Source organism: Prionailurus bengalensis, chromosome X (assembly GCF_016509475.1).
Source record: "Prionailurus bengalensis isolate Pbe53 chromosome X, Fcat_Pben_1.1_paternal_pri, whole genome shotgun sequence".
Classification (NCBI taxonomy): Eukaryota; Metazoa; Chordata; class Mammalia; order Carnivora; family Felidae; genus Prionailurus; species Prionailurus bengalensis.
In genome coordinates, this window is record NC_057361.1 from 82,314,287 (window position 1) to 82,371,120 (window position 56,834).

The 56,834-nt window shown below is 42.3% G+C and overlaps 1 protein-coding gene across 13 annotated transcripts; it reads left to right on the top strand.

Moving 5' to 3' along the window:
* The first annotated feature begins 1,075 nt into the window (after window positions 1-1,075).
* On the top strand, window positions 1,076-44,918 carry LOC122477651 (armadillo repeat-containing X-linked protein 1). Of its 13 annotated transcripts, XM_043570896.1 has the most exons (7): window positions 1,080-1,207; window positions 1,724-1,797; window positions 2,254-2,329; window positions 2,548-2,637; window positions 2,977-3,060; window positions 14,413-14,593; window positions 43,010-44,918. In XM_043570896.1, exon 7 carries the CDS (start codon window positions 43,138-43,140, stop codon window positions 44,512-44,514), a length of 1,377 nt encoding a protein of 458 aa, XP_043426831.1. In that variant the 5' UTR covers window positions 1,080-1,207; window positions 1,724-1,797; window positions 2,254-2,329; window positions 2,548-2,637; window positions 2,977-3,060; window positions 14,413-14,593; window positions 43,010-43,137; the 3' UTR covers window positions 44,515-44,918. The 13 variants fall into 13 exon arrangements, 11 of the variants coding, with proteins under 11 accessions (XP_043426827.1, XP_043426828.1, XP_043426826.1 ...); XR_006295752.1 differs by lacking the exons at window positions 2,254-2,329; window positions 43,010-44,918 and adding an exon at window positions 42,656-42,694 and having other exon boundaries at window positions 1,076-1,207; XM_043570892.1 differs by lacking the exons at window positions 14,413-14,593; window positions 43,010-44,918 and adding an exon at window positions 3,785-12,376 and having other exon boundaries at window positions 1,076-1,207.
* The last annotated feature ends 11,916 nt before the right edge of the window (window positions 44,919-56,834 follow it).

Sequence of the window (56,834 nt, forward strand, 5' to 3'; positions counted from 1 at the left end):
CCTCACCACTTTCTACACTGGAAGGTGCTGAACACAAGCTGCTGCTAGGGTGACATATAGTACATGAACAACAGATCCTGGAGATATCTCACCAATGTCGTGATTAAATGAACATTCCACCTGCTAAGCCTCATTGCCATCAGTGGGATAATAGTTGGTCCTGTCCAGGGTGTGAGGAGACTGATTTGATCACATGCTTGTGTAAAATCCAAATAAAGCCCTGAAAATGGAAAACAGGTTAATCTAGGAAGTCACCAGTTTTCAGGCACTGGGTTCATCAGGAGTTGGGTCTTCATTCAATCATCCAGGAGTCATCTATGAGGAAGTTCCCAGACACCTGAAACAAGATCATAGTTCATTTCAGTCAGAACCTCAAAAGGTTGTAAATCAATTGTGGGAAATTGACACTTTTAGAAAACTGAACGTTTTCCCACAGATTATAGATGACATTGAAACCGTGGTTTTGTTTGATATTTGTATATAAAATGTCAGTAATTACTAATATGTTTTGAAAACGGATATAGTTCATAGCAACTAATGTGGCACAGAATAATGTGTTTTGTTATTTTTGCGAGCTAAAATTTAAATGTCAAATGAAAATGGCTTGACTGCATTTCCTGATTACAAAAACAATGAGTGCAATGTTAAAATTAAAAAAAAAAGAACATAAAAAATGTTAACCGTCCTTTCTAAATGCATTCTCTGCCTCCTTTCCTGACATCCCTTCCCTAGCCCATTTTGGTGCATCACTGTACCCCATGGGGACTGTTGGTCTTATAGTCTAAGGCAGAAACAGAGGATTCCTCTAAGAATCCAGAGAAAAGACTAGAGCAAAGTCCTGGGGGAGGGTGAGATGGAGACCCTCCCCAGTAACCCTAGAAGGGCAAACCACAACCTCAAGGCAGAGAGGCTACTCAGATTGGAGAGGACAGAGCTGAGTGGGCGGTGCACGCTGAGGCCGATCGCAATGACGGGTGGAAGGGGAGTTGGTGCACCGTGAGGTAGGGGGTAGGGTCCTGCAAAACTCCCGGCTGTCCAGAGGGGGTGGGGTGGGAGGGGAGAGAGCTTGGTGACGCGAGGCCCTCACATGACCTGGAGCTGCAGAGCAACGCAGCTTTCCGTGCAGTCGTCACTCCCTGCTAGGTATCAGCTCCTCGCTGCCTTGCGCCTGGCGGGGCTGGCACTGGGTCCGAGGAAAGCGGAGCAGGTAAGGGCTCTGGGGCCCGCGCGCTGAGGCCAGGGGGGCAGCCGCCCACCAACCCCGGTAGCTGGTTCATGGATACCGGACAAAGCGTGTCCAAGTTCCAGGAGCCTTCACTGTGATTCTCCCGAGTCCCCTCCCCCTGCCTACGTCTGTGCTGGGGAATCTTGGGCTATGACAAGGCGGATAGTTGGCAGGGGGTGGGGTGGCGGGGAGGAGTGTCTCGAAAGGGAAATGCAGAGATTGAGATGTCCCATCCTCTCTGATTCTAATCGCTGACCTCACACTTCCGTCCAGATTCCTGCTCCTTTCATTGGAAGGGACATGTCGCCGTGGGATTTACACAGAAAATGGTGGGCCTTGGTGACTGGACGGTGGGGTTGGTGGGGATGGCGTTTTGGAATGAGGGAAGGGACATTTGATAACAGGGATCCTGAATTCAGAAAGGTGAGTATTAGGATCTGTGTCCTGGGTGCTGGTCCAAGCACTCAGCGCGTTTCCTCTTTTCTGTCTGATGAACAGTAGATCGGTGTGGCACTGTTTTGTGGCGAGGCAAGGGAAGAAAGAGAGAAGAAAACTGCACGGGATCTGTGGAGGTTAGTGTGAGCACAGGCACTGCCTATGGACAGTTGAAGTTCTGTGTGCATTCTCTATGGCAGGAACTTAGGCACCGCTGTCTGGTTGGGATATAAGGTGGGGCTAACTAGGGGACTTTCCCTAAACTGCGTTTACTTACCAAGCTTCGGATTTTTAACTTAAATTGTATGTTGAAGATCAGTAAAGACAGCAAACTTTTCTACGGATGCTTTAATTTGCACTCCAGATAATATTGAGAAAATGCAAATTATATCAAAGAACATTATTATTATATTTTGAGATAGCCTTTGCCAAGAGGCATAGCAATTTTACAAAAGAAAAAGCCTTCCCTCACTCCTTGTCTGTTCTGCTGGAGACTTCTAGAGATGTATTTAAGGAGAAGTAGGTGTCAGTCTGCTATGTATGATTCTGGAGTAAGGGATCTGGGGGCCTCCATCTCTTTCTCCATTTTCCAGTTTTCCAGATTCCCCTGTCTGAACACCTTGGTGAAAGAAATGACGGACTTTTGGGAGAAACCCTAGAATATTACAGGTGGTTTTCAAATAATTTCCCTTTGTCTCTTCCCTTTTATTTTTTCTGCCTCCCTTTTACACCCTGCCCATTTCAGTGCTGGGGAAGCCCCAGGCTCTGCTTTTCAGAGAATGGGTTTCTAGATCTAGCACAGAAGGTACTGGGACCCCTGTTTTAGATATTGGGATGTAACAAGCACTCAACAGTTAACCTTCCCCTTTATCTCTGTTTGTTCCTAGGTCTTCCCATAGGCCCACAGTAGGGCTGTTTACCATTGGAAGCAAGGGAAAGGGGGAGACTGGCTTGGAACCATGAAGGTTGGTGTGAAGGTGAGCAGTGCCTTGCGATAACAAGAGGGTGAGCACAGAAGGTGGCCGAGACTTGAGAGGGTCTTAGTGGAGGGTATTTCTGCCTCTCCCACACTCTGTCAGATTTCCACAGTGTTGCCAATCCCTTGGTGATTTCTGTCCTGGAAACAGGAGTAATATTGGGATAGGGGTGGGCTGGAGTGTGACTGAGAAGACAAGAGGAGGGATCACAAGATTTAACACATTAGCAAACTGGACATGGGCTCTGGCAAGGCAAGTACTGGGGTCAGTGATTAGGGCACTTGTGTGTTCTATGAGGACTTAGTGTCTATTACCTCCTGTTTGTTTACTTGTCCATAGATCTGCCTGCAGGTCTGCTGTAGGGCTTGAGATTACTGGAAGCAAAGAAACAAGGAGGAAATTGCCTCTGATCGGTATAGACTGGTAAGAGGATGGGGAATACCTGTAGATCTCAAGGGTGGGTTGGTGGAGATCAGTGTGCATCTAGTAGGGTCAGTGTGCAGTCTGGAGGATCCTTAGCCTCTCCCTTTCCCAGCCACCTTTCCTACCATCTCTGTCACTTACCCCACACTCTTACCTTTATTTTGGTACAGAAAGTTGGGTAAACTGAGCAAGATAGAAACATAGTTTGATAATGTGCCTGTCACATTAAGAACAAAATCTCCAGTCCCATCTGTCCCTCCATCTGTCTGTCTGTCTCTAGGTCCACAGATCTCGTAAGTTTATAGATCTACTTTAGGGTATATCACCAATCAAAAGAAGGAAAGAGGAGGGAACTGCCTTGATCATTACAGGTTGGTATGAGGGTGGGGACCTCTGGGAGTGGTGACAAGAGTAGGTCTAGTAAAAATCAAGGTCTGAGGGCTTCTCAGTCTCCCCCATTCATAGTCAGCACCACACTCCAATATCTTTTTCATTATTCATTTGGTGTAAGGAAATGTGTATGGATGTACCTTAGGGGAAAGTTGTTGGGCACTGGGGAAAATGGGGAGGGGAGAAAATAAAAGGGATGGAGAGAGAGTTTGCTCATCATCCTCTTCTCCCACCAAGGACATCATTTCTACACTTTTCTGTCCTTCTGTATATCTATCTGTGATGCACAAAATTAGAAGAGAAATTTTAGTCCATTTCCTTCCTCCACTTCTAGGTCCACCTCCAGTGGCAGCTGTAGTGGCCTCTAAGTGGCTGAAGACCAGCGCCCTCACAGGCCTACACCCAGACCTACTACCCTCTTTCCCCATTCTGATTGAGCTCCCGGTACCTTGTTCGTGCCTTCAGTAGGAGTGATTACATGGGTCGCATTCAGGAAGTGGGTTGGGTGACTGCAGGATTGGTGATCTGGGCTGGTACCTGCTACTGCATTCACAAATTAACCAAAGGAAGAGCCCAGGGAGTGAGGAAACTTTCCAGAAATGGGTCCAGAGTCAAGATGGAGACTGTGGTTGGGGTACAGAACCAGACCTTGGCCATGAGTGAAGCCATGGCTGGAACAGAGACTGAGACTAGACCCATGGCCAAGACTGGAGCCAAAACCAGAGCAGGAGGTAGGATTGGGGTTGAAGTAGAGACTACCACCATTGCTAAGGCGAACTCTCAGGCCAAGACAATGGCTGAGGTAGAGGCAGAGAACCAGTCTGAGGCCAAAACAGTGTCCACAACAGTGGGCATGATAGAGGCAGTGACTCTGAATGTGGCCCAGCTCAAAACTGGGGAAGTAGCCATGAAAGAGGCAGTGACCCAAACTGACTCTGAGGCTGGGAGAGTAGTCAAGAAGGAGGCTGTGACCCAGACCAAGGCTAAAGCTTGGGCACTGGTTGCCAGGGCAGAAACCAAGAAGCAAATAATGACCCAGACAAAAGTGGAAGCTTGTTTACTGGCTGAAAAAGACACGAACAAAGTAATGGTGACACAGAATGAGGCCTTGGGAGTGACCAGGGAAGCAGCCAAGATGGGTGCCATAAATAAGACTGGAATTATGGCTGAAACCAAGGCAAGAGCCCTGGATAAGACTGTGAATGTGGCCAAGACTCAGTCTGAGGCCAGGCCTGGTCACATAGTTGATGCTAAGGGAAATCTTAATACCATGTCCAGGAAAGAAGCTGGAGTGGACATGAAGTCCTGTGCACCATCTCAGGCTGTGGCCAAGATCCAGGTTGACAACATGCTTGGTGCTGGGGTTGAGGCCAAGGGGAATCACAAAACAGTGTCTCAGGCAGAGTCTAGGGCAGACATGAGGGCTTCTGCTCAGCCTCAGATTGTAGCCAAGACCCAGGCTGAGGCTATGCTTGGGGTAAAGTTTGATGCCGGGGGTAATACCAATGCTGTGTGCAAGGCAGGGGCAGGGGAAGATAGAGTTTCAACACAACCTCAGACTGTGGCCAAGAAACAGGCTGAAGCAATGTTTGGGGCCAGGGATGATGACAGAGGAAATACCAATGTCACATCTAAGACAATGACTGGAGGTGACATGAGGGCTGCTGCTCAACCTCAGGCTATAGCCAGTGCTCAGGTTGAGCCTATGCCTGATGCCAGAGTCAAAGGTAGAGGCAATTCCAATGCTGTGTCTAAAACAGGGGTCAGGGCAAACTTGAGGACCAATTCCCAGGCTGAGGCCTTGCTTGATGCCAGGGTTAAGATCAGAGACAATCCCAATACCATGTCTAAGATGGGGGCTGGGACAGACATTGAGCTCTATACACAGCCTCATCCTATGGCCAATGTCCAGGTTGATGCCTTGCCTGATGGCAGGATTAAGGCTAAAAGCAATGTCAACACCATGTCTAAGGAAGGGGGTGGGACAGACACAAAGGCACAGTCTCAGGCTTCTAACAAGAGCCAGATTGAGGTTTTACCTGGTACTAGAGGTAAGGCTAGGGGAAAAGCCAAAAGCAAGTGTAAAGCAGAGGTGGGGATAGAAATGAAAACCTGTGTGCAGCCTCAGGTTGGCGTCAAGATCCAAGCTGATGCTTTACCTGATGGCAGGGATGATCCTAATGCCATTTCTAGGTCAGGGACTAAGGCAGACCTGAGGGCCTGTGGTCAGCCTCAGGCTATGGCAAATTCCCCGGGTGAAGCCTTGCCTGGTGCCAAGAATAAGATCTGGGGCAATTCCAATGCTATATCTATGTCAGGGGCTGGGCCAAGTACAATGGGCTCTGCCCAGCTCCATGGTATGGCCAATTTCCAGGATGATGCCTCACCTAATACTAAGAATAAAGTCAGGGGCAATCCCAGTGCTATGTTTAAAGCAGCAACCGGGCCAGATTCAATATGTTCTGCCAAGCCTGAAACAGATAAAACAGACTCTGCCCAGCCCCAGGCTGTGGCCAATTCCCATGGTGAAGTCTTGTCTGGTACTAAGAATAAGGTCAAGGGCAATCCCAATGCTGTGTCTAAGACAGCAGCTGGGCCAGGTGAAATAGGCTCTGCCCAGCCTGAGGTATCTAATATCCAAGATGAAACCTTGCCCAGCACTAAGAATAAGGTCAAGGGCAAGTCCAATGCTGTGTCTAAGACAGGGGCTGGGCCAGATACAGTGGGTTCTGCCCAGCTGCAGGCCGTGGCCAATTCCCAGGGTGAAGCCTTTCCTGGTATCAAGAATAAGGCTAGGTGCAAGTCCAATGGTGTGTCTAAGACAGGGGCTGGGCCAGATGCAGTGGACTGTGCCCAATCTCAGGTTGTAACCAATTCCCAAGGTGAAGTCTTGTTTGGTACTAAGAACAAAGCCAAGGGCAATTCCAACGCTGTGTCTAAATCAGGCACTGGGCCAGATACAGTGGGCTCTGCCCAGCTCCAGGCTGTGTACAATGCCCAGATCGAAGCCTTGTCTGGTACTAAGAACAAGGTCAGGGTCAATCCCGGTGCTGTGTCTAAGGCAGAGGCTAGGGCAGATGCAATGGGCTGTGCCCAACCTCTAGCAGATACAACAAGCTCTGCCCAGCGCCTCACTGTGGCCAATTCCCAGTGTGAAAACCTAGTGTACCTGCCTGGTACTAAGAACAAGGTCAGGATCAATCCCAATGCTGTGTCTAAAGCAGGGACTGGGCCAGATATAGTGGGTCCTTCCCAATCTCAGATTGTGGCCAATTTCCAGGGTGAAGTCTTGCCTGGTACTAAGAACAAGGTTAGGGGAAATTCCAATGCTGGGTCTAAGACAGGGGCTGGGTCAGATACAGTGGGCTCTGCCCAGCTCCAGGCTGTGGCCAATTCCCAGGGTGAAGGCTTGTCTGGTCCTAAGAATAAGGTCAGGGGAAACCCCAGTGCTGTGTCTAAAGCAGAGAATGGGTCACATATAGTGGGTTCTGCCGAGCCTCAGATTGTGGCCAATTCCCAGGGTGAAGTCTTGCCTGGTACTAAGAACAAGGTCAGAGGAAATTCCAATGCTGGGTCTAAGACAGGGGCTGGGTCAGATACAGTGGGCTCTGCTCAGCTCCATGCTGTGGCCAATTCCCAGTGTGAGGCCTTGCCTGGTATCAAGCATAAGGTCAAGGGCAATCCCAGTGCTTTGTCTAAAGCTGAGACTGGGCCAGATACAGCAGGCTCTGCCCAGCCCCAGGCTATGGCTGATTCTCAGTGTGAGGCTTTGCCTGGTGTGAAGAATAAGGTCAGCAGCAATCCCAATGCCATGTCTAAGGTAGAGGCCAGAACAGATATAACAAGCTTTGCCCAGCCCCAGGCTGAGTCTGATTCCCAAGGTGAAGCCTTTTCTGGTGCCAGGAGTAAGGTCCAAGGCAATCTGAGTGCTCTGTCTAAATCAGGCACTGAGCAAGATATAGTGGCCCCTGCCTGGCCCCAAGCTGTGACTAATTCCCAGGATGAAGCCTGGTCTGGTACTAAAAATAAGGACAAGGGCAATCCCAATGCTGTATCTAAGGCAGAGGCCACTGCAGATATAACAGGTTCTGCCTGGCCCCACATGGTGGCCAATACCCAGGGTGAAGCCTTGTCTGATATTAAGAACAAGGTCAGGGTCAATATCAACACTGTGTGTAAGGCAGAAGTCAGGGCAGATACAACAGGCTCTTCCCAGACCCAAGCCGTGACCAATTCCCAGGGTGAAGCTCCAACTTGCACTAAGAATAAGGTCTGGGGCAATCTTAGTTCTGTGTCTAAAGCAGGGATTAGGCCAGAAACAATGGGCTGTGCTCGGTCCCAGGCTGTGGCCAATTCCCAAGGTGAAGCCTTGCTTAGTGTCAAGAATAAGGTCAGAGGCAACCCCAATGTTGTGTCTAAGGTAGAGGTCAGAGCAGATACAACAAGCTTTACCCACCCTCAGGCTGTGTCTGATTCCCAAGGTGAAACCTTGCCTGGTGCTAGGAGTAAGATCCAGGGAAATCCCAGTGCTATGTCTAAGGCAGGCACTGGGCCAGATACAATGTGTTATGCTCAGCCTCAAACAGATATAATAGACACTGCCCAACCCCAAGCCAAGTCTAATTCTCAAGGTGAATCCTTGTCTGGTGCCAGAAATAAGGTCAGGGACAATCCCAATGTGGTATTTAAGGCAGGGGCTGGGCAAGATAGACGAGGCTCTCTTTCACCCCAAGCTGTGGCCAGTTCTCAGGGTGAGGCCTTGCTTGGTGCCAGGAGTAAGGTCAGGGGAAATACCAATGCTGAGTCTAAGGTAGAGTCTGGGGCACATATGATGGGCTCTGGCCAGCCTCAGTCTGTGGCCCATTCCCAGAATAAGGTCTTGCCTGGAGCAAAGGACAAGGCTATACCCAAGTCTGAGGCAAAAGTCACAGAAGATGAGGGCTATGTAAAACCTAAGACTGAAGCCATGCTCACTTCTGAGAGTGGCGGTGGGACAGGCACTCAGGCCTACAGAAAAATTCAGCCTAGGGTCCATGACTATTACTGGAATGGGATTGGTATTGAGGATTGGATTGCTTCTGAGCGATGGATAAAATTTAGGTTTCAGGCCAGGGATGGATACTGGGAGAATAGCATGTCCTGGGCTGATGATGAGAATGAAGCCAGTGTTGAATCCTGGACTGGGGCTAGTGATAAGTCTGATATTAAGTCCTGGGCTGGGGCTAAGGCTGACAATGAAGCTGGTTTTCCTTCCTGGGCTGCAGCTGGGGACCAGGCTTGTGGGGGGCTCTGGGGTGGGAGCCAGGCCAGTGAAGAGTCCTGGGCTGGGAACAAGGCCAGTGGGGGTTCTTTGTCAGAGGTTGGGGACATAGCCATTGGAGGGTCTTGGATTGGGGTTGAGAACCAGGCCAGTGTGGGATCTTGGGCTAGTACTGGGAACCAGGCTATTGGTGAGCCCTGGGCTGGAAGTCAGGCCAGTGGGGTGTCCTGGGCTGGGAAAGATGCCATTGGAGGGTCCTGGACTAGAGCTGAGGAACAGGACAGTGGAAGGTCCCAGGATGGGGCTAGGATTCAGGCTAATGGAGGGTCTTGGGCTGAAGCTAGAGCTGGGAATGTGGCTAGCATTGGGTACTGGGCTGAGGATATGGACCAAGCTAGTGGAGGGTACTGGATTGGGAACAGTGATCTGTCTGCTGGATCCAAGCCTAGATTTGAGGATCAAGCCAGTGGAAATATGTCCTGGTCTGTGGCTGGTGGCCAGTCCAGTGGAGGGTCTAGGCTCAGGCCTGAGGATCAGTCTGGTAGAAAGTCCTGGGCTGACACTGCAGACCAAGCCAGTGGAGGGGCCAAAATGAGGCCTGTGGACCAGTCTGGGGGTGGGTCCTGGGCTAGGGCTGGGGAACAGGCCAACAAAGGGTCTAGGCCAGGGTTTGTGGACCAGTCGAGTAATGGGTCCTGGGCTAGCACTGGCAGTCAGGTCATTGGAGGATTCTTGGTTGGGACTGTGGACCAGGCCAGTGGGAATTCCTGGGCTGGGACTGGTGATCAGTCTGGTGGTGAGTCCAAGCCTAGATTTGAGAATCTGGTAAATGAAGAAGAGTCTTTGGCTAGGGCTGTTGGCCAGGCTGGTGGAGGGCCAAGGTTGGGGCCTGAGGACCAGTCCAGCAGAAGGTCCTGGGCTGACTCTGAGGACCAAGCCAGTGGAGGGTTCTTGGTTGAAGCTGTGGACCAGGGCAATGGAGGGTCCTGGGCTGCACCTGGGGATCAGGCTGGTGGTGGGGCAAAGCCTAGATTTGAAGAGCAGACAAGTGGAAGAGGGTCTTGGGCTGACAATGGGGGCCAGGCTGGTAGAGGGTCTAGGCTAGGTCCCAGGGACCAGTCATTTGGAGATTCCTGGGCTGGCACTGGGGACCAGGCCAGTGAAGAATCCAGGCCAAGGCCTAAAGACCAGTCCAATGGATGGTTCTGTGCTTGCAGTGGGAGTCATGCTAATGCAAGAGGGTCCTGGGGTGGGGCTGGTGGCCAGGCTGTTGGAAGATCTAGACTAGGGCCTACGAACCCATCCAGTGGTGGGTCCTGGGCTGATACAGGGAGTCGGGTCAGTGGAGGGTCTTGGGTTGTGGCTGGAGATATGGCTAGTAGCTGTCCCAAACCTGGATTTGAGGATGCCAGTGGAGGAGGGTTCTGGTCTGGTGCTAAGGACCAGATTGTTGAAGGGTCTAATACAGGGTCTGCAGACCAATCTAGTCGTGGGCCCTGGGCTGGCACTGAGAGTCAGGCCAGTGGAAGGTCCTGGGCTGGGGCTGGGGATCAGGCTGATAGCTGTTCCAAACCTGGATTTGAGGACCTGGCCAGTGGGGAAGTCTCCCAGGCTGGCACTGGGGATCAGGCTAGTGGAAAATCTTGCCCTGGGTTGAGGCATGGTAATGAGGCCAGTAGAGGATCTAGGCTGGGGCCTGAGGACAAGGCAAGTGGAGGGTCCTGGGCTAGGGCTGATGACCAGGCCAGTGGAAGACCACAGGTCAGTGCTGAGATGGAGGCCAATGAAAGATCCTGGTTTGGGACTAGAGGTGAGATTTCTACAGGGTCCTGGTTCAGGAGAGGGCAAGAGCCTGCTGGTATTGCGTCCAAACTTGGAGGTAAAAACGAGGCCAGTATTGAATCCAGATCAAGGGCTGAAGAAGAGGCCAATATTGAGTCCTGGACCAGATCTGAAGAGGCAGCCCATGTGGATTCCTGTGTGGGAGCTGGGGCTGGGGCAGAGGCCAGGAAGGAATCTTGGCTCTGGGATGGAGATGCAGCCACTACAGGGTCTAGGCTTGGGGGTGAGGAAGAGGCTTGCATGGGGTCCTGGTCTTTGACTGAGGATGTAGATGAGGATGAGCTAAGTAGAGTGTCCAGCCCTGATATTGAGGAAATCAGTTTAAGGTCCTTGTTTTGGGCTGATACTGAGAAGAGTAATGAGTTCAGATCCAAGAGTGAGAGAGATGTCTATAAGGCCAGTGCCAAGGATAACCTTGAGGCTTCTGGTGGAATTGATGTAAGGTCTTGGTTCTGGCATGGTAATGAAAACAGAAGTGAGGACAAATCGGCACTTAAGACTAAACCCAAAAAGTCAATTGAGTCACGAGGCACATATCCATCCATGGTCCCTGGGGCAGGAATGGGGTCATGGGCGGGAGCCATGATCTGGACGGAAATGAAATTTCCATACCAAAATGAGTCCTGCTTCCCACCTGAAGATGAAATCAGAAAGATAAGGTGTGAGGAGAAAACTCATCCCTGGACCTGTCGCTGTAAACGCGAAGCTAATATGGATCCACGAGAGCTTGAAAAACTTATTTGCATGATTGAGATGACTGAAGATCCTTCTATTCATGAAATAGCCAATAATGCTCTATATAACAGTCCTGATTATCCATTTTCCCATGAAGTCATTCGTAATGCAGGTAGAATATCAATTATTGAAAGCTTGCTCAATAATCCCTATCCCAGTGTTAGGCAGAAGGCTTTAAATGCACTGAATAACATCTCAGTGGCTGCTGAAAATCATAGGAAGGTGAAAACATACTTAAACCAAGTATGTGAAGACACAGTGACCTATCCCTTGAATTCAAATGTGCAGCTGGCTGGACTAAGATTGATAAAGCATTTGACTGTTATTAGTGAATATCAGCATATGGTTACAAATTATATTTCAGAATTTCTTCGTTTGTTAACTGTGGGAAGTGGAGAAACCAAAGACCATATTTTGGGAATGCTTTTGAATTTCTCTAAAAATCCATCTATGACAAAAGACTTACTCATTGCCAATGCACCAACATCACTGATTAATATCTTTAACAAGAAAGAGACAAAAGAGAATATTCTTAATGCTCTTTCACTATTTGAAAATATAAATTACCATTTTAAAAGAAGAGCAAAAGTATTTACCCAGGACAAGTTCAGTAAAAATTCCCTTTATTTCATATTCCAACGACCTAAAGCATGTGCCAAGAAACTTCGAGTCTTAGCAGCAGAATACAGTGACCCTGAGGTGAAAGAAAGAGTTGAGCTATTATTAAGTAAACTCTGATTAGTTATATGTTTCCAAACAAATCTGAGTAATATTTTGGTTTTGCTGCCTGGAGGTAATGCACATTGTAAATTGCATTATAACTTTGAAACTGATGTTACTTATGATGGTCTATAGCTGGATCACTTTTTGAACACCAAACGAATTCAAACTTGTACTGAAAATACATGTGTTGATTATTACCTTGTCTGGATCAAGATATTTTTAGTATGCTTCATGAACAGAAACTGACCTGATTTTTCATAAGTAAGGTAATTTTTGGTCCTTTGTGTGGACTTATGTTTATACATTTGAGGCTTTATTTTTATGTCATCAATAAAGTTGTGTGTTATAAGCAGAAAAAAAGAGACACATCTTTGTCCTTGGGTTTATGATCTATTTGGAAAGGCAAGATGTATGGAAACAAAAATATACTACAAAACCATGAGCCTCTGATCATGGCCAAACAGTGCAGAAACTTCTGCAGTCAACAGTGGTCAGAGAAAATTTTACAGAGGAGGGGGACACTTAATGAAGCTGGGCTTGAAGGATAGGATAAAAATGGGGTGGGAGAGCATTTGGAGGAGGGATGAGTGGTGGGAAGAAATGCATGGAGGTGGAAATCCTGCTCCATAGAGGAGGCTGGCCTGCCTGGAGTTCCACGTGTGGGGAGGGGAGTATGGGAAATGTAATCCATCAGTTTGGGTGAGCCCTTTCATGGAGGATCCCTGACTGCTAAACTGAGTTGTCTTAATGTTACTCCATTCACCCCTGGGTGACCCTACAACCTTTTGTGACCAAAGGAATGAGCAATTAAAGGAAAATAATGTAGCTGATCTGTGTGCAGGATGGGTCAGAGTTGGGGTGGGGACAAGAGTGGCCACTGGAGGTTGGAACACCAGTTAGGAAGTTACTGCCATGGTCCAGGTATGAGATGTTAAAAGTGTGAGACTTCACTACTGGCCATGGGAATAGCAAGGGGAGGAAGGAAGTGATACACTCTTTGAACAAAGAAATGATGGAACTTATCTTGAGGGCATACATAGAGGGACAATTTTATTTTAGGGTCCTGGTGGTATTTAATAGGAAAACATTCTCTTTGTTGACTAACTCTGGTGTCTGTGTAAGGTAAATACATTAGTTATTATTTTGAAATAATAAAATATAATAGAAGAAATAACAATGTTTAGTGCTTCTATTAGATTTCTTTTAGAAGTTTGATTGAGGCAGGGCCTTTATGGAAACACTGAGAGTGGTGTTGATATCAATACTGAAGAATATCTACCTTTCTCCCACCCCAGATTGTGGTGAGGGTGTGGTGGGAGGGGCACTCTCAAACTGGGCTGGTGGGAGCATACATTGGTACAAAGATCCATCTGGATACATGTTTCAGAAGTCTTTAAGATACACATGATCTTTGACCCAGTAATTCCACTTGTATAAATTTATCTATAGAAGATGATCAAATAATTGGCTTGTACAAAGCTGTGTATCTTCATACTGTTTTGAAGAGTGAAAAATTGTGAATGACCCAAGTGTCTCAAAATAGGCAATTGGCTAAACAAATTAGGGTGTGCCTACACATAGAAACATCTTGCAGCTACTGAAAATTGTGATGGGCATCCAGACTTATTTACTTGGAAAAAACTCAGCATTAATCTTAAGTAGGAAAAATAGGCTGCAAAAACACATGCTATACTTTTTATAAAGTAAAAGTATATATCTAAATTATCTCCTGTATAAACTTTGGTGTATACTGAGAGTGTTAATAGTGTTCTATGGGTGTTAGATTAATGGGCAATTTTATCTCTTTTTTGCTCATCTGTATTTTCTGATTTTTATATACACCACAAATTTTTGCATAACTTGCCAAGAGGAAATGGATGGATTTGGACTAAGCAGACCTGTCAATAGTATATCAGGGAACTAGGGCAAAATTATAAATAGAGGTTCACATATTGATGTCTAGATATTTGGAAGGTATAAATTAAATTTTTGAATAAATATTTGAATAAAGCTGTAAATGTAAGTGTAAATGTTTGAAAATTTAAATCTTGTTAATCATTTTAAAAGTAAAACTGTTCTCAATTCTATTATTCAATGGCCACTAAGTTTCTAGTGGAAAAAATGATGTCACATTTGTGGTAGATTCTGCAGTCTGTTGCCCTAAATCCTCCTTCAGGAATAAAGAGGTTATTTAGTTGCTAGGAGTGCTGCCAGCAGACAGCCCTCAGCTGTCATCCCTTTTCAGGAATTGCCTCAGCTGGGAAGTCACCTCCCCCAAGGTCATGCCCTCTTCCTGGGGGTACTTTCATCCAATGGCTGATTGACATGGCCTTCTTGCCCCAAATGGGACAGCTAAACTTCTCCTTCTGTCCAATCCTGCTTCCTTCTTTTCCCTTCTACAGATTTTGATCTCAAGAGCAATTCCTAATAAAAGCCCTTCATGCTGAACTCTGAGTCTGCTCTCCAGGAAGCCAACCTACAACAGTTGATATAAGCAGTAGTTCAGGAAGGCAAACACTGTGATGAAATTTTGGAGATGAATCACCTGCTGCCCATCTGGCAAGGAGGACCCCATCACTGATGGTAGGTGGAGTAGATAGGCATCTGAAACATGTGGCAGAGGAATTGTCAGAGCTTTCAGTGATGGTGAACTGGGATGGCACTGGTGGAAGGAGATGCATTAGCTGTTTCTATGTAGCAGACTTTTGAGAATTATGTGGGAAATATTAGATATAAAGAATGTCAGAAAATTGTGTAACTATTTCTATGCTTGACTTCTAGAAAAAAAATAATGAAGAGCCAAATTAAATTAATCAGCAATTAAATGCTATATGTGAAAGCCAGAAAGTTTCATTCATAACCTATAAAGAGGCCCTCTTCTTTTCTAGGTAGAGGGTAGAGAGATCGTAGGACCAGGCCCAGGACTTATTGAAAGCAAGCTTCAAAGAAAGTTAGAATCCCAACCAAGACAAGTCTGCTATTCTGGTTAGGAAGGAATGGGACCCTGACACGTGGGATGGGGATTTATGGATTGATATTCCTAAAAATCTTGTATTCTCAGATTTCCCTGGACACCTTGAGCATTCAGAAGTATCCCACTCCTTCCTATTTAGGGCTAGTACTTCACTTTGTTTGAAAATGCAGTGTCCTTTCTCCTCTAAGGTAATGTGTGTTTCCTTCAGAACCTGCCCCACTTCTCATCCTGGCCACTGGGCCTATGTATAGGATTAAGTCACAGCATAACCTCCCTGGGGATGTGCTGGGCCTAAGAAGAAGGAAGGAAAGGGGATACCCCAAGAAGAAGCTATAGGACTTAGCCAGCATGTACTAGCAAGTGCTGAGGGGGAATCATGGGACTAAATTCTGAGGGCCTTGATCAGGGGAGATGGAATATAAAATTGAATAAGGGAAAAATTAATTGTATTGAGAGTCATCTCCCAAGATGCAGTATTTAACACCCTGGGAAAGACCCCAGGAGATCTGTGAACTCACTATTAGAATGGCGTCTCAAAGTATGGAAAAAAAAGAATTAAGTGACGTTTAAATGCCAGAGTTGTCATAGCAGATGGCAGGGAAAGGGTTAAAGTCTCAAAGAAGTGGGAATGATAGAATAAATAGATCATGTATGTTCTGAAAACCCTCTGGAGGAGTATGTTCTTCAGGAGGATCCAAAGGGCACACTATTTGCTGGAGCTATAAGGAATGCACTGGTGAAAGGAGCAGCAGCATCACTAAGTTCAGGGGTGGCTTGCCTCTGGAGGCCAAGGCTCAGAATAGGAGAGGATGTTACAGGATAAAGAACACTGATAGAAATGGTGATAGTTCAGGGCACTTGGGTGGCTCAGTCGGTTGAGTGTCCAACTCCTCGTTTTGGTTCAGGTCATGATCTCACAGTTCGGGGGATTGAGTCCCGAGTCAGGCTCTACACTGACAGCGTGGACCCTGCTTCGGATTCTCTGTATCCCTCTCTCTCTCTCTCTCTGTCCCCCACCCTGTTCATACATGCATGCTCTCTCTCTCTCAAAATAAATAAAATAAACATTAAAAAAAAGAAAAAAGAATTGGTGATGCCTCTGAAACAATAGAGGCAGGATGACTGCACATAACCATCAGAAGTCGGGTCAATGCAAATACCATAATGTGCTGCAGAATCAGAGTGATAGGCAGGGAGGCCTGATCTGCAGAGATCTGTGGAGATGATTAATAGAACAACAGTGCCCTGGGGAAAATAAGCAGCCAACAATCTGTACCGAATGTGAGCAATCATCAAAGATGGTTCAGAAGTCTGAGGGACAGTGCCTAGATAAAGTCACAGTTCCTTGCTCAGCTTCTGACCCTAACTCAATTTTTGATCCAGAGTTCATTGTTTGAAGGAGAGGCTGGGTGCAGAGGAAGAAGAACCCTACAACATTAGTAATTATTTCTCCAGTCCTTCCATTTATGCATGTAGCTGTATGCAGGGAAAAGAGGAATACTCAAACATTTTGAGGACTTTTGGATGGTAGTTATGAGTTGATTTACCCAGAGACCTAAAATGTGAACATGTTCTCCTTCTTAGAATAAGGGCAGATGGGAGCCTGGTATTAAATGGACTCCTGGCCTATGTTGAATTCGGAGTGGCTCCACTGGGTCCACAAACCTACCTGATGGTTATTTTCCTGGTCTCTGAATATATAATTGGAATAGAAATTTTGGTAGTTGGTATAAACCTTACATTTGTTTCTTGGCCTGTGGAGTCAGACCTGTTTGTAGATGAAAAGTGAAGTTTCTGAGACTGCCCTCACCTTCCTTGGCCAAGATAATAAACAAAGACATATAGCATCTTGGGGAGGATGGCAGAAGTTAGTGCCACTGTTAAAGACCTAAAGAATGCTGGAATGTGGTCCCCATCATATCTACATTTAATGCACCATTTTGGGCCCCTGAAAAATGTGGGCAGAGCCTGGTAGATGATGGTAGACTATTGCAGACTCAACCATGTAGTGGTACAAGTGCAGCTACCATGTCAGATATAATATATTTGCTAGAGCAGAATAACATGAGCTTAGATACTTAGTAATTAGTTATTGATTTGGAAAATGTAGTTTTCTGTCCCGATCAGAATAAAACATCAGAAAAAGTTCACATTCATGTAGAAAAGACAACAGTATACACGTACAGTTTTTCCTCAAAGGCCTACCAACTCTCCTGTCCTCTGTCATATTATAGACTGAAGATAGCTGGACCATCTGAATATAATACTAAACCGCTATGTTGATGACATCATGCTAATGGGACCAAAATGAGTAAGAAATGGTTAGCACATTACAAGCCTTGGTAAGACACATGTACTCCACATGATGGGGGTAAACCCTACAAAGATCCATGGGCTGGCTACGTTAAGTGCAGGTTTTAGAGGTTGAATGATCTGGGGAGCATGCCAGGGGATCGCCTCTAAATTAAAAGACAAATTATTGCATTTTCACCTTCCCCACAAAGAAGGAAACTCAATGCCTGGTAGGCTTCTTTGGGTTCTGGAAATACCATATTTCACACATGGAATTACTGTTTCTACCCATATACTGGGTGACACAAAAACCTGCCAGCTTCGAGTGGAGCCTAGAGCAAGAGAAGGTCCTAAGCAGGTCCAAACTTTGGTCCCAAGTAGTCTTGGCACTTGGTCTATACAATAGACAGACCTTATGGCATTCGAGGTATCTGTGTTGGCAAAAGATGCTATCTGGAGTTTTTGATAAACCCCAATGGGAAAGTCAGAGCTTGGTCCAGAATTTAGGGTCTGGAGCAAACCAATGCCATTTGCAGTGGAGAATTATATATATCTTTTGAAAATAGCTCCTCACATGCTACTGCATCCTGATAGAGATGGAAAGCCTGGCCATAGGATATCAAGTGACCATGTAGCCAGAACTGCCCATCATGAACTGAATTCTGTCAGATACACCAAGGTATAAGGGTGGGCAAGCCCAGCAACCAGATGGAAGTTTTACACGCGGGATCAAGCATAAGCAGGGCTGGAGGACACATGCACCTGCACAATTAGCTAGAGCATATCCGCCATGATAGCTACCACTGTTGCATTATCATCATTAATTCACCTTACACCAGTGTCCCCTTGGGAAATGTCTTTTGACAAGCTGACTAGGAAAGAAAAACCCAAGCATTGTTTATAGGTTGGTGGGCTTGGCTTGTGGGTATCAGCAAGTATAGCAACTCCAACCTAAGAAAGCCGTGGTGACCAGGAAGGAGGGTCTGAGTCACACTACCAGGCAAACTACCAAGACCCTAAGACTGATGGGGATCTATAACTGTTAGTTGAAGTGGGAGATGATTATTTGCAGCTTTGAGACCAGCTACAGTACCGAAGGTTGTAGTTTGTCCAATGTTTCTCCTAGGAAGAGAGGTCCACGAGACTCCTGGAAGAGTTGATCCCAGAACTTATATGAAATGGATCTGGGAGGCACAATGTGTGGACTGTGGTGGACATTGTAATGCCTTTCTCAGAGCTCCCTTTAGCAATAAAGGCCTTATTACTTCAGTTGTTAGGAATTCTGCCATCAGAGAGCCCTTAGTTGCCTTCAGGGATTATGTTAGCTGAGAGTTATCTTGTTCAAGATTACATCCCATTGTCAGGGTGACCCACATCCAATGACTCACTGATTCTGTGTATAAAGGCCTGGCCCTCTTGCCCCTAACTGAGATAGTTTTGGAGTTTCATTTTGTCTTCAGAATTCCCTTCAAAGTATGCTGAGTCCTTCCATTGAGAGCACACTAAAATTTGATTTCTCCCTTTTCCAATTCCTGCTTCTTTATTCTCTTTCCTTCCATAAGTGTTGATGCCAGGAGCACTCCCCAGTAAATCTTCTATTCTCTCATCTTTGTCTCAGAAAATGACTCCTGGAACATCCAATCTGTGACAATGCTTTACATATGTTACATCTATCTATCTATCTATCTATCATTTATCTAATCTAGCCATCCTAAAATCAAGAGTAATAGGTGTTGTTTAATGTGAAATGTTCTTTAACCTCTATATGCAACTGTTGCAAATATTGCACTGATTTTTTATTACTTCTGGAGCCACAGACTGGAAATTAAAGATAAGCAAGAAAATGGACACTATTGGGAAATGATAGTTTGTTAAGCAGAAACCTGTTGTATTCATGTATCTAAGAAGGCTTTGACAAGTTAGCTTGTTTCTTCTCTTCCATAAGTGCTTCCACTGCTTGAATCTTCCCTGCCTTCTGAAATAATGTCTGCCTCTTAGGTCAGCAGTGGCATGGTCTACAAATCTTCATGACATTTGGACACAGTTGCCTTTTGTTTAGAGGATAGAGGGGAACAGGTGTGGAGAAGTACTTTCCTGGAGCCTGAACAGTACTAGCCAAAGTGCATATGTCTAGGGTTATAAGTTGCACTGTGCCAACAATGAGCACGAGATCCTGTGTCCTTTGTGTTATTCTGTGTGTGTGTGTGTGTGTGTGTGTGTGTGTGTGACAGAGAGAGAGAGAGAGAGAGAGAGAGAGAGAGAGATGCAGGACTCTTCAAAACATGGGATTTAGAGAGGGCCCCTCATGCCCAGTTCTAAGGGCAGTGTTGAGAGTAGGATAGAAGTGGATGACACTCCTAGATATTTGGGGGAGTTAAGTGGTATTATAAGCTAATTCTGGGTTCCAATGTGGCCCAAAGTCCTGATTCTTACTCTAGTGCTGTTTTAGCAGACTCAGGGCTCAGGGGTTGGCTTAAGGTTTTGGGTACAGTGGCCTTGCTGGATCATGCACATATGAGGAATAGTTTAACATCACTTTTTGAAGATGAAATGCAGTTCTTCTTGGAAAAAAGGCCCAGTTCTGATTGACCCTTAAGGCATTGTAGCGTAGGGGAGAGATTGCAATCTGGAGCAGAGGATGAAGCAGGAAGGGTGTTAATATTTCTCTTCATTTTTATGTTTCAAACCTAAAGGAGCATATTTGAGAGGGGAATGGAATGAATCTGGTTTAAACTATATGAATTTGAGGTGCTTATGGGACTTTCAAGTGGAGATGATGGCTTCAAGTAAAGCCAGAGAGTGATGTCAGGTGGCCCCAGTAAGGGATACAGACTGAAAAACTGAGGACATAATGCTAAGAAAACTCAACACAAGTGGGACTTTGGCAGAGAGGAGTGCAGAATTGAAACTGAGGATATGGCTTCCCATCAGCATTACAACACATATCAAGGGGCTTCTGGGTGGCTCAGTTGGTTAAATTTCCGACTTTGGCTCAGGTCATGATCCCCGTGTCAGACTCTGTGCTGACAGCTCATAGCCTGGATCTTGCTTTGGATTCTGTGTCTCCCTTTCTCCCTGCCCCTCCCCTGCTCTTGCTCTCTCTCTGTCTCTCAGAAATAAACTTTAAAAATTTTAAGAAAATATTACAACACATATCTCTATATATTCTTTTTCTTCCCTTTTAAACAATGTGGCAAAGTACACCAAACATTTACCATCTTCACCATTTTTAAGTGTACAATTCATTGACATTAAGTACATTCCCTTTGTTGTGTAACTGCCACCTCCATCTCCAGAAGTCTTTCCATCTTCCCAAACTGAAATTCTGTACCTATTAAATAATAATTCCCCATTATTCCCTCCCTCAGCCCCTGGCAACCACCATTTTACTTTCTGTCTCTATGAATTTGACTACTTTGTAAGTGGGATCATGCAATGTTTGTCCTTTTGTGACTGGCTTATTTAATTTAGCATAATGTCCTTGTATTAGTCTGCTTGGGCTGCTAGAACAAAATACCACAGACTGGGTGTTTTAAACAACAGAAACTTATTTTCCAACAGTCTTGGAGACTGAGAAGTCCAAGATTAGGTGCTGGTAAATTTGGTTTCTGTGACAGATCTCTTCCTGGCTTGTAGACAGTCACCTTCTTGCTATGACTTCACATGACCTTTCCTTGATGTGTGAACCTAGAGAAAGAGTGAGTGAGCTCTCTGGTATTTCTTCTTATAAGGACACTAATCCTATTGGACAAGCCACCAGACAGCATGACTTCAAATCCTGGTCTTTTCACTTAATAGCTACATGATCTTAGGCAAATCTTTTCATTTCTCCTCCTCGTTTTCCCTATATTTCAAATGGAAATAACAAAACCTATTTTATAGAATTGCTGTGATAATTAAATGATTAAGCTCTCAGAGTAATACTTATAAATTGGCATATATTATATATTATTGTTATTCCTTGTATATATTTTTGTTTCCCTTCAATTCTGTCTGGTTTTGCTTCATGTACTATGGGGCTTTGTCATTAGGTCCACATATTTATATTTATAATTGTCATATCTTCTTGATGGACTGACATTTTCATCATTCTTAGTTTTTAATAACAATGTGTATCTTAAGGCCTAATTTTTCTGGTATTAATACAACCATTCCAGGTCCCTTCTGGTTACTGTTTACATGTATAACTTTTTCTATCCTTTGATATTCAACCTATTTGTGTCTTTGAATCTGCATGTATTTTGTATACAACGTATGGTTGGATCATATGTTTAAAATGTATTCTGCAATCTCCGCTTTCAAATTGGAGTGTTTAATACATTTATATTTAATGCAATCACTGATAAGGTATAATCTGCCATTTAGCTATTTGTTTCTATATGTCTTATGTATTTTTTGTTCCCCTATTCCCCCATTGTTACCTTCTTTTATGTCAAATAGGCATTTTCTAGTGTGCCATTTTCATTCCCCTGCCATTTCTTTTACTATATTGTAAAATAAATTCTCCTGGGTGGCCCAGTCAGTTAGGCCTCCAACTCGATTTCGGCTCAGGTAATCATCTTGTAGTTTGTGAGATCAAGCCCTATGTCCAGCTCTGCATGTGAAGCCTGATAGGGATTCTCTTTCTTCCTTTCTCTCTGCTCTTCTCTCTCTCTCTCTCAAAATAAATAAGTAAACTTAAAAAAAAAAGATATTCTGTTAGTAGTTGTCCTGGAAATTACAATGAACAACTTAATTTATAAAAATCAAGTTGACATCAATACCAGCTTAATTTAAAATCTTTTCTCCTAATAGTTCCATTCCTAACCACTCCTTTGCACTGTTATTGTCATACAAATCATATCTCTATACATTTTACATCAAGATAGATTTATTCATATTGCTTTATGAAGTTGTCTTTCAAATCAAATAGAAAAAAATAGAGTTACAAAAATACATTTATACTGTCTTTTATGTTTACCTATATAGTTACAACTATATATTTACCTATATAGTTACAACTATATACTATATATGTATTTTAATATTTTGTTGAGAGCTGGACATTTTAGGTAATATAGCAACCCTGCATACTGATGCTCTTCTCAGTGGTCATTGTTATTATTTTATCAGTTATTTGTTTATTCGTTGACTTAGTAGGACTAATTCTGTGAAGTTTACTTCCTCCACACTCATAATGTGCATCTCTGATGTCCCAGCTCATATCTTTTTCCCTTGTTTTTATCTTTGAGCTTGGCTACTTAGGTTTTGCCCGTGGGTTAGCATAAGTCACTTGTTGGACAAAGGTTGTGCTTAAGTTCCCTTAGCCAATTAGATATTTACCCTTTTTTAATGTTTATTTATTTTTGAGACAGATAGAGACAGAGTGCAAGCAGGGGAGAGGCAGAGAGAGAGAGAGGGAGACACAGAATCTGAAACAGGCTCCAGGCTCTGAGCTGTCAGCACAGAGCCTGATGCAGGGCTTGAACACATGAACCACGAGATCATGACCTGAGCTGAAGTTGGACGCTTAACCAACTGAGTGACCCAGGCGCCCCTAGATATTTACCCTTTACCATTATATATCTGTGTAGCTGCTCTCACATTTCAGTGAATTTACATATTTTGCCTCTCTCCCATTCAGCCAGGGAGTAGTAGCTTGGAGGTTTTTTTTCTGATTGCTCTTGAAAGACTATAGACATTCACACATTTTTCCAGACTGCCAAGGATGACTGTGATTTTATTTTTAATCTTGGCTTTCTAGGATTTGTCCCTGGGTCAGAGTAGCTTATGATTTAGTCAGTGTTTGGTCAGAGGTTGTGTTTAAGTTCTTTGTGCCAGTGAGGCTTTATGCCCTGTGTTTATGGGTCTCTATATGGCTTGGGGAATCCGTTCAAGCCTGTTGCATGTCTTTCTCTAATTTTCCCAAGGGGATACAGCCTAGCATATACCACAATCTTCCTGACCACCACAATTTTATATGATCTCAAGAGGGCTCTTACTGGTTGTCTCCCTGGTTCTCTCTAGGAAACTTGTGATTGTTCTGACATTTTTCTTGTATTAGTGGTATTAGCTTCCTCTTAATTATTCTGCACCAAGATCTCCATTGTTTTTTGACAGTGTCTGTCAAAATGCATGGAATTTTCTACTACCATTTCCGGATTATTTCAGCCCTTTCAGGCAGACAGAGCATTCAGGCAGAGCTTCAGCATTCTTCATCCTTGTGCCCTGCCTTTCTGCTTGGGACAAACTCTTCAACCGATACACCAGAGCAGAAGGCAGGTACTTTTTTTTTTTTCCCCCGAGTGACACTCTTGCTCTGTGAAATGGTGCTGGGAAAGGGTAGCATTTCCTGTTCTTTTCAGCCTTCCTTTCCTAGAATAGAAAAATTATTTGAGGATATAATTGTCAAAAACTTCCTAGATGCTTTGAAAGTCATAAATTTACAGATGCAAGAAGGTCAATAAATCCCAAGCAGGATAAACTCAAAGAAAACTATGCTTAGATACATCTTATCAAACTGCTGGAAACCAAAAGTAAAGAAAAAAAACCCTTGAAAGTTGCTAGAGGAAAATAACACATTACTTATAAGGGAACAATTTGAAAGACTGTGGTTTTCTTATCACAAACAGTGAAGGTCAGAAGATAGTGGAATAACATGGTTGATGTGTTTAAAGGAAAGAATTGTCAATGCATAGTTACAGTTCAGGAATAGAGTGTGGAGATGAAAATAAAGATGTTCCTCGATGAGGGAAAACCAAGAGAATTTGTTGCCAGCAGACATGCTCTAAAAAAATGCTAAAGTAAGTTCGACAGCCTAAAGGGAAATGATACCAGAGGGAAATCTGGAATTCATGAATGAAGAAGCAATAGAAAAATGGTAAATACCTGGGTAAATATAAAAAATTTCTATTCTTTGAAAATAATAACAATATAGTATTAGTTTCCTACTGCTGCTGTAACAAATTATTGAAAACTCAATGACTTAAAATAAGACACTTTTTTATCTTAACAGTTCTGGGGGTCAGAAGTCTAAAATGGGTTGACAGAGCTATGTTACCCAGGATGCTGTAGCAGAGAATCCATTTCCTTGCTTTTTCCAGCTTCTAGAGGCTACCTGCATTCCTTGGCTCATAGCCCACATCACTCTGATGTCTGATTCTGTCATCATATCTTACGTGGCTCTTCTGCCCCCCCCCCCCTTATCAGGACCCTTGTGATTACATTGGGTCCACTCAGCCAATCTAGTATAATCTCCCTATCTCAATATCCTTAATTTAATCACATCTGCAAAGTCCCTTTTGCCATATAAGGTAACATAGTCACAGGTTCCAATATGTAGACATCTTTGAGGAGACATTCTTCTTCCTACCACAACATCATCAAGATTCCACTAATTATTTTTTAATTTTTTAATTTTTATTATTATTATTTTTTTTTAATATATGAAATTCATTGTCAAATTGGTTTCCACACAACACACAGTGCTCATCCCAAAAGGTGCCCTCCTCAATACCCATCACCCACCCTCTCCTCCCTCCCACCCCCCATCAACCCTCAGTTTGTTCTCAGTTTTTAACAGTCTCTTATGCTTTGGCTCTCTCCCATTCTAACCTCTTTTTTTTCTTTTTTCCTCCCCCTCCCCCATGGGTTCCTGTTAAGTTTCTCAGGATCCACATAAGAGTGAAACCATATGGTATCTGTCTTTCTCTGTATGGCTTATTTCACTTGGCATCACACTCTCCAGTTCCATCCACGTTGCTACAAAAGGCCATATTTCATTTTTTCTCATTGCCACGTAGTATTCCATTGTGTATACAAACCACAATTTCTTTATCCATTCAGCAGTTGATGGACATTTAGGCTCTTTCCATAATTTGGCTATTGTTGAGAGTGCTGCTATGAACATTGGGATACAAGTGCCCCTATGCATCAGTACTCCTGTATCCCTTGGATAAATTCCTAGCAGTGCTATTGCTGGGTCATAGGGTAGGTCTATTTTTAATTTTCTGAGGAACCTCCACACTGCTTTCCAGAGCGGCTGCACCAATTTGGATTCCCACCAACAGTGCAAGAGGGCTCCCGTTTCTCCACATCCTCTCCAGCATCTATAGTCTCCTGATTTGTTCATTTTGGCCACTCTGACTGGCGTGAGGTGATACCTGAGTGTGGTTTTGATTTGTATTTCCCTGATAAGGAGCGACGTTGAACATCTTTTCATGTGCCTGTTGGCCATCCGGATGTCTTCTTTAGAGAAGTGTCTATTCATGTTTTCTGCCCATTTCTTCACTGGGTTATTTGTTTTTTGGGTGTGGAGTTTGGTGAGCTCTTGATAGATTTTGGATACTAGCCCTTTGTCTGATATGTCATTTGCAAATATCTTTTCCCATTCCGTTGGTTGCCTTTTAGTTTTGTTGTTTGTTTCCTTTGCTGTGCAGAAGCTTTTTATCTTCATAAGGTCCCAGTAATTCACTTTCGCTTTTAATTCCCTTGCCTTTGGGGATGTGTCGAGTAAGAGATTGCTACGGCTGAGGTCAGAGAGGTCTTTTCCTGCTTTCTCCTCTAAGGTTTTGATGGTTTCCTGTCTCACATTCAGGTCCTTTATCCATTTTGAGTTTATTTTTGTGAATGGTGTGAGAAAGTGGTCTCGTTTCAACCTTCTGCATGTTGCTGTCCAGTTCTCCCAGCACCATTTGTTAAAGGGGTTGTCTTTTTTCCATTGGATGTTCTTTCCTGCTTTGTCAAAGATGAGTTGGCCATACGTTTGTGGGTCTAGTTCTGGGGTTGCTATTCTATTCCATTGGTCTATGTGTCTGTTTTTGTGCCAATACCATGCTGTCTTGATGATGACAGCTTTGTAGTAGAGGCTAAAGTCTGGGATTGGGATGCCTCCTGCTTTGGTCTTCTTCTTCAAAATTCCTTTGGCTATTCGGGGCCTTTTGTGGTTCCATATGAATTTTAGAATTGCTTGTTCTAGTTTCGAGAAGAATGCTGGTGCAATTCTGATTGGGATTGCATTGAATGTGTAGATAGCTTTGGGTAGTATTGACATTTTGACAATATTTATTTTTCCAATCCATGAGCAGGGAATGTCTTTCCATTTCTTTAAATCTTCTTCAATTTCCTTCATAAGCTTTCTACAGTTTTCAGCATACAGATCCTTTACATCTTTGGTTAGATTTATTCCTAGGTATTTTATGCTTCTTGGTGCAATTGTGAATGGGATCAGTTTCTTTATTTGTCTTTCTGTTGCTTCATTGTTAGTATAAGAATGCAACTGATTTCTGTACATTGATTTTGTATCCTGCAACTTTGCTGAATTCATGTATCAGTTCTAGCAGACTTTTGGTGGAGTCTATCGGATTTTCCATGTATAATATCATGTCATCTGCAAAAAGCGAAAGCTTGACTTCATCTTTGCCAATTTGGATGCCTTTGATTTCCTTTTGTTGTCTGATTGCTGATGCTAGAACTTCCAGCACTATGTTAAACAGCAGCGGTGAGAGTGGACATCCCTGTCGTGTTCCTGATCTCAGGGAAAAAGCTCTCAGTTTTTCCCCGTTGAGGATGATGTTAGCTGTGGGCTTTTCATAAATGGCTTTTATGATCTTTAAGTATGTTCCTTCTGTCCCGACTTTCTCAAGGGTTTTTATTAAGAAAGGGTGCTGGATTTTGTCAAAGGCCTTTTCTGCATCGATTGACAGGATCATATGGTTCTTTTCTTTTTTTTTTGTTAATGTGATGTATCACGTTCATTGATTTGCGAATGTTGAACCAGCCCTGCATCCCAGGAATGAATCCCACTTGGTCATGGTGAATAATTCCTTTTAAATGCTGTTGAATTCGATTTGCTAGTATCTTATTGAGAATTTTTGCATCCATATTCATCAGGGATATTGGCCTGTAGTTCTCTTTTTTGACTGGGTCTCTGGTTTAGGAATCAAAGTAATACTGGCTTCATAGAATGAGTCTGGAAGTTTTCCTTCCCTTTCTATTTCTTGGAATAGCTTGAGAAGGATAGGTATTATCTCTGCTTTAAACGTCTGGTATAACTCCCCTGGGAAGCCATCTGGTCCTGGACTCTTATTTGTTGGGAGATTTTTGATAACCGATTCAATTGCTTCGCTGGTTATGGGTCTGTTCAAGCTTTCTATTTCCTCCTGATTGAGTTTTGGAAGAGTGTGGGTGTTCAGGAATTTGTCCACTTCTTCCAGGTTGTCCAATTTGTTGGCATATAATTTTTCATAGTATTCCCTGATAATTGTTTGTATCTCTGAGGGATTGGTTGTAATAATTCCATTTTTATTCATGATATTATCTATTTGGGTCATCTCCCTTTTCTTTTTGAGAAGCCTGGCTAGAGGGTTGTCAATTTTGTTTATTTTTTCAAAAAAACAACTCTTGGGGCGCCTGGGTGGCGCAGTCGGTTAAGCGTCCGACTTCAGCCAGGTCACGATCTCGCGGTCCGTGAGTTCGAGCCCCGCGTCGGGCTCTGGGCTGATGGCTCAGAGCCTGGAGCCTGTTTCCGATTCTGTGTCTCCCTCTCTCTCTGCCCCTTCCCCGTTCGTGCTCTGTCTCTCTCTGTCCCAAAAATAAATAAACGTTGAAAAAAAAACTAAAAAAAAAAACAACAAAAAAACAACTCTTGGTTTCGTTGATCTGCTCTACAGTTTTTTTAGATTCTATATTGTTTATTTCTGCTCTGATCTTTATTATTTCTCTTCTTCTGCTGGGTTTAGGCTGCCTTTGCTGTTCTGCTTCTAGTTCCTTTAGGTGTGCTGTTAGATTTTGTATTTGGGATTTTTCTTGTTTCTTGAGATAGGCCTGGATTGCAATGTATTTTCCTCTCAGGACTGCCTTCGCTGCGTCCCAAAGCATTTGAATTGTTGTATTTTCATTTTCGTTTGTTTCCATATATTTTTTAATTTCTTCTATAATTGCCTGGTTGACCCACTCATTCATTAGTAGGGTGTTCTTTAACCTCCATGCTTTTGGAGGTTTTCCAGACTTTTTTCTGTGGTTGATTTCAAGCTTCATAGCATTGTGGTCTGAAAGTAAGCATGGTATAATTTCAATTCTGGTAAACTTATGAAGGGCTGTTTTGTGACCCAGTATATGATCTATCTTGGAGAATGTTCCATGTGCACTCGAGAAGAAAGTATATTCTGTTGCTTTGGGATGCAGAGTTCTAAATATATCTGTCAAGTCCATCTGATCCAATGTGTCATTCAGGGCCCTTGTTTCTTTATTGACCGTGTGTCTAGATGATCTATCCATTTCTGTAAGTGGGGTGTTAAAGTCCCCTGCAATTACCACATTCTTCTCAATAAGGTTGCTTATGTTTATGAGTAATTGTTTTATATATTTGGGGGCTCCGGTATTCGGCGCATACACATTTATAATTGTTAGCTCTTCCTGATGGATAGACCCTGTAACTATTATATAATGTCCTTCTTCATCTCTTGTTACAGCCTTTAATTTAAAGTCTAGTTTGTCTGATATAAGTATGGCTACTCCAGCTTTCTTTTGGCTTCCAGTCGCATGATAAATAGTTCTCCATCCCCTCACTCTCAATCTAAAGGTGTCCTCAGGTCTAAAATGAGTCTCTTGTAGACAGCAAATAGATGGGTCTTGTTTTTTTTATCCATTCTGATACCCTATGTCTTTTGGTTGGCGCATTTAATCCATTTACATTCAGTGTTATTATAGAAAGATACGGGTTTAGAGTCATTGTGATGTCTGTATGTTTTATGCTTGTAGTGATGTCTCTGGGACTTTGTCTCACAGGGTCCCCCTTAGGATCTCTGTAGGGCTGGTTTAGTGGTGACAAATTCCCTCAGCTTTTGTTTGTTTGGGAAGACCTTTATCTCTCCTTCTATTCTAAATGACAGACTTGCTGGATAAAGGATTCTTGGCTGCATGTTTTTTCTGTCTAGCACCCTGAAAATCTCGTGCCAATTCTTTTTGGCCTGCCAAGTTTCAAAAGAGAGATCAGTCACGAGTCTTATAGGTCTCCCTTTATATGTGAGGGCACGTTTACCCCTTGCTGCTTTCAGAATTTTCTCTTTATCCTTGTATTTTGCCAGTTTCACTATGATATGTCGTGCGGAAGATCGATTCAAGTTACGTCTGAAGGGAGTTCTCTGTGCCTCTTGGATTTCAATGCCTTTTTCCTTCCCCAGTTCAGGGAAGTTCTCAGCTATTATTTCTTCAAGTACCCCTTCAGCACCTTTCCCTCTCTCTTCCTCCTCTGGGATACCAATTATGCGTATATTATTTATTTTTAGTGTATCACTTAGTTCTCTAATTTTCCCCTCATACTCCTGGATTTTTTTATCTCTCTTTCTCTCAGCTTCCTCTTTTTCCATAACTTTATCTTCTAGTTCACCTATTCTCTCCTCTGCCTCTTCAAGCCGAGCTGTGGTGGTTTCCATTTTGTTATGCATTTCGTTTAAAGCGTTTTTCAGCTCCTCATGACTGTTCCTTAGTCCCTTGATCTCTGTAGCAAGAGATTCTCTGCTGTCCTGTATACTGTTTTCAAGCCCAGCGATTAATTTTATGACTATTATTCTAAATTCACTTTCTGTTATATTATTTAAATCCTTTTTGATCAGTTCATTAGCTGTTGTTATTTCCTGGAGATTCTTCTGAGGGGAATTCTTCCGCTTGGTCATTTTGGATAGTCCCTGGCATGGTGAGGACCTGCAGGGCAGTTCCCCTGTGCTGTGGTGTATAACTGGAGTTGGTGGGCGGGGCCGCAGTCAGACCTGATGTCTGCCCCCAGCCCACCGCTGGGGCCACAGTCAGACTGGTGTGTGCCTTCTCTTCCCCTCTCCTAGGGGCGGGATTCACTGTGGGGTGGTGTGGCTCGTCTGGGCTACTTGCACCCTGCCAGGCTTGTGATGCTGGGGATCTGGTGTATTAGCTGGGGTGGGTAGGCAAGGTGCATGGGGGCAGGAGGGGCAGGCTTAGATCGCTTCTCCTTAGGTGATCCACTTCAGGAGGGGCCCTGTGGCAGTGAGAGGGAGTCAGATCCGCTGCCGGAGGTTTGGCTCCGCCGAAGCGCAGAGTTGGGTGTTTGCACGGAGTGAGCAAGTTCCCTGGGAGGAACCGGTTCTCTTTGGGATTTTGGCTGGGGGATGGGCGGGGGAGATGGCGCTGGCGAGCGCCTTTGTTCCCCACCAAACTGAGCTCTGTTGTCAGGGGGCTCAGCAGCTCTCCCTCCCTTTGTCCTCCAGCCTTCCCGCTTTCCGAGCAGAGCTGTTAATTTATGACCTCCCAGACGCTAAGTCGCGCTTGCTGTCGGAACACAGTCCGCCTGTCCCCTCCGCTTTTGCAAGCCCGACTCAGCGGCTCTGCTTGGCCGGTGAGCCGCCCCTCCGCCCCGGCTCCCTCCCGCCAGTCCGTGGAGCGCGCACCGCCTCGCCGCCCTTCCTACCCTCTTCCGTGGGCCTCTCGTCTGCGTTTGGCTCCGGCGACTCCGTTCTGCTAATCCTCTGGCGGTTTTCTGGGTTATTTAGGCAGGTGTAGGTGGAATCTAAGTGATCAGCAGGACGCGAGGTGAGCCCAGCGTCCTCCTACACCGCCATCTTCCCTCATCCCTCTAATTTTTTTTTTTTATAATTTAAGGTGTTCTAGAGCATAAGAGAAGGTGGAAATCTACTGAATTAATTCTATAAGGCTTCATAAGACTTATACCAACACAAAGAGGAATAGAAGTAAAAATGTAAACCAGAGGTTAATCTAAATCATAAATATAAATGCAAAAATCCAAAGTAAAATATCAGTAAATTCAATATAGCACTGTAGTAAATAGAATTGTAATAATATTCTCTATTTTTTGTGCTATCTGTATTAGATTAGCATCAATGCTATGAAGGCAATGCAAGGGCTTAATAACATGGATTTCCACTCACCAAAGTTGATTTTGTACTAACACTAGCAACAAAAGTGCCCAAACTGGCAACAAAATAAGATGATGATAAAGCATTCAATACAATAAGACAGTATTTCTTGGGGGTACCATTCAGCACCATGGTGGTAGGATTATTATATGGGAAACCTTTCATCATGGTGAGAACATAAATTTTTCCCTATGGAAATAAATATATATTCCAGATGCACATTCACCTTCATTGCTTACAGTGATTCTGTCAGTGCCACCATCCATGGACTTCCAGAATGCCTTAATCATCATCAGATTATCCTATACAACATTGTCTCTGACTAAGAAACTCATTTAATGGTAGACAAAGTACAATAATGGAGTCATATCCAAAGATTCACTGGTCTGTATTACTTACTCCATCATGCAGAAGCAGCTTGCCTGATAGAAAAGAAAATGAATTTTTGAAGGCTTAGTTATAGGATCAGATGTTCCAGATTGAGACTGCTATACTACAAGAATACAACAGCTGCTTTAAAACCAGTGAACATGACAATTGTCAAATTATGGAAATAGCCCAGATGTCCATTGACTGACAAATGGATAAAGAAGTTATGGAATATTACCTGGTGATCAAAAATAATGAAATCTTGCCATTTGCAGTAATGTGAATGGAACTAGAGTGTATTATGCTAAGTGAAATAAGTCAGTCAGATAAAGACAAAAATCATATGATTTCACTCATATGTGGAATTTAACAAACAAAACAGATGAACATAGAGGAAGGGAAAGAAAAATAAGATAAAAACAGAGATGGAGAAAACCATAAGAGACTCTTAAATGTGGAAAACAAACTTAAGATTGCTGGAGGGGTGTTGGGTGGGGGAATGGACTAAATGGGTGATGGGTATTAAGGAGGGCACTTGTTGTTATATGTAACAACAAGAGCACTGGATGTTATATGTAAGTGATGAATCACTAGATTCTATTTCTGAAATCATTATTACACTATATGTTAACTAACTTGGATTTAAAGAAAAAAAAAGAAAACCAGTGACCAATATATGGCATTATTTCCCTCATTTAGTGAAGATACACAAATCTGGGAATGAAGGGGTGGAGGAGGGAGTGCCCCCCTGCCTCTCTCTCTCTCTCTCTCTCTCTATATATATATATATATATATCTCCAAAGCCTTGGGCTCAGCAGATATGAAAGTTCTATTTTATAGGGAATGAATGTTTCCAACAGGGAATAAAGCCATGGTTCCATTAAATTGAAAGCTGAAACTGCACCCTGGCTATTTTGGTCTCCTCATGCTATTGAACTGAGAGGCAGAGAAAAGGGTTACTGCACTGCCTGGAATGATTGAATACCATTACCACTGGAAATAGAGTTGTTTCTATACAATGAGAACAGGAGGAGAAGTATGCTTGGAGTCCAGGTATAGTCATTAGGGCACCTCTTAATACTCATTTGCCCAATAGTCTTGGTCAATGTGAAAATGCAAAAATCCAATAAAGATAGGATTGAAGGTTAGGGTCACTACATCAGGGAAAGAACTGAGGAAAACTAAAGGAGATATGAAATGGATTATTGACTTTGGCCTCATGACCAGCTACAGAAGGGAGCTGTGGCAGCTAGGTGTACCTTTATTGATAATTATTTTTTTCCTTCATTTCTCTTATGTGTGAAAAATACCAGATATTGTTGTTATAATCAGGTTTCAAGTGGAGAGTATGACTTAACATTACTCCATGATAGTACATAGGCTCATGGGTCTTTTTGTCTCTGCCTCCTTGTTGGAGATGAGAGTTTCTTTATTGGAGTGAAGGGCAAGAATGGATGCTGAGTGGCTAAAGGTGGATTGGGTTGGTTATCCTTTATTTTACCTCAACTCCTGATCAATTTTCTGCTCCTTAGTCCTTTTCTATGCCCCAGAAAGCTGACTCTTATGGATTATAATCCCCAGGCACCATTCTTCTTTGGATTTGGCTAATGGAATACACTTACAGAACTTTGGAGGAAGAGAGAAAACAATTTTTTTTTTCTGTTCCATCACTGACTTGGGCTGTGTTTTATTGGCAGTGACTGCCAGTAAGTATACTGGCAGTGATAGGCCAAAACTTCAGCTCCTACAGAAGATCCCTCTTCCATGGCCCTAGCTCTCACCAAGAAGTCCCTCATGCTTGAAGGACAAACACCAAAAGCATTCCCATAAAAATCAGGAAAAAGACAAGGATGTCAATTTTTCCACAATTATTTAACATTGTTCTGGAAGTACTACTTAATGCAATTATCGGAGAAGGGAATACAATATTAATATTGGAAAGGAGGAGACAAGATGATCATTACTGCAAATGAAACAAATCTAAGAGAATCAATCAATGAAAAAATATTTTAAACTAGGAATTCCATAAAGAGGCTGGTTATAAAATTAACTGCAAAATCTAACGACTTTCATATATAAAAAGAATAAATAGAAAATGTAAGATAAAGAAAAGATTCAACTTACAATAGCCATGGTAAAAAGTAAAGTACTTAAGAATACACTTAACAAAGTGTATTTAATTTAAAAAGTATTTATTGATAACCTATAGTGTGCCAAGTAATGTTCTAGGTTTTTTTTTTTTTAATTTGGAAATGCTGCTAAGGAAAATTAATGAAGACAACTAGCAAAACTGGGTTCTGGTGTAGAAAGATACTCTTTTCCTCCTAGCTTTATTGAGATATAATTGACATGTTATCTAAATTTAAGGTGTACAATGTGATGATTTGATACACATATATATTGCAAAATGAATATCACAATATGGTTAGTTAATACATCCATCATACCATATAATTACACCTTTTTTGTTGTAGTTGTGAGAACATTTAAGATCTACTGTCTTAGCAACTGCCAAGTATACAATATAATACTGTTTACTATAGTCACCATGCTGTTCATTAGATCCCCAGAACTTACTGACCTTAAAACTGGAAGTTTATGCCAATGTCTCCTCATTTCTCCCTTTCCCCAGCCTCTGGAAACCACCAATCTACTCTCAGTTTCTATGAGTTTGGCTTTTTTAGATTTCACATATGAGTGATATCATACAGCACTTATATTTCTTTGACTTATTTCCCTTAGCACAATGCTCTCCAAGTTTATCCATGTTATTGCAAATGGAAAGATTTCCTTTAAAAAATTTTTAAAATGTTTTATTTATTTTTGAGAGAGACAGAGTATGAGTGGGGGAGGGACAGAGAGAGAGGGAGACACAGAATCTGAAGCAGGCTTCAGGCTCTGAGCTGTCAGCACAAAGCCTGACGCAGGGCTCCAACTCATGAACCGTGAGATCATGACCTGAGCTGAAGTTGGATGCTTAACTGACTGAGCCACCCAGGTGCCCCAGAAGGATTTCCTTTTCTTAATGAATGAATAAAATATACCAATATAAATATATATGTGTATTTTAATCCAGCCATCCATTGATAAATACTTTGGTTGTTTTCATGTCTTGGCTATTGTGAATAATGCTGCAATGCACATGGGGGTGCAGATATCTCTGAGTGATTTCACTTTCTTCAAAGAAATACCCAGACATAGAATTGCTGGATCATATAGTATTTCTACTGTTAATTTTTTGAGTATCCTCCGTGCTGTTTTCCATAGTGGCTGTACCAATTTACATTCCCACAACAGTGCACAAGGGTTCCATTTGTCTCCACATTTTCACCAGCAGTTGTTCTCTCTTGTCTCTTTTCTTTCTTTCTTTCTTTCTTTTCTTCTTTTTATTTCTTTTCTCTTCCTTCCTTCCTTCCTTCCTTCCTTCCTTTTTTTCTTTCTTTCTTTTGAGAGAGAGAGAGAGAGCGAGTGAGAGACATAAGGGGAGAGGGCCAAGAGAGAAAGAGAGAGAGAGAGAGAATCCCAAACAGTTTCACTCTGTCAGCGCGAGCCTGATGTGGGGCTCAATCTTATGAAACAGTGATGTAATGACATGAGACAAAATCAATAGTGGGGTATCAGCCACCCAGCACCCTGTGTCTTTTTAATAATAGTCATTCTGACCTGTGTGGGTGGTAAGATATTCTTTTAAAGATGCCAGTTATCCTTCAATTAACTTATAAATTAAATGTAACCAAATTGAAATAAGGACAGGATTTTAAGGGAATGTAACAAAATAATACATTTTATGTCTAAATAAACACATGTGAATAGGCAGGTAAATTATGAAAAAGAGTGATTAGAGAGGCTTTACCCTCCCAGATATTAAAACATATTATAAAGATACTATAATTAAAAGTTTGGTACATAAAAAGAAAAAAATAACATTCAAGAAACATAATAGAGAATCAAATATATCAAATATATGTGGATGGTTATCTTATGATAAAGGTGACGTTTTATTTATTTATTTATTTATTCTTTCAGGTTTTTATTAATTTTCTAGTTAGCATATAGTGTTAATATTAGTTTCAGGAGTAGAATTTAGTGATTCATCACTTACATATAACACCCAGTGTGTTCTTCAATACCCATTATACATTTAGTCCATCTCCCCCACCCCCCGCCCACCTCCCCTCCAGCAACCCACAGTTTGTTCTCTAGAGTTAAGAATCTGTTTGGGGGTGTCTGGGTGGCTCAGGTGGTTTAAACACCTGACTCTTGGTTTTGGCTCAGGTCATGATCTCACTATTCCTAGGTTCGAGACCCACATCAAGCTCCATGGTGATGATGCAGAGGCTACTTTGGATTCTCTCTCTCTCTCTCTCTCTCTCTCTCTGCCCCTCCCTGCTCTCTCTCTCTCCCTCTCTCTCTCTCTCTCTCAAAAAATAAATAAATAAATTTAAAATTAAAACAAGAGTATTTTATGGTCTGCACCTTTCTCTCTCTCTTTTTTTTCCCCCATAAAGGTGACATTTTAAATCAGTCAGCTAGAGAAAGATTATTAGATAATTTGCATTGGACAGTTTACTAACTATTTTGAAAAAATAATTCCATGTGTTCAGTAAAGTTGGAAAAAATATATTTGCGATAACATTGAGATGTTATTTGCTTTATTCACCATGTTAACATTTATACAAATGGTTCAAAAGTAATGGTGGGTAAAATTGCTGGTGCTTTACTGGTAACAAAGGCAATGGCACCAAAAAAAAATTCCATGTGGACCAAAAATTTAAGTACTAAAAATACACATAAAAATTAGAAGAAAATACACGACTTCCTAAGCAGGACACACAACCCAGAAAATGTAAAGAAATAATTGATAAATTTTGTATCATAAAGATTTAAAAATTCCATATTGCAGAAGTTCAAAGAAAATTATAAACAGGGAATATATTTATAAAACTTATGATTGTCAAAGAGCTCATTTCCTTGATTTACAGAAAGTTCTTATGTACTAATAAGAAAAAGATGAATAACCTAAATGGAAAAATGGGGAAAGACAATTCATAGAAAGAGAGATACAAATGGTTAACAAACCTATGAGAAGATGCTTAATCTCACTTATAATTAATGAATTTCAAAATTTTTGGAACAGAACATGGAATATATATATCACAATTTAAAAGGTGAAAGTTGGCAACATGGATATGATTTAAAATGAACATCCACTTTGACCCAATGATTTCACTTCTAGGAATTTATCATAAGGAAATAATGCCACAATTATCAAAATATATGTGTACGAAGGTCTCCACTTCAGCATTTTTATAATAGGCAAATATTGGTAAAAGGCCAAATGTGAATCAGTAATAGATTGGTAAAATTTTGGTAAATCCACACTGCAGAATATTATTGTATCTGATAAAATAATGTACATGATATATTAGGTGAAGAAATAATTTGCATTTTATGATACAAAATTATTTAAAAAAATATATATGTGTACATACACTCACATATAATGTATCTACCTACTTATTATCTATTTACCTATCTTCTATCTATCATCTATCTATCTATCTATCATCTATCATCTATCTATATTGTTGTTATTTGTACATATAAAACAACAACAAAACCTGGAGAGTCAATTGAAAAGTTAACAGTGATTTTCACATGATTTATCCTAAGATTTAGGTATATGGGTTATCACAGTGGTTATCATGAATGTGGAGAATTTGAACATTCTTATTTTCTGCTCCCCTCTTTTCCTAGTTAACACCTGCTTTCTTTCATCTCAGTTCAAAATTTCACTCCCTTTCCCCCCTCAAGGAAGTCATCTTTGATCCCCAGATTCTGCCACTTGTTTTAATATATTAATAATGTTCTTTTCTTTCATGATATTTTTTTCGATTTGTATACATGTATAATTGTTTCATTAAAGTCTTGTTTCTACTATGAGGGCAGAGTGTCTGTTTTTACTCACAATAAGCACAGGACTTGTGTTAACTCTCCTTGGTCCCCTCTCCATCTCAATATTATGACGTGGACAACTGAGTTTTTCTCAGTCTTATACAAAGGGGTATGAAAGTGTAGCTTTTAGACATCACCCTTCAGTCACACAAAAACAGATAAAGGAGAACACATCAGAAACAAACAGAAAACTCACACTAAATGGTGAAATATTAAGGGCATTTCCATTTACCTAAGGAACAAGGCTGGGAGACCCTCAACCACCGCTATTGTCAACATAGTTCTGGAGGTTCTGGTCAATGCAGTACATCCAGGAAATGAAAGAATAAGAGATATATAGATTGGAAAAGAAAAAATTTAAAAATCATCATTTGCAGATGATTATGTACGCATACCTAGAAAAAAACCAAATATAACAATTGAAAAACTATCAGAAATATTATGAAAGGTCATTAAAAATAATAATTATTGTTTCCTTAGGTATTCAATAACCTGCTAGAAAATATAATAATAAAGGAAATTTATTCTTCAAAACAACAAAAACAATAAAATACCTAGGAATAAACTTAACAAGTAATGAGTATGACCTACCTAAAGAAACATAAAATTTGTTGAAAATCATAAAAGTAAACATGGATAAAAATCAATTTTTAAAGATGTTGGTTCTCAAATTAAAGTGGAGAATTCATTGCACTTTATGTCACTAAATGTCAACCATTTCGTTTTGTGTATGTTTTTCAACTTGGAACTTGACAAAGGCATACATATATTTTTTGTATTTGCATGAATAAAGGTGGAAGTTGTTAAAAGTGGTTGGTGGTGGAACATGAATTTCAGGGCACTTTCACATTCTACTTTATACATTTCTGCATTGTTTGCACATTAAAAAAAATAAGTGTATGTAATGAGAGTGAGACAGGAAGAGAGAGAGAGGAAGAGATTGATATCTGTTCAAGGGATATATCTTTTTTCCTAGGTAAGTACTTAGTCTTTTTTACTTTTTTTTAAAGTTTATTTATTTGAGAGGAGAGAGAGAGAGTGCAAGCTGTGGAAAGGCAGAGAAAGAGAGAGAGAGAAGAGAGAGAGAGAGAGAGAGAGAGAGAGAGAGAATCCCAAGTAGGCTCTACACCAATAGTGCAGAGCCCCATGTGGGGCTTGAACTCACGAACCACTAGATCATGACCTGAGCTCACTGAGCCACTCAGGTGCCCTATTGTTTTTTAAAGTCATAGATGCCTGTGAGAATCTGCTGAAAGTTATGACTCCTCTAGCCACTAAAATGAACATATGTATATGCATAACTTTGATACAATTTCAGGTACAGCACAGAGGCAGCCAGTTAAGAATGCCTACTCTAGTTAATCAGTATGGTCAGTGAGGAGACTCCCTTGGACCTCAGCATACATTTGGCTGAGGGAGGACTAAAATGGGTGTGGGCTACAGGCAGTGACCCTGTAGAAGATCTTGGTTCTCCCTGGGTGCCTGCAGCAAGGAGGCCAGAGGCAAGAGGCCCAGCTGGCTCCACCTCTCAAGCCAGGTGGGAGCAGCAGTGTTAGGAGCAATTTAAACTAAGGAACCATGGATGAGGGCAGAGCAGGCAGACCTGGCTGCTTTCCCCAGCCAGCAATCACTTCTTTTTCATGGAAACCTGCAGCTGCAAGGGTATGTGGGAACAGCAGTCCCTTCTGTTTATCCTTGAGTTACATCTGTGAGGATTTGGGGGAGGAGGGGAAAAAAGGAAGAAGCCAAAGGTGGTTACTCAAGTTGGTCACCTGAGTAAAGGTGACATTTACCATCTTGGTCACCTGTCCATGTGTACTTTCTTAAGCTTTTCTGTCCATTCTTTAAAATCAGTGATGCATAACTCTTATATTGAGAAAATAAAATGATGCTATTTTTTTAATTTAAAATTTTTTTAAGGTTTTATTTATTTTTGAGAGAGAGAATGAGAGAGAGAGACAGCATGAGCAGGGAAGGGGCAGAGAGAGAGGGAGACACAGAATTCAAAGGAGGCTCCAGGCTCTAGGCTGGAGTGACCAACAGAATCAGTGCCTAACTGTAAAGATGAGAGGTTTTGGAACACTGGAGAGGTGAGAGGGCAGCACCTTCATCCCTCCTTCTTTGACAAAGCTGAGAGGATCAGACCATTTCTATACTCCTCACACCCTCGGGTGCCTCTACCTCAGTGGACTGGAATCTAATCCAGGGGCTGGTGTTCAGAACAGCCATCATATCATAAGAGGTTGACATAGCAGTCAGCCAAGACTTTAGGACGTTAAATACATGTCTTTCTTTAATGAAACAAGACAGGATTGTGTTGCTTTTTTAAACCAAATTGTAAGGTGATCCAAAAGTGGAAAAAGTAGATCATTCATATTAAGTGGCCAAAGTTAGACCACTAAAGATTAGATCTCTTTGTGGAATAATTCATAGATTGTATGAAAAATTTGCTTCCAATTTTAAACCCAGTTAGTATGTTTTGAAAGCTGCTATTTGGCTATAACCAGTAGAAACATTTTTCTTATAAATAAATATAATGTAATTAATGAGGCCTTTTGGGTTTTCCCTACCTCTTACATTTTTCTCCACTCCAATAAAAATAACATCATTTTGGGGTGCCTGGGTGGCTCAGTTGGTTAAGCGTCTGACTTTGGCTCAGGTCATGATATCACGGTTCGTGAGTTCAAGCCCCAGGTCGGGGTCTGTGCTGACAGCTCAGAGCCTGGAGCCTGCTTCGGATTCTGTGTCTCCGTCTCTCTCTGCCCCTTCCCTGCTCGTGCTGTCTCTCTCTCTCTCTCAAAAATAAATAAAACCTTAAAAAAATTAAAAAAAAATTAAAAAATAGCATCATTTTATTTTCTCAATGTAAGAGTAATGCATCACTGATTTTAAATAATGGACAGGAAAGTTTAAGAAAGTAAAATATTTCCACAATGTATGTTCTTTTCTGAAATCTTTCCTTCCATTTCATATAGGGGTGCAGGGAAAATGCTGGCCCTTAATGACTGGAGGTGGGGGAAGGTGAGAAAATGGGAGAAGCAATTGGAGAGGGAGTAGAGAAAGAAAAAGAACTACTCCTCAAAGAGGGAAAAAAAGACCAATGGACAGGGGAACAGATGCAGTTTCTCCCTGTTCACCAGAGAAAGGCAAATTCCAGCCACAAGGAGCAGCTCTCCTCAGTCTCCCGGATTGGCAGAAGAAAATGAGTGGCAGGACCTGATGTAGCGGGGAAGGAAAGGGGTGGGCGGGTTCCTGCCGCACTGCCGATGGGATGGGAGAGGTAACTGGGGTCCTGCACTCGCGGGTGACGTGGCCCTCACGTGAGCAGCAGCCGACGTTTGCCCACGTCCTTCTAATCCTGGTCCTGGTTTTGTCCGGCTACCAGCTCCCTATTGCCCTAAGGGCGGGCGGGCCAGTGGCCAGGGAAGGAGGAGGAAGTAACCGCCCGGATCCCAGCAGGTCTGTGTGTGGATGGGAGCAGCCTGGGGGCGGGGGTGGGGAATCCCTACGGTGTGGGTAGCGGAGGGTGGAGACAAAGTGGACTTTCTCAACACCCTTCCACTATCCCTGGCCCTTCCAAGAACAAAAATGGTGGACTTGGGGGCCGGATTCCTGGGGACATCCCGGACCAAGAGGGAGGAAATTCGAAAACTTTGGCAGCCAGGGCCTTGAATCGGGAAGGGCAGATATTTCTAGTCCTGTGTGCATCCATCTACCAAGCCAGAATCTTGGGGCTGTGCATCTGTCATTCCCCATGTCTTTCAGTAGGGCGCTGTATACCACCCAGAGGAAAAGAGTAAAGAATCTGCTCCGAATCCTTGGAGGTCGGTGTAAAGGTGGGATCGCCCCGCGGCCCCCGGAAGGGTGGGGGATGGTTGAGGTCCTTGCCTTAACTTGGGCCCATTTCTGACTCCAGCTACCTTCCTGTTATTTTATGTAGGAAGAAGGATGTGACGGCGCCTACAGGGAAAATGGCTGTCATTGGGGGTTGGAATGCATCGGGGAGGAGGCTCTTCTTTTGCTTCTCTACTTTTCCGTACTCCCTCGTCGGCCTCCTCCTTTTCTACTTGTTCGAAAGGGGTGTGATTTTTGCTGGGAAAATGGCTGACCTCTGAGGGTGGGTGCTGCAGGAATGGGTGAGTGGACGCTGGGCTTGAAGAGGGCTGATGTCAGCGGAGTCCTGAGAAGTAGGGATAAGGATTAGAGACCAAAACATGAAATCCGTTTGACAACCAGAGTCCTGAATTTGGAAAAACTGGTATTGAGACCTTCCGAAGTGCTGTTCTGTCCTCAAGCCCTTTGCCTCTGCCGTGTGGCATGTGTGTCTATGGACACACTTTAGGGCCAATTCAACCGTAGAAGCAGGAAGAAGACGACAATTGTCCAGAAAAAGTAGGCCAAAGTGAGGGTGGTGGCAATATTTGGGACTCCTGGGGTGGAGAAAAGTGGAGACTGCAAACCCCAGTGGCCTCATGAACCTCCTCTGCACCCCCCCTCCTTTCCTCCTCTTTATACCATTTTGGAGCGTTCAAAACAAAGTGGTCTGCAGGTATTAGACAAAGAAGGAAGTGGCTGGGGGGCGGGGCACAGGAATCCTGTAACGGGGGTGGGGAGATCTTGCTTCAAATTGCTGTTTGGAGTACTGTATCCTGGGTTTGTCTCCTTCCTGCAAGCACTAAGTCCCAGAGTTCTCAGTCCTTAGGTTTAATGGGGGAGACAGAAACTGAGATGAGAGAGGAAGGAAATTGCTCCAGAGCAGTGGAAGTTGGTATAATGGGTGAAGGGAGGAGTGTCCTGGAACCTCCGTGATGCTGGAGGTGGTGGAGGGAAGGGTGAGCTCCAAAACTTTGTGCATTTTATGTCTGTCCGTCTTCCAGACAATCTCTCCACCACCATCTGATTTGTTACAGGGAAAGGGCTGTGGCATCACTTTTGAAGGAAACAACTGACCTGGGTTGGGTGAGGATAGGGTGGAGACTTGAAAGAGATGAAGGAGATGGGGAAGGGAGATAATAATTTTCAAAGCCACAGCTCTGTGAGGAGGGGAGGGTGATGTTGGGGTACACAGAGCGAGGGCCAGAGATGGAGGAAAGGGATGTGTATCTATCCAGGATGAGGTCCTTCTGTCCCTTGATCATTCAGCATCCTCCTCCCCACCCATTTGTATGCAGGTTTGCAGGACCCAGTGGACTTCCAGGCAAGGAAGAGAAGGAAGAAAGTGCCTGAACCTGTATGGGTGTATGTGGGGGCGCCACTACCCCCAGGACATCTAGGGGAAGGGAGGTAGGGAAATGATTAGGTACCTTAAATGTAACATACTGGGGTGGGATGGTTGAACATGAGGTTGGAGAATCTGGACGTGGGGAAATTTTTCAAAATTACCTCCCCAATAGAGGAGAGGAATCAATGATCCAGCCCTGATTCCCTGTCATGTTCTCTACATTTGTGGGTCTGTAGTTCAGTCTGTCTGCATGCAAAGGCACAAAAAGGGAGACTGATGCCTTAAATCTTTCTTTCATTCCTAGGTTCCGCTGTACCTGTAGCTGCAGCAGGGCCTGCTGAAAACTCTGTCCCCAACATAGGAGCACCCCTCCGGGCCAGAGCAATCTCATTCTGCCCCGGTTAAGAATTCGGCTCAGACATTGTCCCCAGCATGGGCCGTACTCGGGAAGCTGGCTGCGTGGCCGCTGGTGTGGTGATTGGGGCTGGCGCCTGCTACTGTGTATATAGACTGACCTGGGGAAGAGATGAGAATGAGAAAATCTGGGACGACGATGATGAAGATGATGAGGAGGAATCTAGTGATATTGTAGAGACTAGGATTGAGAATGGGAAAGGAGCTAAAGCTAATGCTGGGATGGGGTCTGAAGCTAGACTTCAGGGTGATTCAAAGGTGAAGACTGAGGTGGGCATGGTACTTGAGAGTGGTTCAGATGTAAAGGCAGAGGTCCACTTGGGGCCCCAGAGTGGAGGAGGCCTAGAGGCCAAGGCCAAAGCCCTTTTCAGCACCCTGAAGGAACAGGCAAGTGCAAAGGCGGGCAGGGGAGTCAGGTTGGGTACCATCTCTGGGAACAGGACCCTTGCACCCAGTTTACCCTGCCCAGGGGGCAGGGGTGGAGGCTGTCACCCCACCAGGAGTGGCGCTAGGGCTGGGAGTAGGGCAAGTGGAAAAACCAAGGGAAGAACCCGAGGTAAGAGCACCAGGACTCCAGCTACAGCATGGCCTGTTCGTAGGGGCAAGTTCAACTTTCCCTATAAAATTGATGATATTCTGGGTGCTGCTGACCTTCAAAAGGTTCTTAACATCCTGGAAAGATCAAATGATCCTTTTATTCAAGAAATAGCCTTGGTCACTCTGGGTAACAATGCAGCATATTCTTTTAACCAAAATGCCATTCGTGAATTGGGTGGTCTTCCAATTATTGCAAAACTGATAAAAACCAAAGATCTTATTATTAGGGAAAAAGCTTACAATGCCCTTAATAACTTGAGTGTGAATGCTGAAAATCAGGGAAAGATTAAGACCTATATCAGTCAAGTGTGTGATGATACCATGATCTGCCGCTTGGACTCAGCTGTGCAGATGGCCGGACTAAGACTGTTAACTAACATGACTGTGACTAATCATTACCAACATTTGCTTTCCTATTCTTTTCCAGACTTTTTTGCATTGTTATTTCTGGGAAATTACTTCACCAAGATTCAGATTATGAAACTAATTATAAACTTTACTGAGAATCCAGCCATGACAAGAGAGCTGGTCAGTTGTAAAGTACCATCAGAATTGATTTCCCTCTTTAATAAAGAGTGGGACAGAGAGATTCTTCTTAATATCCTTACTCTATTTGAAAATATAAATGACAACATAAAAAGTGAAGGACTTGCATCATCTAAGAAAGAATTCAGCAGAAGTTCACTTTTTTTCTTATTCAAAGAATCTGGAGTGTGTATTAAGAAAATCAAGGCATTAGCAAATCACAATGATCTGGTAGTGAAAGTAAAAGTCCTAAAAGTATTGACCAAACTTTAATTGGGTGTATGTCTCAAACAATATCGAGATAATTGTTTAGTTTGCACTTGGGAACAATGCATTTTGTAAATTCTTTGTTTGCCATTGTGCTTACATGGCAAAGAGATCCTTTCAGCTGCCATTTTGGAATAATGAATATCAAGGATCATCAAGAGTGATGATGGTTGTGGTGGTTAGTTTTAGGCTGTACCATTTTAAGGATGCCAAATGAATACTAGAGCTTGTATAAAGAAAGCACTTATCGATTCCATCTTGCTACCTAGACTGAGGTATTTTTTGCTCTTTCCTTTACCTAATTTGACAGCAAACTAATTATAAATAAGCTACACTTTTGTATTGGTTTACATTTGTTAATCTTAGACTTGTGTTTCATCAATAAAGTTGTGTGTTTTAACCAGAAAAAAGTATTGTGTCCCTTCAGTTTATGATTTAGAAAGGCAAAATGTATCGAGACAAAATTATCCTAACAAAACCACGAACCTCTGATCATGGCCACACCCCTCCCATCAGTGCAAAAACTTCTGTAGGCAGCAGTGCTCAGGGAAAATTTTATAGAGAAGGGAGGCACTTAAGTAAGCTGAGCTTGAAGGATAGGATAAAAATGGGGATGTTTTGAGAATGACTGGTGACTTGGGAGACAACTTTTGTGTTCTGTTAAATATTGTCATAGCACAAAGTAGCACTACTGTATTCACTGATCATAAATAAGATAACTTCTTTCCCCCATAGTTTGGGATCTCCAAAGTTATGATGCATCTTACAGTTGATGGCATCTTAGCATTGTGCCATACTTTAATTAGAAGTATTTTTTTCCTTTTGTAGTGGTACATAAAATAATGATGCATCTAATAATCAAAGGCATCTTAGATCAATGAAATTCTAGTCAATGAGAAAAATGTAAAAATGTATTTAATACATAAAGGATGTATTTGCTCCATAATAAGTACATCATTTTGTACTGATAGAGGTTTTGCAGTAGTTTGAGTTAGGAAACTGGCAGAGGGTTGAGGGGGAGTCATCAGATTCCCCTTACTGAAGGAATGTTTTTATTTATTTATTTATTTATTTATTTATTTATTTAGACCGTTCATATCATCTTTATTCACAATAGCCTCAAACAGGAAACAAATGACCATCAACGGTATAATAGATAAATAAAGTGTGCTATATTTACATGCCACACAGCAAGAAGGAAGAATGCATGCTGCTATATGTGGCAATATGGATGACTCACACAAATATAATGTTGAATAAGCCAGATTCAAAAGAACATTTATCATGTGATTCCATTATATGAAATTCAAGAATAAGCAAAACTAATCTATGGTGATAGGAATAAGACCAGTGGTTACTTTGGGGAATGATTGGGAAGGGCATGAGGGAACCTTCTGGACAGTTGGAAATGACCTATATCTCAATTTAATTGGTGCTTACACAGGTGTCAACATCAAGGGAATGGGTGCTGTTGTACGACTACCGTATTCATATTACAGATTGTGATTTGGAGCCAACAAAGCAACATTATCAATCTCAGTAATGTTAATTTAAATTTTCTTAATTTTGTGGCTTGGTTTATTTTTATTTTGTGAAGTTTTTTTTTTGTTTTGAACTTTATGTAAGAGTTAGGGTTGGTAGAATATGCCACTTTGGCATAAGGATTATTTTGAGCTAAAAACATTTGAAAAAATAGGCACAGGAAGGCAGGAGATAAAAACCTTAAGTAATCTGTTTTGTCTCTTAAAGTCCTCATATGAGTAAGGGAAGGGAAACAGAAATAATATAAAAACAGGGAGGGGGACAAAACAGAAGAGACATCATAAATATGGAGAACAAACTGGAGGTTATGGGAGGGGTTGTGGGTGGGGGGGTGGGCTAAATGGGTAAGAGGCACTAAGGAATCTACTCCTGAAATCATTGTTGCACTATATGCTAACTAATTTGGATGTAAATTAAAAAAAGTAAAAAATAAAACAAGTTAAAACAAAAGAAAACAAAAACCAAAAAAAAAAAATCTTATGTGAAAATTGTATTCCCTAAACCAGGAGGAAAGACAGACACATTCTTATCACCAGAGAGGGAGTTAAGGTTGAGATATTTCTGTACAAAAAGATTTTGCTAAAATAAATTTTATCTTCCTTTAATGTCCCCATATTTTAGCTACTTTTACACAATTGCATCTTTTCCTTCAACCTACTATATAAACACTTGGATTTTGCCACTTGTTTGGATCTTCATTTTCTTATGAGGGTTCCTATGTCATGTAGAACTTATGCTGAATAAATTTGTTTGCTTTTCTCCTGATTACAATAATAATTTCAGACAAAACTAGAAGCCCTTGAGTTTTCTTTCTTTTTAAGAATAATATTACTCAAATTTGATAAGCAACGCATTTATCTACAAGATGTATATTAAAGAAGAAAAAAGTTGGTAGTACCTAATATTTGTCAGACACTGATTGGCATTTATAGAGTTCCTACCCCCTCCACTTAATCTCCTCAACAATCCTGTCAAGTAAACATTATTATATTTTTATTGCAGAAGAAATGACACTTGGAGGATTTAAATAAGTTTCCCAAGATCACTTCATCAGTAAGAAGTAGAGTCAGTGGCCTTCCAAACTTGAGCAATTGGTTGTTTTAATTTTTTTTAATGTTTATTTATTTTTTCAGAGAGAGACAGAGACAGAGACAGAGGAAGAGCGGGGGAGGGCAGAGAGAGAGAGAGAGAGAGAGAGACAGAATCTGAGGCAGGCTCCAAGCTCTGAGTTGTCAGCACAGAGGCTGATGAAGGGCTTGAACCCACAAACTGCGAGATCATGACCTGAGCCGAAGTTGGACACTCAACCACCTGAGCCACCCAGGTGCCCCAGCAATTGGTTGTTTTAAAATCTCTTTCTTCGGAACCAAATGTCTGTATAATGCCTCCATAGATATTTTATACAAAACTCCCCTTGATGAAGACAGAAATGGAGATGATATTCTTTATGTCGAGTCCATAACTTTATAGATAACCACACAGTAAAGTGTAGAAGAAAGAGTAAAGTCTTAGGAATTGCCAATAGTTGAGGTTCAGATGAAAAAGAGAAAATATTTATCTTGGTGCTCTTATGTGTCAGGTAGGATGAGCAGTTTGGCTATTGAGCAAATAATAATGACTTTTGTATTGATTTGTTCAAGTTGGGGTACTGAGTGACTTTTATAAAATTAGGTACACTGTAAATAAACTTTCAGAGCCTGATTTAAAATCTTTCTAATTTTCTCCTAAAAAAATTCATTGGAGATACTTGAGAAAACAGAGGCAATGAGAACACACTTGTTTTCTGACCCAGATGTGTAGCTTGAACATCTAAAAAAGAAATTTACATCAAGCCATGTTGAATTTGGGGTGCTGAGTGACTTTTATTACTTAACCTCATTTAAAATGTGGGTAAAAATGAGGTTAAGTAATAAAAAGCCACCATGTGGCAGGGGCACAGGCCTGACTAGCATCCATCTGCTCTGGCAGATTTCTCCTCCTTCCCTCTCATTCTTTCCCCCTCTCCTTCCCTCCCACTTATATCTTTATTTCCTCCTTCTGGAAGATAACTGGCTGCATAGTCTCTTTGTGCTTCTGTGACCATTTAATTTCCATGACACCAGGTCACGCAACAGTGGGCATTTAATACAGAATTGTCATTGCTGTGGTAATGTGGCGACCTAGGGTGTGAGTGGATGCCAAAAATTTTCTGGAACTCTTGTTGAACAGAGACTGAGGAGGAACTAGTCTTAGCGTGGCACAGCCCTATGTGCATGGCATGTACTTTTGATGTCCCACGCCTGGTATTATTTGGAACCAAATTGCCCAGACTTTGGGAAGTGCTGTGTGAGACAGATGTGTGACAGCCTGGTCCAGGCAGGCCACATGGCCAGCCAAGCCACATGCCAGTGTCCTGATGCTTTCACACTGGAGGTTGCCACTCTCAATCATTTTGGGAAGGGTATAGTTCTAGGATTGTGGCCGTGATAGTGACAGATCATGGGGGCATGGAGGAGGCAGTGTCCTGTCTTTAGAGATGATGGCAGCTCCTGGGAAACTGAGGAAATTAGGAACTTGGAGGATATTTTGGTTTTGTTATCATCTAACAATTTCAGGAATTTAAGTGGGTCTATCCCAGTAAAATGTATCCAAAGGTAATTTTACAAAACTGAAGTATACTTCTCTTATAAATTGTCACCTAAAGCACAATATTTCAAGGCTTGGGAAAGTGGCTTTCTTTTTTAAAATTCATAGTTTACTTGTCTTGTCTCAATAAACATCCCAAGTGTAGGTTTAGCAAATTGATATGGTCAGGCAAACTGTGTGCTTATGCTTCTGTTTGGTTATTTTCTCTGCTAAGTTCACCCTGTGGGGTGGACTTTGACCAATGGAGACTACTAAAGAGAGCTAACAGGTAAATTCTTTTCTATCCCTTCCACTTAGACTGTCATAGATGCAGTAATTTTATGTGCCCTTACTGAAGACGTCATGTGATGTAAGTAATCAGCTGTGTTTTTGTTGTAAAGTTCTGTCCAGATGAGTAACTTACCTCCTTATATTTGCCTTCCCTCTTTCCTTGTCTCACTTCCCTTTTCCCCTCACACTTTTTCCCTTGTATTATACATCTCAAGGTCAACTTTTGCCCCAGGCCCTGTTTTCTAGTCTTGAACTAAGGAACTACTCAAACTATTAATTCTATTTTTAAGAAAATGACTTCTGTAATATAAGATATTACTGTAGTAGCTCAGTGCACCATCCCTCAAAGGTAGCAAGCATAAAAACTAATGTTTCTACTTATGGAGAAAATTAACGTTTTGGAGGTAACCAAAAACCTTCCACAAAGTATGCTGTCAGAAAAAGGTAAGTGTTGATAATAGACACCTACTTCACAATACACAAAACTGTATATAACAGAAAAATTAAAAAGGAAAGCATTGAATTGTGTTTATAAAAAGTTTGATGGGAACAAGTGCCTATTTTTATAACCTAGAGGTAGGAAGAACCTTCCTCAGTGTGATCAAATCTCTAGAATCCATAAAGGGAAAATTTGAAGGATTTGATCACCTATATAGGGGGAAACACATGAGCAACACTAAATGAATTAGATATACCTACTTTGAGAGCACCAACATCTAGCTAAGTCAGCTTGTCCTGATTCCCTGAGCACTAATAATCTGATGATAATTTGGTTTCTTTTCTTTTTTTATGAAATTTATTGACAAATTGGTTTCCATACAACACCCAGTGCTCATCCCAAAAGGTGCCCTCTTCAATACCCATCACCCACCCTCTCCTTCCTCCCACCCCCCATCAACCCTCAGTTTGTTCTCAGTTTTTAACAGTCTCTTATGCTTTGGCTCTTACCCATTCTAACCTCTTTTTTTTTTTTTTCCTTCCCCTCCCCCATGGGTTCCTGTTAAGTTTCTCAGGATCCACATAAGAGTGAAACCATATGGTATCTGTCTTTCTCTGTATGGCTTATTTCACTTAGCATCACACTCTCCAGTTCTATCCACGTTGCTACAAAAGGCCATATTTCATTTTTTCTCATTGCCACGTAATATTCCATTGTGTATATAAACCACAATTTCTTTATCCATTCGTCAGTTGATGGACATTTAGGCTCTTTCCATAATTCGGCTATTGTTGAGAGTGCTGCTATGAACATTGGGGTACAAGTGGCCCTATGCATCAGTACTCCTGTATCCCTTGGATAAATTCCTAGCAGTGCTATTGCTGGGTCATAGGGTAGGTCTATTTTTAATTTTCTGAGGAACCTCCACACTGCTTTCCAGAGCGGCTGCACCAATTTGCATTCCCACCAACAGTGCAAGAGGGCTCCCGTTTCTCCACATTCTCTCCAGCATCTATAGTCTCCTGATTTGTTCATTTTGGCCACTCTGACTGGCATGAGGTGATACCTGAGTGTGGTTTTGATTTGTATTTCCCTGATAAGGAGCGACGCTGAACATCTTTTCATGTGCCTGTTGGCCATCCGGATGTCTTCTTTAGAGAAGTGTCTATTCATGTTTTCTGCCCATTTCTTCACTGGGTTATTTGTTTTTCGGGTGTGGAGTTTGGTGAGCTCTTGATAGATTTTGGATACTAGCCCTTTGTCCGATATGTCATTTGCGAATATCTTTTCCCATTCCATTGGTTGCCTTTTAGTTTTGTTGGTTGTTTCCTTTGCTGTGCAGAAGCTTTTTATCTTCATAAGGTCCCAGTAATTCACTTTCGCTTTTAATTCCCTTGCCTTTGGGGATGTGTCGAGTAAGAGATTGCTACGGCTGAGGTCAGAGAGGTCTTTTCCTGCTTTCTCCTCTAAGGTTTTGATGGTTTCCTGTCTCACATTTAGGTCCTTTATCCATTTTGAGTTTATTTTTGTGAATGGTGTGAGAAAGTGGTCTAGTTTCAACCTTCTGCATGTTGCTGTCCAGTTCTCCCAGCACCATTTGTTAAAGAGGCTGTCTTTTTTCCATTGGATGTTCTTTCCTGCTTTGTCAAAGATGAGTTGGCCATACGTTTGTGGGTCTAGTTCTGGGGTTGCTATTCTATTCCATTGGTCTATGTGTCTGTTTTTGTGCCAATACCATGCTGTCTTGATGATGACAGCTTTGTAGTAGAGGCTAAAGTCTGGGATTGGGATGCCTCCTGCTTTGGTCTTCTTCTTCAAAATTCCTTTGGCTATTCGGGGCCTTTTGTGGTTCCATATGAATTTTAGAATTGCTTGTTCTAGTTTCGAGAAGAATGCTGGTGCAATTCTGATTGGGATTGCATTGAATGTGTAGATAGCTTTGGGTAGTATTGACATTTTGACAATATTTATTTTTCCAATCCATGAGCAGGGAATGTCTTTCCATTTCTTTAAATCTTCTTCAATTTCCTTCATAAGCTTTCTATAGTTTTCAGCATACAGATCCTTTACATCTTTGGTTAGATTTATTCCTAGGTATTTTATGCTTCTTGGTGCAATTGTGAATGGGATCAGTTTCTTTATTTGTCTTTCTGTTGCTTCATTGTTAGTGTATAAGAATGCAACTGATTTCTGTACATTGATTTTGTATCCTGCAACTTTGCTGAATTCATGTATCAGTTCTAGCAGACTTTTGGTGGAGTCTATCGGATTTTCCATGTATAATATCATGTCATCTGCAAAAAGCGAAAGCTTGACTTCATCTTGGCCAATTTTGATGCCTTTGATTTCCTTTTGTTGTCTGATTGCTGATGCTAGAACTTCCAGCACTATGTTAAACAGCAGCGGTGAGAGTGGGCATCCTTGTCGTGTTCCTGATCTCAGGGAAAAAGCTCTCAGTTTTTCTCCATTGAGGATGATGTTATCTGTGGGCTTTTCATAAATGGCTTTTATGATCTTTAAGTATGTTCCTTCTATCCCGACTTTCTCAAGGGTTTTTATTAAGAAAAGGTGCTGGATTTTGTCGAAGGCCTTTTCTTTTTTTTTTTTTTTTTTAAATTTTTTTTTCCACGTTTTTATTTATTTTTGGGACAGAGAGAGACAGAGCATGAATGGGGGAGGGGCAGAGAGAGAGAGGGAGACACAGAATCGGAAACAGGCTCCAGGCTCCGAGCCATCAGCCCAGAGCCCGACGCGGGGCTCGAACTCACGGACCGCGAGATCGTGACCTGGCTGAAGTCGGACGCTTAACCGACTGCGCCACCCAGGCGCCCCCGAAGGCCTTTTCTGTATCGATTGACAGGATCATATGGTTCTTCTCTTTTTTTTTTGTTAATGTGATGTATCACGTTGATTGATTTGCGAATATTGAACCAGCCCTGCATCCCAGGAATGAATCCCACTTGATCATGGTGAATAATTCTTTTTATATGCTGTTGAATTCGATTTGCTAGTATCTTATTGAGAATTTTTGCATCCATATTCATCAGGGATATTGGCCTGTAGTTCTCTTTTTTGACTGGGTCTCTGTCTGGTTTAGGAATCAAAGTAATACTGGCTTCATAGAATGAGTCTGGAAGTTTTCCTTCCCTTTCTATTTCTTGCAATAGCTTGAGAAGGATAGGTATTATCTCTGCTTTAAACGTCTGGTAGAACTCCCCTGGGAAGCCATCTGGTCCTGGACTCTTATTTGTTGGGAGATTTTTGATAACCGATTCAATTTCTTCGCTGGTTATGGGTCTGTTCAAGCTTTCTATTTCCTCCTGATTGAGTTTTGGAAGCGTGTGGGTGTTCAGGAATTTGTCCATTTCTTCCAGGTTGTCCAATTTGTTGGCATATAATTTTTCATAGTATTCCCTGATAATTGCTTGTATCTCTGAGGGATTGGTTGTAATCATTCCATTTTCATTCATGATTTTATCTATTTGGGTCATCTACCTTTTCTTTTGAAGAAGTCTGGCTAGAGGTTTGTCAATTTTGTTTATTTTTTCAAAAAACCAACTCTTGGTTTCGTTGATCTGCTCTACAGTTTTTTTTTAGATTCTATATTGTTTATTTCTGCTCTGATCTTTATTATTTCTCTTCTTCTGCTGGGTTTAGGCTGCCTTTGTTGTTCTGCTTCTAGTTCCTTTAGGTGTGCTGTTAGATTTTGTATTTGGGATTTTTCTTGTTTCTTGAGATAGGCCTGGATTGCAATGTATTTTCCTCTCAGGACTGCCTTCGCTGCGTCCCAAAGCGTTTGAATTGTTGTATTTTCATTTTCGTTTGTTTCCATATATTTTTTAATTTCTTCTATAATTGCCTGGTTGACCCACTCATTCATTAGTAGGGTGTTCTTTAACCTCCATGCTTTTGGAGGTTTTCCAGACTTTTTTTTCTGTGGTTGATTTCAAGCTTCATAGCATTGTGGTCTGAAAGTAAGCATGGTATAATTTCAATTCTGGTAAACTTATGAAGGGCTGTTTTGTGACCCAGTATATGATCTATCTTGGAGAATGTTCCATGTGCACTCGAGAAGAAAGTATATTCTGTTGCTTTGGGATGCAGAGTTCTAAATATATCTGTCAAGTCCATCTGATCCAATGTGTCATTCAGGGCCCTTGTTTCTTTATTGACCGTGTGTCTAGATGATCTATCCATTTCTGTAAGTGGGGTGTTAAAGTCCCCTGCAATTACCACATTCTTCTCAATAAGGTTGCTTATGTTTATGAGTAATTGTTTTATATATTTGGGGGCTCCGGTATTCGGCGCATACACATTTATAATTGTTAGCTCTTCCTGATGGATAGACCCTGTAACTATTATATAATGTCCTTCTTCATCTCTTGTTACAGCCTTTAATTTAAAGTCTAGTTTGTCTGATATAAGTATGGCTACTCCAGCTTTCTTTTGGCTTCCAGTCGCATGATAAATAGTTCTCCATCCCCTCACTCTCAATCTAAAGGTGTCCTCAGGTCTAAAATGAGTCTCTTGTAGACAGCAAATAGATGGGTCTTGTTTTTTTTATCCATTCTGATACCCTATGTCTTTTGGTTGGCGCATTTAATCCATTTACATTCAGTGTTATTATAGAAAGATACGGGTTTAGAGTCATTGTGATGTCTGTATGTTTTATGCTTGTAGTGATGTCTCTGGGACTTTGTCTCACAGGGTCCCCCTTAGGATCTCTGTAGGGCTGGTTTAGTGGTGACAAATTCCCTCAGCTTTTGTTTGTTTGGGAAGACCTTTATCTCTCCTTCTATTCTAAATGACAGACTTGCTGGATAAAGGATTCTTGGCTGCATGTTTTTTCTGTCTAGCACCCTGAAAATCTCGTGCCAATTCTTTTTGGCCTGCCAAGTTTCAAAAGAGAGATCAGTCACGAGTCTTATAGGTCTCCCTTTATATGTGAGGGCACATTTACCCCTTGCTGCTTTCAGAATTTTCTCTTTATCCTTGTATTTTGCCAGTTTCACTATGATATATCGTGCGGAAGATCGATTCAAGTTACGTCTGAAGGGAGTTCTCTGTGCCTCTTGGATTTCAATGCCTTTTTCCTTCCCCAGTTCAGGGAAGTTCTCAGCTATTATTTCTTCAAGTACCCCTTCAGCACCTTTCCCTCTCTCTTCCTCCTCTGGGATACCAATTATGCGTATATTATTTATTTTTAGTGTATCACTTAGTTCTCTAATTTTCCCCTCATACTCCTGGATTTTTTTATCTCTCTTTCTCTCAGCTTCCTCTTTTTCCATAACTTTATCTTCTAGTTCACCTATTCTCTCCTCTGCCTCTTCAAGCCGAGCTGTGGTGGTTTCCATTTTGTTATGCATTTCGTTTAAAGCGTTTTTCAGCTCCTCGTGACTGTTCCTTAGTCCCTTGATCTCTGTAGCAAGAGATTCTCTGCTGTCCTGTATACTGTTTTCAAGCCCAGCGATTAATTTTATGACTATTATTCTAAATTCACTTTCTGTTATATTATTTAAATCCTTTTTGATCAGTTCATTAGCTGTTGTTATTTCCTGGAGATTCTTCTGAGGGGAATTCTTCCGCTTGGTCATTTTGGATAGTCCCTGGCATGGTGAGGACCTGCAGGGCACTTCCCCTGTGCTGTGGTGTATAACTGGAGTTGGTGGGCGGGGCCGCAGTCAGACCTGATGTCTGCCCCCAGCCCACCGCTGGGGCCACAGTCAGACTGGTGTGTGCCTTCTCTTCCCCTCTCCTAGGGGCGGGATTCACTGTGGGGTGGTGTGGCTCGTCTGGGCTACTTGCACCCTGCCAGGCTTGTGATGCTGGGGATCTGGTGTATTAGCTGGGGTGGGTAGGCAAGGTGCACGGGGGCAGGAGGGGCAGGCTTAGATTGCTTCTCCTTAGGTGATCCACTTCAGGAGGGGCCCTGTGGCAGTGAGAGGGAGTCAGATCCGCTGCCGGAGGTTTGGCTCCGCCGAAGCGCAGAGTTGGGTGTTTGCGTGGAGCGAGCAAGTTCCCTGGGAGGAACCGGTTCTCTTTGGGATTCTGGCTGGGGGATGGGCGGGGGAGATGGCGCTGGCGAGCGCCTTTGTTCCCCACCAAACTGAGCTCTGTTGTCGGGGGGCTCAGCAGCTCTCCCTCCCTTTGTCCTCCAGCCTTCCCGCTTTCTGAGCAGAGCTGTTAACTTATGACCTCCCAGACGCTAAGTCGCGCTTGTTGTGGGAACACAGTCCGTCAGGCCCCTCCGCTTTTGCAAGCCAGACTCGGGGGCTCTGCTTGGCCGGGAGCCGCCCCTCCGCCCCGGCTCCCTCCCGCCAGTCCGTGGGGTGCGCACCGCCTCGCCGCCCTTCCTACCCTCTTCCGTGGGCCTCTCGTCTGCGTTTGGCCTCGGCGACTCCGTTCTGCTAATCCTCTGGCGGTTTTCTGGGTTATTTAGGCAGGTGTAGGTGGAATCTAAGTGATCAGCAGGACGCGTGGTGAGCCCAGCGTCCTCCTAAGCCGCCATCTTGCTGTCGATAATTTGGTTTCTGATGTAGATTGATCTTAGGGAGTGAATGTTCTGAGCAGCAAACACTAAGAATCTGGTCTACTTGGTAAATTTTTTTTCTTATAGTAACATAACTCATCATTCTTTTATTTTCAAAAAGAAATGCTACCCCACTTGGTAATATGTTATACCTTCTGCAAACTTAGAAATGCTCAATAAACAGGGGGTTCTATGCCTAATCAAAGATCCTGTATTATTATAAATGGTCAACAGTGCCAGAGAGTTACACTAAACCCAATCTCAATGGTGGACTGAATGGATCTGTAAGGATAAAGTTACCACCCAATAAAGCTTCCTGCTCTCCCCACCACCCTTCTCCTTCCCCCTAGGCCTATCCTCAAACACACACATTGTCCAAACCCTTAACAAAAGGCCTGAGGGGGACTGAATGGACAGGGTCAAGCATGGAAGTATACCATTTCAAAAAATAAATGTCTATTATCTTGCTTAATATCACACTTCAGGGCAGAGCTGACCAGGGACCATTATCCTAGTTTTCTACACCTTATGATGGCAGCAAGATAGTTCTGGTTTAAGGGCAAGGAAGAGCCACAGCTCAGAGAAACCAGAAATAAACTTTAGTTTGGGATGTTATACAAAATGAATGTGGAAAGGTAGCATTGAAAATGGTCATCATCATTCTTAGAAAAGCCATTGTCAAGGGATCTTAGCTAGTCTCCATTTGTCAAAGTTCACCCTTTGGAGCATTAACTCTACTGTGTTTCCATGTGTGTAGTTTGGTTAGTTTGCAGCAGCAATAGTCCTTTCCTGCTATGTGACACTACATTAACTCGTTCCTCAAGCTGTGGCTTGAACCACAGTGGCATTGGCAGTGGCAGAAAGGATAATTGCTGTATTTCCTCTGGATTTGAAGTAAGGCAGGGCCCAGTAATGGAGAGG

Bases quoted from the DNA above. Each gene is read 5' to 3' on its own strand.
- LOC122477651 (XM_043570892.1), top strand. From the start codon at position 3,929: ATGGGTCGCATTCAGGAAGTGGGTTGGGTGACTGCAGGATTGGTGATC.